The 72,089-nt window shown below is 38.5% G+C and overlaps 1 protein-coding gene across 1 annotated transcript; it reads right to left on the bottom strand.

Annotated features, from left to right (window-relative positions):
- Positions 1-3,073: 3,073 nt before the first annotated feature.
- Positions 3,074-40,116, bottom strand: Sdhaf3 (succinate dehydrogenase complex assembly factor 3). Its single transcript, XM_042684663.1, has 2 exons — positions 39,864-40,116; positions 3,074-4,012 (listed from the first exon to the last, which is right to left on the bottom strand). The coding sequence occupies exons 1-2, from the start codon at positions 40,035-40,037 to the stop codon at positions 3,809-3,811; spliced, it is 378 nt and encodes a 125-aa protein (XP_042540597.1). The 5' UTR covers positions 40,038-40,116; the 3' UTR covers positions 3,074-3,808.
- Between the last annotated feature and the right edge of the window lie 31,973 nt (positions 40,117-72,089).

A 72,089-nucleotide genomic window follows, 5' to 3' on the forward strand; every position in this document is an offset into this window, starting at 1 on the left:
TTGCTGGTAGTTTTGCTACATGCTAGTTTATAATCTTTTGGATAAATGTTCAAGAGTGAATTACTAATTTTGTTTCATTTTTTTGAAGGACTTCCATACTGCTTACCAGAGGGGTTGAAGTTTACATTCCCACCAACAAAGTAATTGGGTTCCTTTTTGCCGACAACCATGCCAGCATCTGTTATTGTTTTCTTGATGATGGCCAGAAGGGGTGAGATGGAATATTGGTGTTGTTTTGATTTACATTTCCTTTATGGCCAGAGATGTTGAGCATCTCTTCAAAAATCTGTTGGCCGTTTCTACTTCTTCTACTGAGAAGTCTCTATTTAACTCATTTGCTCATTTTTTTAATTGAGTTGCTGATTCTTTGAAGATTGTTATAGTAATGAAAACAAGTTGGTACTGGCTCAAAAACAAGCCTGAGGACAATGGAACAAGACTGAGAAATAAACTCACCAACCTATATCCATCTAATGTTTGATAAGGAAGCCAAAACATAGGCTAGAAGAAAGACAGCCTTCAACAAATGGGGCTGGGAAAACTGGATATCCATATGCAGAGACATGAAAACTGGATCCCTATCTATCATCTTGTGCTAGTATCAATTCAAATGGATTGAAGACCCCAATGTAAGACATGAAACCAAGAAACTATTCCCTGCAGCAATAAGAAAAACATTAAGAACCTCAGCATAGGAAGGAACTGAGTAAATAGCCAGAAGCTCAGCAAATCGAACAAAGAATTGATCAATGGGATTACATCAAACTAAAAAGTTTCTGCATGACAAAGAACAAGTTAACAGGACAACCTACAGAATGGGAGATCTTTGCTAGCTATATGATACAAAAGCCTAATATCTAGAATATACAGAGCTTAAGAAATTTAATGATAAATTAAAATGTATATAATATTGAATCATGCTAAGTCTTTAGCATCTTTAAATTTTAAAATGTTTACAATGTCTACCAGAAAATCCTTGGTTAATTTTTCTGTATTCAGTATTTGTTGACAAAATACTTTTATAACTCTACATGCTATGTTCCAATTAGGTAGAAAAGCAATTTATTTTGTATAGCAATATTTGCATCTAAGAAATGTACTAAACTCTTATTCAAATAATTTGTGAATTCATAAAAATTTCTACACAAAAATGGTATTTTCTGAAAGAGTAGTTTTTGAAAAGAAGTGATGACAGTTATCTTTTCCTCAGTATCAAAGAGAATACTTTCATGGATTCCTTATGTTTGCTGCAGATGTTTGGTGGAAACCCTGTAATTGAATTGAAAAGTGCCTTTCACACTGAGTTTAAGAGTGTTTTATTAGGCCAGGAGCCAGTGGCGCATGCCTGTAATTCTAGCTACTCAGGAGGCTGAGATCTCAGGATTGAGGTTTGAAGTCAGCCTGGGTATAAAAGTCTTTAACCCTTATCTCCAATTAATCACACACACACACACACACACACACACACACACACACACACACACACACACGCACGTGCACGCATAAGCTTGTCAAAAGTGGAGCTGTAGCTCAAAGTGATAAAGTGATAGGGGGTACAGTGAGTAATTTTCCATTCTCAAACTTTATTTGGAGCTAAGTATTTGCTGATCTGATCAAGTGAATTAGAGATTCTGCCTCTTTATTCTATTGTCTGGAAGAACTTTAATTTAGCCCAGAATATTTCATAATGCTAAAAAAATAAGTTACTTAGGCTTGGATTTTTCTTTCTGGAAATTCTTTATCCATTTAATTACTTTCATGCCAATGAGCTATCCTTTAGACTAACCATCATGTTTTTTTAAAAATGTGTCTTTTCATGGGGCTTGAACTCTGGGCCTGGGCGCTGTCCCTCAGCTCTTCAGCTCAAGGCTAGCGCTCTACCACTTGAGGTACAGAGCCACTTCCGGTTTTCTGCGTGTTTATTGGAGATAAGAGTTTCACAGACTTTCCTGCCCGGGCTGGCTTTGAACCACGAGCCTCAGCTCTCAGCCTCCTGAGTATCAAGGATTACAGGTGTGAGCCACCGGCGCCAGCTCGGTGTCTTTTGTTCTTGTAAAAGTATGTATTCTTGTCTTTTCTTCTTGATTAAATTTTCCAGGAGTATATCACTTTTATGTACTGTGAACGGAGTGGGTACTTCATTAGGCAGGGCATAGGTCTACAAGCACATTAGCTGGATCATATGATGAATGTTTTACTTTTTGAGGAATGTTTTACGCAATGTTTATAGGGTTTTATATTCTTACCATGAAAGAACCAGGGTTCCAATTCCCTTTCTTGCTAACATTTGTTATCTTAGGGGACTGTTATTAGTAGTCAACTGGTGGTTGTGAAGTAGTATCTCGCTGTGGTTTTGATTTTTATTTCCTAATGACTGATGATGTTGAATATTTGTTCTTTGGAGACCTTTCCACAGTAGACTTTTACCTGGTGCTTTTGTGTGTGTTGTCTTTTGGGGGAGTCATTTGTCTTTTTGTTGGTGAGGTATAATGTTCATTATGTATTCTAGATACAAAGCTTAATAAATACAATTTGCAAGTACCTTTTCTCATTTGGTAGTTTGTCACTTCCTTGATACTTTCCTATAAAAGTTCTAAATTCATGAGGGCTGGGAAGGTGGCTCAGTGGTAGAGTGCTTACTCTCATGCATGAGGCCCTGGGTTCAATTCCTCAGCACCACATAAACAGAAAAAGCTGAAAGTGGCACTGTGGCTCAAGTGGCACTAGCCTTGAGCAAAAGCAGCTCAGGGACAGTGCTCAGGTCCAGGCCCAGAATTCAAGCCCCAGGACCACAGAAAACAAAAAAAAACAAAAACCTTCTAAATTCTGATAAAGTCAACTTTTGGGGGTTTTTGTTGTTGTTGTTGCTACTGCACAGGCATTTATTATCACCTCTAAGATTCCATATTTTTTTCTAAAAGTCTTTAGACTTTGTGGTTTTAGCTGCCACATTAGGTCTTCAATCCATTTTAAGTTCGTTTTTTGTATGTGTATTTCATTCTTTTGCATGTGGGAATCTCATTTTCAAAAAAAATTGTTGAAGAGAATATTCTTTCCTCCATTAAGGCATATGCACATTTAAAGTATATTTTATTTTATGATTTTATAAATTTATAAACCAATTTTAGTACAAAACAGTTTTTAACTTCCCCAACTATTTGAACAATAATTATAATTTTCAAAGCAAGTGCCAAAAATTTAATTTAAAGGGTCATTTGTTTTACACACTGTGGAAACATAGTTGGTATTACCTATTATGCAGATGATAGCATGATATTGAATCTTAGTGAATAAATAGTGTTCAGAAGGAAATATTCTAAATGATAATATGTATTATTACAGTAGAAATGATGAAACTTTCAGAATGACAACATGTCTAATAATAAACTTGTTGGAATTATACACCCATCATTATAGAGATATATTTAACCTATGAAGTTAAAGAAACGCCCTAAGGATAACAGAATAGCATTTATAACAAATTTATATACAAGAAAATTATCAGTAAAATTTGTTCATTTTTAAGCTTTTCTTGTTTAGTCCAAAAATAAATGTCCATCTAGCACCTACTGCTATTTCACTAATGTCATAACATGCTCCAATATGCCTACTAGTGATTTTGATCCATATTTTTCATTTGTATACATTAAAAGTAAAGAAAAAATATTCCAAACTGAAATAATAAACTTTAGATATTCTCAATACATTTATACATTTTTAAATACATAATATATTTTAAAGCCAATGATAAGTGAGATAAGTGAAATAAGTTCTAGGTTTTATGTCTTGTTAAACTTTATTGTATTTACTAACATGTCGGCTTTGAAGAATCAGGAAGACTAAATTGCCTATTGGGTTTAGTAGCTTCTTGCATCAGTTCCTGCAACTGTCCAATCTGCTCATCACTAAAGTCACTAAGTCTTTCTTCTGGGAGAGAAGCGCCAAAACATGCTTTTCCAGTAGAATTTTGTCTGTTATCTTTAGCTTGTTGCCATAACACTGCTGCATATACCTAGTAAAGGAGAAAGATAAATTAAGGTCATAGAAATCAAATTAAAGGAAAACCTATGCTCTAATTTCAAGTCAGCTATTTTCCTTCATCACTTAATTTTCTGCATTTGGTTAAGAAGATACCTATATCATTCAGTGATCATCTCAAATATGCCTCAAATCAATATTTTAGGGGTTTGATACATTCTTAACCTTCAAGTAATTGACAGAAGGAACCATGGCTTTAGAAGCATGTGTGTTCTAGCCAAAATCATATGTAAAACTGAGCACACACAAGTATACAAATACTTCTGGGGCTTCGCTTTCATCAGATTTTAAAGGGGTATCATAAGTCCTTAAGTTTTTAAGTGGGTCTTAAAATTCATTAAGTCTATTCCCCTGCTATTCAATTAAAAATTGAGAAACATGCCAATTTAGTCCTCAATATTTAACAATCATTTTCATCAGGAAAACAATCTATTTTTTCCATGTAATTTTGTTCTTAATGCACTCAGCACAGCACTATGAATAAGGCTGCTACACATTTTATCATTGCTAGATTGCCAATATCACTGAAATAGCTTTAATTCTAATCCAAACATTCATTTGGATTGGAAGTGATATTTTCTTCATGCTTTACAAAAATCCATTTCATAAAATAGCAAAACAACATTGCACATACTACTAACTTTCTTAATTCTACTAAGTAATGCCCTAGATACTTAAGATTTCTCAGTTCTCAGGACTGCTGCAATATTTGGTAATTTGGGTAATTTTTTGTTGTGGAGCAGGGGAGCTTTTCTTGCATTGTAGGATGTCTCACAGGATCCCTGTCAATAATACCCTTCCCTCTAACCTTCATAGTCAAAAATGTCTAAAAACATTGCTAGTGCCCCCTGCAAGGCAAAATCACCTCTGGTTGTTAACAAATAGTATGCATAAGAATATTCACTGAAATACCGCCTTACCAGAAATCTAACTGTACTTCACAAGTACTCTGAAATTTATGCAAACACTGAACTATAAAGAATTAGCAAATGAACTAAATATCTATATACCAGCATCACTTCTTAAAAGCAGAACCTAAAAAAAGCAGCTATAAAGAAGTTATTCATTTGCAGAAATGAAAAACTGATTCTCAAATTCACATAAATATAAAGTGGTCTTGAATACCTAAAAATAATCTTGAATAAGAGCAAAACTGGAAGGTTCACATGAATTTCAAAACAATATAATTGAACTGAATTTATAAACAAAATATATGGTTTACTGTCGAGGCTATTCAATGAATTTTGAAAAGCAGCAAAAGGGATTAGTTCTCCTTTTTGTTTTTGTTTGTGCAAGGACTTAGGGTACTCTAGTTTACAGCTGGCTCTCTACCACTTGAGCTATGCCTCTACTTCTGGCTTTTTGCTGGTTAACTAGAGATAAGAGTCTAGAGAATTCAACTGCTCCTCGTAGCTTTGAACCTCAATTCTTAGGTCTCAGCCTCCTGAGTAATTGCTGGTTAACTAGAGATAAGAGTCTAGAGAATTCAACTGCTCCTCGTGGCTTTGAACCTCAATTCTTAGGTCTCAGCCTCCTGAGTAATTGGTATTACAGGAATGAGCCACCAGTACCCTAGCTCCTCCTCCACTCTCCCACCCCCTTCCCTCCATCTTTTTTGAAGTAAGATACCATTTGGTCTTAAGAAGAAACTAGAATTTGGACAGTAATCAGTGGTGGCACCAAATGAGGCATCAGAGGAGTTTGGGATGTTTACAACAACTGTAAAATGAAAAGGAGAAAAAAGAGAGCTACTGATGGAGGACCTCAAATTCTACAAAGAAAATGAAAAAAAAATCTAGCTCACCCTCAACTATGCATGTCAGGATGGAGTCAAGCTACCTAGCAAAAACAAGATGAGCAAAGTAGATACTTCAGTTGCTCTTTTGGCAAAAAAACATAGTTTATAGTTTGAATTCAAGTTAATTATTTGCTAAAATAAAACATAAAATACACATTGGAAGAACACAGAAGGATAATGATTCAGGGACAAGTCCAAAATTACTAGAACTATGATGTGAACCAGACAGTAGAATCAGCAGAAAAGGATTTTAAAGAAGCTACTACAAAAAAAAATGTTCAAGTATATAAAAGAAAATACGGTCATAAAATAAGCATTTGAGAGATCTCATCAGAGAATAAGAAACTCTACAAACCAAAAATATACTCTAGAATTAAAAAAACACACAGCTGTAATTTTTAAAAATCACTTAGTAACAGACTGGAGATGAAGAATGAAGATTTATAAACTTGAAACCATATCAAGAGAAATCATCCATCCACTCATAAAAAACGAAGAAAAATGATTACACATGCATCAATAATCTCTGAGACAATGCCAGTGTTTATAAATTCTTTCTTTGTAAGTTCCTCTTTCAGGTATTTATAATTAATAACAGTAATCCATTTTTAATAATCTTATGTAGAAGTACCTATCACCTATACCAAAAAAAATTGAACTGTACGTAATAAACATCTACTTCTAACTCAATTTACAGAAAGAACAGGAGATATAATAAAGTATTAAACATTCCCATCAGAGTGATCATTAAAATTCAAAATATGAAAAACTATAAAACCTCAGTCTTAGAAGACTGAAAAACTCATGCCTTTACAATGAAGAAACCAAGAAAATACCACCTCAACCAATTGATTAGGGTAAACATCACAAGTAAAGAGTTACGTTGCTCTCACATAGCTCCCGATCATCAAACACAGGGAAGGGTTTAAAACCTGAACTGACTTTTTCCCAGGAATGCACAATGTCTTTCTAATGATGACAATCAAACAAATCTAAAGAAAGGGGCACTCAACCAGTGACGCTTATGCTGAAATCTGAATGATTTCTGATCATAGGTGGTACAGACAAGAGATGCTCCTTCTATAATGGTTATTACGATTCAGATTTTTAAAGAATTTCTTTGCAGGGTAGATTCTAACGTATTTTTACATATAATTGATATGTTTCAGTATTTCTTTGAAATGATCTGGAGAAAGAAAAGAGGTAAAGGTACAGATGAAACAAGATTAGCCACAAGATGGACCGTTAAGCCACTTGATAGATACATGGTAGTAAGTTACATTTTCTGAACATCTTTATATGTTGTAAATTTTCCAATTAATTTAAATAAATAAAGTTCCCGTTAACATTTAAATATTTCCCATTAATTTAAGTAAATATATATACATATATGGATATGGTTAATATGTATGATATACACACATATCTATATCACATAAAGTAGAAACAAATTCAGGAGAACAGAATTAACTATGTAAGAATATCACTCATCTAAAATTGAGTCACTTCTAAATTTCACCTGTGAGTTTGAATTTTATCTACAAAGCTTCCTCAGTGCTGAACAGCAAATGATAGCCTAGTCTAACCACAGGCCTATAACTCTATACAAAAAACCTTATACTGCTTTATCAACCTGAAAATCATAGTTGGCAGAATTACTTGTTTCATCCAATGAGGAATACAGGATGTCTTCAAAGCTATATTTAAATTACTTTCTGTGAATCAACAAAGAAAAAAAGCATACAGTGTTTTAGTCAGATTCAAACATTGTTCTTTGTCATCTCCACCTCTAAATTACCACTCAATTGTTTCAATGGACATTCATCAGGTTCAAACAAATAAAAGAAATAGAATGGAGGACATCTTTTCTCAATCCTGAGACCTTTATATTCCAATGAGGTCATAACAACCACTTGTCTTAATCTTGTTTGCCTCCTCTTCTCTGTTGCTGACAACCAACTTCTGCAATGTTTCTCCTACCACTCTAGTAAGTGTTCATTAGAGAACAAACTAAGGCTTTTTAGTGAAGAAAGACTATATTTATTAAAATTTTTCTTCTTAAACACCTTCACATTATTATAATTTTAACTACAAATATCTTTTTTTTTGTCGGTCATGGGCTTGAACTCTGGGTCTGAGTGCTGTCCCTGAGCTTTTCAGCTCAAAGCTAGAGCTCTACCACCAGTTTTCTGGTGATTTACTGGAGATGAGTTTCACGGCCTTTCCTGCCCGGGCTGGTTTTGAACCTTGGTCCTCAGATCCCACCCTAAGTAGCTAGGATTGTAGGTGTGAGCCACCAATGCCTGGCTACAAATGTCTTTAAATCTAAACAAGACATTTAGATTTTACAGGAATTTCTTCAGTAAGAGAAAAATTTCAGAATTCTCACTTTATAACATAGCTAGTGAATCTTAATTTGATTTACTTTGTATATCACTAAATGAGCACATAATATGAATCACTAGATTTGTGAATCAAATATATACAACCGGTATATAATAATTAAGACTGATTGGTTCAGAAAAACAAATTTGGACCATGATTTTTTTTACAATGCCAACATAGAACAGAGTTGGAAAGAAAAGAATAGGATTTGAATTTGATATGGTGACAGGGAAATAGAAAGCACAAAAGTCATAGAAAAATCAATACATTTCAGCATTGAAAGTATGAGTAACAAGTACAACAGGGCAGAAAAGCTCCTGCCCATTAATATATCAAATAAATACAGACAGGTAATATCAGTCTACTATGGAACAGTAAGCAACAGTTATAAAGAATAGTCAAGAATGAACTGACAAAAATCTTTCCAAGACAATTTGTAAATCAACCTATAGAACACTGAAATATTACTTTATTTGCATGTATAATAGAATATTATTTATACATGACAAGAGAAAGGCCGGAAAGATGGACAATAAATTTAGACAAGTAGTCTTTTACATCTTGTTCTGAATGTCTCACTTTGTGCACTTCTTTTTAAAATAACAATATACCTATTTAATGTTTATGCAATTAAATGAATGGAAAAGAACACAGAAAAAAAATAAAGAAAACCTTTGAAATGAATAGGTTGAAACTCTGGCTTCCTATGATTTGTCTTAATAGCAGACACCAAATCAATTTATTATAATTAATTAATTTGAACCCAAGGGTTATTAAAACTCATTGTTTTTTTTAAAAAATCATCTGTCTAGTATTTGTTTTCCTTTGTTTTTTTAAGCAAAATTGTAATCAAATGGCCCAAATGTAAGTTAGAATATTTCAACTGCAAGAAAATATGATAAATGAAATCCAAACTCTCAAATTCTTTAAAGGGAAAATCATAATACATATTCATATTCATAATCTTCCTAATATCATATGCTGCCTTTTAATAATGACATCAGTGGTCTAACATTTTTGAGCACACTTTTAAAGTCATCAGTTATAATTTAAGAAAATGTGTAATACATAATATCAATACATACAAATCTGACATTTGTTTCATATTTTATAGATAATAAGTTTCCTTGACAGTATAACATTTTTTCAAATTAGATAATAAAATTCTACCCAAAAGTTTTCACATACCGTAATTAGGATTAGTCTGAAGAACTGTGTGATCAATATTACTAGTTTCCTTAAGAGTTAAGTGTTAAGCACATACTAGTGTTGCCAAGAGTTAAGTGTTAAGCACATACTAGTGTTGCCATCCTGATAATTTACTAGAAAGCTAAAAATAACAATATCTTCTATAGTTTTGGTAAGTTACTTGTACTCCTTCACATAAACTCCCCAACAGAAAGACAAATATTTGATCTAGGAGAAAAAAATTATCTTTCTCCAAAAATGTATTCAATCACTTTAAGAACTTATTTAACAAGATGGAATCAACAAATTCAGTGTGTAGGTTTCCCTAGAGAACTGATTAAGAATGCTATGCCTCCGTTAGGAGTAAAAACAACAAAATACCCATTCCAGCAAGAAATGTAAAAGTTACCAGAATCACAATAACTAAATCCAAAGGCACCCTCAGGATTTGAAATATATATGCTCAAAGTATTAACACAGACTCTCACCCTGCCATTGTGGCAAAGATCATAAATCTGGTTTCTCAGATTTTCAGATCTATTGAACAGATTTCATAATTTTCAAATACCCGAACAGAATACAAAACAAGGTGGAGAGTATCACTGGAGTCAGTTTTACAGATTCCCTTGTGCACTGCAGTAAACAAAACTCAAGATTCACCTATGATTCTAAGTTTTAGCAAAAGGTGTGTTAGTTGCTACTTACAGCACAGAAAAAGAAAATAATAAAAGTATATGGGAAGTTATTGGTTAAGAAAGTAGAAAGGAAATGTTACATGAGATCGAGCTCACAAATACTCTATTCTTCTCTACTCTGAATTTGGCATGTCCTTGACATCAGACATACATAGACTAAAAAGCTGTAATATCAGAAATGAAAAGTCAGTGCAAATGAGGACATTCCTGTTCATGAAATTCATTGCAACGTTTCTAAAATCCTAATAGCATTGTACTTGAGGTACATTGTACTTGAGGTGCATTGTCCTTGAGCTTAATGTATCTTACTTAAAAGTAATTCTTAACTGGGTGCCTGTGTCTCACACCTGTAATCCAAGCTACTGAAGAAGCTGAGATCTGAGGATCACAGTACAAAACCAGCCCGGGGCAAGAAAGTCCATGAAACTCTTACCTCAAATTAACCACCAGAAAACTGGAAGTGATGTGCTGTGGCTGAAAATGGGAGAGCACTGACCTTGAATAGAGCATCTCAGGGACAGTGCCCAGGCCCTGAGTTGAAGCTCCACGACTGCCAAAAAGAAAATTAATATTTTAAAGAAAGGTGACTTGCTGGGCGCAAGTGGCTAACACATGTAATCTTAGCTACTCAGGAGGCTGAGATCTGAGGATCACAGTTCAAAGCCAGCCTGATCAAGAAACTCCATGAGGGTCTGGGAAGGTGGCTCAGGGGTAGGGGTAGAGTGCTTGCCTTGCATGCATGAGGCCTTGGGTTCGATTCCTCAGCACCACATAAGCAAAAAGAAAAAAGCCAAAGTGGCGCTGTGACTCAAGTGGTAGAGCACTAGCCTTGAGCTGAAGAGCTGAGGGATAATGCCCAGGCCCAGAGATCAGGCTCCAAGACCGGACCCCAAAAAAAAAAAAAAAAAACAGAAAAGAAACTCCATGAGACTCTTATCTCTACTTAATCACCAGAAAACCAGAAGTGGTGCTGTGGCTCAAGTGGTAGTGTGCTAGTCTTGAACTGAAGAGCTCAGGGACAATTCCCAGGCCCTGATTTCAAGACCCATCTCTCTCTCTCTCTCTCTCTCACACACACACACACACACACACACACACAAAAGGTAACTCTTATCCTCTAAAAATATATTCATGAGACTAATTTTAAAAATCAGTTACTGATGATTAGTTTTCTGTTCATTTAAAAAATATCTGAGCTAATGGACTATTTGTAAACTTCAGGTTTTACAGAGTAACTTTTCTTTATGATTTATATCAATAAGTTTTATAATTATGTTACAGATACTAAATCTATAATACTATTCCCATTAACACAGGGTATTGAAAAAAATGTTAACAGTGTTAGCCAGCATTCAATGATCTGGGCCTGTGTTTATAGCACAGTAATGGTATCTGCACTGCCTACCTCACAGGACTATGGTAAGAATTAAAATGGTAGTTTCCTTCCTTCCTTCCTTCCTTCCTTCCTTCCTTCCTTCCTTCCTTCCTTCCTTCCTTCCTTCTTTCCTTCCTTCCTTCTTTCCTTCCTTCCTTCCTTCCTTCTTTCCTCTTCCTGCCTGCCTTTTATCTTCCTTCTCTTCCTTTTCCTCCTCCTTGTCTTCCTTTTTTGTTTTTTGGCAATACCAGGGTTTGAACTCAGAGCTTGCTTAACTGCACACTGAGCCACACTATAAGCCCCACTTTGTGTTGATTTTTTTATTGTGAAAATACCATACAAAGGGGTTACAATTACATGGGCAAGGTAATGAGTACATTTCTTATCAAGCATTGTGTTGATTTTTTTGGAGATGAGTCTCATAGACTTTTTCATCCATGTTTGGCTTCAGACTACAGTACTCTGGATCTCTGCCTCCTGAGTAGCTAGGGTCTACAGTAGTTCCTTTGTAAGTCACTGGTGCCTGGCAGGTCAGTATTTTTAAAGGTATCTGTACCCAAGCTGTACAACTCTGTAAAATTCCAAATTCTCTTGTTATTTTCCTGATGGTGTGTATCTCTGAGTTTTTGCTTACCTCTTTGGAATTCTCTACTCATGGTTGGCTTCTCATCCCTCTTGTCAATTGAAATAGCTCTTCCTCAGAGAGGCCTTTCTGATTAACTCACCTATTCAGCTTTATTACTCTTTCTCAGTACCTTACATCTTCATCTTACATTATCTGCTTTTCCTCATCTGCAAAGGCCATGAAAAATAGGGATATATCAGTTTTCTTGTTACTGAACGTCTGTCATCTAGCATAGTAATTGGAACAAAGACAATAATGACCATGTTCATGATTGCCAAATGAATGTTGTCAAACACTGACCAAAAACAATTGCTACAGCAGCTTAGGCAATATTAACTACTTAATTTTCATAAGTTGAAACCTTGTGAAATGTTTAATCTTCTAGATTTTTTTTATAAAGATCAACAATTTAAGATTACATCATATTTGTAAAGCTCACAGTGGTGGGTGGACACAACTTTCCCATTTCCAATTTGAATTTTCAAGTTAAAATGTTATGTTTGGCAAGAAATACAGTTATTTACTTTGTGTGAAATAGCAAGCTCACTTCATTCGTCCTAGAGAAAATGTCAGACTAATAACTATGAGTTTTTCTTTCAGGTGAAAATAGTATAAAATGAAAGAGTGACTAATTTAGCTTTGCAAGTCAAATATTTGCACAAGCATATTTGCTCAAGACACCTGCCATATTTTGTTACAAAGCAGAATTGCCTTATGAGTTCTTTCTACTTCTCACGGGATTTTTTAAAGATATGTACTCAAAAGTCCACATTTAATAAAATCAATGTGTACAGTTTCACCAAGCATGGTCTATAAAAAATGTAATACTGGTCTTTAAAAAAAATGTAATTCTGGTCTTTAAAAAAAAAAAAAAGCAAGTGCAGAGCAGTGCTGTTGTCATAGCCTGGGTCTGGGCTCAAACACCTGCAGTTTTATCCATCATGGATTTCCCACCATCAGCTGCTATTCTAGAACACAACCTTTCCTGCGATTTTCAGGGACATCTAGTTTCATTAAATGTCCTTGCTTTGAAAAAGATAACTTCTGCCTCCATATATCTAGAAAATAATGCATGCCCATATTTCACCCTAGAGATGAACTGCTTTTATTAGTATATGAAATGTTTGAAAAGTTCTAAAGAGAAAACAAAACTATAAAATTTGTGTAACATAAAGCTCTCTATAGAATGTTTTAGATAAGCTGGGTGTTATGGCTCACATCTGTAATCCTAGCTACACAGGAGGCTGAGATCTGAGAGTTACAGTTCAAAGCCAGCCTGGGCAGGAAATTCCCCATAAGACTCTTATCTCCGGGCTGGGAAGGTGGCTCAGTGGTAGAGTGCTTGCCTTGCATGCCTGAGGCCCTGGGTTCGATTCCTCAGCACCACATAAGCAAAAAGAATAAACGCGGAAGTGGCGCTGTGACTCAAGTGGTAGAGCGCTAGCCTTGAGCTGAAGAGCTGAGGAACAGTGTCCAAGCCCAGAGTTCAGGCCCCAAGACAGGACCCTCCCCCCCAAAAAAGACTCTTATCTCCAATTAACCACCAGAAAACCAGAAGTAGCTGTGGCTCAAGTGGTAGAATGCTTGCCTTGAGCTGAAGAGCTGAGGGACAGCACCCAGGTCCAGAGTTCAAGGAAAAGGAAAAAAGAAAAAAGAATGTTTTCAATTTTTTAGACAGAGTTTTCAAAGCACACAATTGAGAAAACAATATAATAACTAGAAGTTTTCATTTTAAAAAATTCAACCTGCTTCAACAAAAGAACACCTGAATTTTTTTGACTTTGTTTTTTTTTGGGGGTGGGGAGGCTGTTTCTGAAAATTGACCTCAGGGCCTCATTGTTGCACAGGGCTGTTTTGCTCATGGTTGGCACTCTACTCCTTTAGCCACACCTCCTGTCCAGATTTTCTGCTGATTAATAGGAGAATGGAGTCTCTTGAATGTTCTCCCTGGCCTGCTTTGAACTAAGATCTTCAGCCTTTGAGTTCCTGAGTAGCTATGATTATAGGCATGGGCCACTGTCATCTGGCTGATTTGCATTTTCCTTTCATTAAATGATTACTATAGCTGCCAGTTATTCACATGCCATATGATTTAACAGTCAAATGTGAAAAAGAGGGGAAAAAACAGTCAAAATAACTGTTGGCGGAGCTATGAAACAAATGAAAAGGGGCAAAATGACTACTTGTATAAAACTAATTATCAAGAACACCTAAAAAAAAACCTCACTGAAAATATTAGAACAAGAGACCTCAGTAAAAATTAACACAAGTAAAAGCACTACACTTTAAAAAAGAACAATAGTTAGAAAATTCAGATTCACCTTGCATGACACTATTTGACATTCTTGAGTAGAAAAAGCTAATGCCATGCCAGAAACTGTTTTGCAAATGGAGTACAAGCCTAGCAGAGTGTAAACCTCAACAGGACAAACTTGGGAAGGCCAGATATACATGGATTGCAATCTCAAAACGAACAAACAAGAAGAAGAAAAAAAACTGAAGATAGTAGAAGATTAAAGACTTCTCGGACTCACATATTGCTAAAATAATATTCTGAAACTGACTTTAGTACTGAAAGCAATCTAAAGACTTGGTACAATCCCAAAACAATCATAAAGATATTCTTCACAGATACAGAAAAAAAATCTTAAAGGCATATCTAAGCACAAAAGACCAATAGCCAAATAGCCAAACTAATTCTGAGCAAAATGAAGGTAGCATAATTTCCTGACTTCAGATTATACTACCGAGCCATCATAATAAAAACAGCATGGTACTGGCAAAAAAATGGACAATCAGGAAAATGGAACAGAATAAAGGACACAGAAATAAGTATACATTACTACTGCCATTTTCTTCTCAACAAAAGCAAACATTAGAGAAAAGACAAATAACGCTGGGGAAACTAGAGATATACTGAGAGAAAACTAAAATGAGGCCCCTGACTCTCTCCCACCTTGTACATAAATGAATTCAAAATAGGTTCAAGACTTCGATATAAGATAAAACTTTAAACAGAACTTCAGTAGCTCAGGAAGTTAAGAGCAAGAACTGGCAAATGGGGTTGAAGCACATTATGCAAGAGACTGAAACTAGACCCCTCTTATCCTGCACAAAAATCAACTCAAAATACATCAGAGAACTCAATGTAAGACATGAAACCCTGAAATGACTATAGATAAAGCTCCAGAATATATGAGTAGGTAATTATTTTCTGGATAAGACTGTAATTACCCAGAAAATAAGAGCTAGAACAGGCAAATGTCACTTTACTCATGATATCTCGACCCTTACCCCGAGTTTGCCTGTGTGTGCCCCTTGTCCTATACAACTTGGTCCTCTGTTGGCCGACCAAATCCAAGTGTTCGATTCACTTGACAAATTTTACATGAGAAACTGCCAATTTAGGATTGTCATCTACATATCAATCTCTTCAATATCACAAAAACATGCAGAACTTTATCATTTCAATGGATTAATTTACCAATCTAAAGGTCAAAATTCAGGTCCTGATTTATCCTAATAAAATAAGGATATTGTGGTGAATATAAACATATCTCCATACTTAAGTTCTTACTTAACAAAGTGCAACTTAGTTTGGGACATAAACCAAAACTTAGCCACACATTTCGGTAACAGAGGAGTTTCAAGTCTTACCAAAGACCAGGTTTCACCCAATAATAGGCAAGCTATTCATCACCTCATCCGCAAATAAAGCAAACATTCATCTCACCTGTGTACATGAGATAAAAGAAAAAAGAAAAAATCCAACAAAAAACAGAATTAAAAAGTATACACAGACACTTCAACTGAGCAACAAACATAAAAAAAAAAGTTCAACATCAGTAGCCATCAGAGGAATGTAAGCCAAAATCACAATGATATACTATCTCACTCCAATTAGAATAGCTACCAGAAAAATAATAAATACTGGAAAAGATGTAGAGAAACAAAATTCTGTAGACTGTGACTAGGAACATAAATTAGTTCAACAGTATGATACGCCTTTAAAAAGTTTTAAAGTCAGGTGTTTTCTTTCTCAGGATTGTTCTGGTTGTTCAGGATCCTGTGGTTCAATGTCTTGAGCCTGTACATAAGTGCTCTACTACTGAGCTACACCCCTACCACTTATTTCTACGAGGAATCTCCATATGAACTGGCCTCTCTTTCTGAACATATCATGCACTTTTAATTACTGTAGTTCTGCAATATGTTTTTAGATCTTTAAATGAGATGTTTCTAGCTTCCCCCCCCCACCTCAAGATTGTTTTGATTGTCCAGGGCCCTTTGTGGTTCCATACAAATTTTAGGATTAGCTTTTATATCTGTAAAAAAAAAAAAGTCATGAAGACTTTTAACAGGGCTCTATAAATAGCTATGAGTAGTTATAGACATTTTGACAATCCTTATTCCTCTAATCTATTCTGGGTCATTTAGCATTATTTTTGTCTTTAATTTCTTTCAGCAATGTTTTGTTCAAAAAACAAATCTTGAGCTTTCTTAGTTTTCCCTCAAGTATTTGATTCTTTTGCTATTACTATCAATAGAATTATTTTGCTAGTTTTCTTTTCAGACGGTTATTAGTGCATAGACGCATGACTGATCTGCCAGTTATTCAGTGGAGTCTTGTGGGTTTTTACAGGTAAGATAATGTCATCAGCAAGCAAAATCATTTTCTTTCTTCCATTCTGATCTGATGGCTTTTATTTCTTATTCTTCTACTTGTTCTGTCTAGAACTTTCATATATGATGAAAGTAGTGCTGAAGCCGGGCACTGGTGGCTCACACCTGTAATCCTAGCTACTCAGGAGGCTGAGATCTGAGGATCACGGTTCAAAGCCAGCCCGGGCAGGAGAGACCGTGAGACTCCTATCTCCAATAAACCACCAGAAAACCGGAAGTGGCGCTGTAGCTCAAGTGGTAGAGCGCTCGCCTTGAGCTGAAGAGCTGAGGGACAACGCCCAGGCCCAGAGTTCAAGCCCCAAGACCACAAAAAAAAAAAAAGAAAGTAGTGCTGAGAGTGGACATCCTCACAACACAGTTTTTCATCACTGTGTACTAGGCATATGGTCTTATTTTGTTAAGGCAAACTATGATTTTATACAAAGTGAAATCAGAACCACCACAGATACTAAGTCTTATCAAATAAGTTTATAGAAGAATAAGAAAAACATTACATAGACCAGGCTGAATGCTAAGCCAAAGAACCTACCAGGCTTCTCTAATTCTTCCTCTCTCATTCCCTGGTTTTGTAAGGTTATATAAAGACAATAAGACAAGAGACATGGAGATGCTATCATCGTATGGTTCCTGTATTCTTTAACAAGTATATCTATTCCACTAAGGTTAACCCTTGATTCCAAGGGGTATATCTAATCTGCACTGAATAGAGATAAAACAAGATCTAATATTCATATAACAGAAGATGAACTTTTTTTTCCCATCAGTCATGGGGCTTGAACTCTGGGCCTGGGCACTATCCCTCAGCAATTCAGCTCAAAGCTAGCACTCTACCTCTGGTTTTCTGGTGGTTTATTGGAGATAAAGAATCTCCAGACTTTGCTGTCTGGGCTGGCTTTGAACCCCAATCCTCAGATCTCAGCCTCCTTAGTAGTTAGGATTACAGGTGTGAGCCACCAGTGCCCGCTAGAACAGGAACATTTTATATACATATTCAAAATTAACTTTTTAACATTAAAATTAACTTAACATCGCTATACTGAATTAGTAGCTATACAGATTGTTAGCATTATCTAAACCAACATGCTAAAATAAATACTTTTGGTGCCTCTGCTTTCAATCATATTGTCTGTAATATATGCTTCTTCTCTAATTAAAAAGAAAGTCAATGCTTTCGTATAATACACTTAGGGAGCAATTAAAACTACCATGATTATAGCCTTCCATTTCCAGTCTAATTATGGGCATATTTTTTAAAAAGAATATAAAGATCACTAGAGGAAAATTACGTTGAAATTCCCAAGGGTTAATGATTCAGTCTATACTATATTTTAAAATACAATTTTGAAATTTAATTGAGTTTTTTGGTAGTTCCAAATAATTAAAGCCCATATCATACCATCCTGGTAATTAGCAAAGAACATTGGAATTTTTTCATAAATTTCACCTTTTTAGCTGGGAATATACAGGTCTGTACATAGTATTAAATATGAGAGAAGTAAAGACTGAAAGGAAAAAGAAAATAAGAAGAAATAGAGAATAGAGTAAAATTAGTTTATTTGAAGTATTTAGATAGTAGAAAGTTGACTCAACAGAGATTCAGAAGCTTGACAAAGAAAAAGTTAACAGTAAATAAAGATGACATTGACTATAGTTATGTACCTTTAATGGCTGGATACACATTCTAAGAATTATGCTCTCAGTTATTATGCAAAGTCAGATGGCCACAACATAACCAGGCAACAAAATCTTTTTGTACCACCATCATACAGTTAGCTCGGCACTGACCAAAGTGCACCACGGCACATTACTATACTCTATACTCAGTTCTTTCTCGGTTCTTTTAGTAAAAATGAATGGTCCTGAATGAATGGTCCTGATAAACCCAAGAAGGTAAACATTGCTATTATGGCTTTTATTTGGATGAGTTGTTCTTGGCAGTACTGTGGTGTGAACTCAGCCTTCCTGCTCACTGAACAGGAGCTATGAACAGTTAGGCCACATGTCCAAATCTTTTTCTGTTCATAATTTTTGAGAAGCAGTCTTGCTTTCTGCGTAGGCACACACTTGGGCACCAATACCTGGGAGCCAGCCACCTATGTTAGGCTTCCAGATAGCTGAGCTAACAGGCACATACTACCACAACAAGCTCGTGATTGAGAAGAGTTCTTGCAAACTTTCTTTCTGGGCTGATCTTGAACTGTAATCCCCCAAATCTTAGCCTTCCAGAGCTTGCATTACATTAACAGTTTAATTATTCCTTCCTGTAATTCCAATTATCAGTTATCTGTGAAATGCAATTTCTCAAACTATGCATTAATTTTTTGGGGGGAGGTCCGATAGTGGGGCCTTAACTCTGGGCCTGGGCGCTGTCCCTCAGCTCTTCAGCTCAAGGCTAGCCGCTCTACCACTTGAGCCACAGCGCCACTTCCAACTTGTTTCTTTTTGCTTATGTGGGGCTGAGGAATCGAACCCAGGGCCTCATGCATGCAAGGCAAGCGCTCTACCACTGAGTCACCTTCCCAGCCCCGCATTAAATATTTTTTAAAGAAAATGAGTGTAGTTCAGTGTTTGTAAAACCTTTGCTTAGTATGCATGAAGTTGTATCACCAAGCACAACACACACACTCTCTCTCACTTTCTCTCTCTCTCTAAAGAAAGTGAAATAAATAGAAATTAATGTAAATAACTTATATTAAATTCCAAATATAGTTTTCTGCTTTATAAAGGTAGAAAAAGAAGCTGGGCACTGGTGGCTCACACCTGTAATCCTAGCTACTCAGGAGGCTGAGATCTAAGGATTATGTTTTGAAGCCAGCCCTGGCTGAAAAATCTCCATGAGACTCATATCTCCAATTAACCACCAGAAAAACAGACGTGGAGCTGTGGCTCAAAGTGGTAGAGCACTAGCCTTGAGCAAAAAAGCTCAGGTACAGCACCCAGGCCCTGAGTTTGAGCCCCAAGACTGGCCAAAAAAACCCAAAAAACAACAACAACAAAAAACAAGCATCTTGGGTCGAAAGACTGATAAATGAGAGGCTTCAGAATATATGGGCTTTAAAAAGCACCCACATATTTCTGGGAATCCCAAAGGTTATCCTCATAGCTACAGGTTCTCAATTGCTTAACAACACCTTTGAGAAACAATGTTTTTGTTTGTTTGTTTGTTTGTTTTGGGGGGGTCCGGTTGTGGGGCCTGAACTCTGGGCCTGGGCGCTGTCCCTCAGCTCTTCAGCTCAAGGCTAACGCTCTGCCACGTGAGCCACAGCACCACTTCCGGCATTTTTCTTTTTGCTTATGTGGTGCTGAGGAATCGAACCCAGGGCCTCATGCATACAAGGCAAGCGCTCTACCACTGAGCCACCTTCCCAGCCCCTGTTTGTTTATTTTGAGTCTTAGGGCTTGAACTCTAAGCCTGGGCGTTGTCCCAGAGCATCAAGTCAGGAGCTCTGCCTCTTGAGCCACAGTTCAAGTGGTGCACCACTTCCAGATTTTTCTGATTAGTTTATTGTAGATAAGAGTCTCATGGACTTTCCTGCCTGGGCTGGCTTGGAACCCTAAACCTCAGATCTCAGCCTCCTGAGTAGCTAGGATTACAGGTGAGCCACCAGTGCTTGCCATAGAAACAATGTTTTTAAAGTACTTTGGCCATATTTACCCCTCCTTTACCCTCTCCTTTCACCCTCCCCTGTCTAGTTCGTTCCTCACCTTCAGAGTCTCCTGTTTTATTAACCAAACTTAGATAAATATACATGTGTACATGTACATGTACACACACACACATACACACACACACACGTATATACTGGTACTCAGGCTTGAACTTGGGTGCTTAGCTATTTTGTTCAGATCACAACCTCCTGAGTTGCTAGGAGTATAGGTTTGAACTGGCATCTGGATCTTGGGGGCGGGGGGACACGTCATGGGACCTGAACTCTGGGCCTGGGCGCTGTCCCTCAGCTCTTCAGCTCAAGGCTAATGCTCTGCCACTTGAGCCACAGCGCCACTTCCGGCTTTTTTCTTTTTGCTTATGTGGTGCTGAGGAATTGAACCCAGGGCCTCAGGCCTGCAAGGCAAGCGCTCTACCACTGAGCCACCTTCCCAGCCCCTGGCATCTGGCTCTTTTACTTGAAAATATTTATATTCATGCCAAAATGGAACAAAACTGAAAATACATGTGATTTTCGTTTGCACACCTGAATTTGGTAAGACATTCAAAATAATATTAAATACAGGCATTGATCTGACAAATTTTGTTTTATATAACAAAAGGAAGCTAACATAGAGACAAAAAGATTGTACATGTTAAACTATTTGAGATTAAATGTCTAAAAAAAATGTCTATGTAGAGAACTATAAGAAATACTAACTTACAAATATTCTGCATTAAGAAGAATTTGCCTTGACATCTGCTATCTTGGCATCTTGGCTTTCTGTTAATCACAAAAACATAGCTCCCAAAAGATTATAGGGAATATTGAGAAAAATTTTCCAACTAGAACCATATTGCAAAATGTACATTTCCCAGAAAAAGTGACAAAGTATTAGACAGAAACTCCTAAAGGGAAAGTATATTAATGTATCCCAAGAATAATGATTTTTTGTAATGCTCATATAGTAAGTTGTTTCGCCCAAAAGGATGCAGATAAAACCAGGTCCAGTGGCTCATACCTATAATCCTAGTTACTCAGAAGGCTGAGATCTGAGCATCAAGGTTTAGGCAGACAGATCTGTGAGACTCATCTTCAATTAACCAGCAAAAAAACAAGAAAAGGATGCATGAGCAAGAAAGCTGAATGAGAGCTGTAGGCCCCAAGTTCAAGACATGGATATGTGTGCATATGCAAATACACACACATACACAAGCACACAGAAAAAAGAACACAGATTTTCATATTTGACAATTGTAACTGTCATCATAGAGAATTATAGTTCTAGGAATATAATAAACCCAATTCATAAGTTTATCATTATAAATAAGTAAACATTAATAAATACACATTTCAAATGTGCTTCTTTTGTTCCCAATAGTACACTTCTAACCCAATCATGTATTTGGAGACTATTGATCTTACAGGAATTGAAACAACAGAAATCAAAGGCTTTGTTAGAGTAAATACATTTAAACTATTCTTGTGTGTGTGTGTGCTATTCCTGTGCTGTCCCTGAGCTTTTTGCTCAAGGCTACTGCTCTACCACTTGAGCTACAGCTCTACTAGCATTTTTAGTGGTTAAGTGCAAGAGTTTCAAAGACCTTCTGCCTGGGCTGGCTTCTAACCACAATCCTCAGATCTTAGCCTCCTGACTAGGATTTACCAATGTGAGCCATGGGATCAGGCCACATTTAAAATATTTTAAATAGTAACAACATTCTTATTAGATGTTTAAACATGAAAACTGCTGGTTAGAATATTCAAGGTCAAGTAACTTTTCAGATTAATGTTGAAATAAAATTTTCTAAATTTTACTCAGTTTTTCCAGACAAGGATCTTCTGCCATCCAGTGGAAGTCTTAGAAATACACAAGTATTAAAAACTATATCTGGCTAGTGTGAATAATTTGAAGTCAAATCTCATTGTAAATTACAGTAAAGTAAGTAACTAGTAAAAAGGAAGTAAGGAACATAGACAAAACTGGAGAGCTATACTTGGAAGTACTAACTAGTAAATATATTGTCTTTTGGTAGGCTCAATTCAAAGTATGTGCTATGAACCTAGAACAGCTAGCCAAGCTCTTCTATGCCATCTACTACAGTTCTTAGCCTGGAAATGGTAGTATACAAAGTGTATGAATTATTTTAACTTTATAAGATAATTTTTAAACACACTATAGACCTGTTCATCCACGACAAGAGTAAAGAGTCACTGCTTCAAAGTGTAGAAACCTTTGGTACTGAAACATACTTCTGATATTTTTTTGTTGTGTTTATAATAATGAAATATTTAATGGAAAATAAACCACACTGTATTTTTTATTTCTGTTCAAATCAAACATAAATGCTTAAGCATTTTAGAGCTGAGAAAATGAAGCATACTTCACTTTAGAAATGTTTCTAGTGCTTTAGGAATAAAGAAAACAAACTCTTGTAAACATAAATAGGAACTTCCCTTGGGAATTAAGCTAATTAAACCTAAACACAGCAAGAAGAATCTGAAATCTCTCAGGCCCAGAAAAAAATGGAATAGGCAGGCAAACCTATGAATAGGTACAGTAACAATTTCAACAGAAAGAATGTAGTTAGAATAAAAACAAAGGACTAAGGGAAAACTTGCTACTGTGTGGTCAGCTGTCCAGGAACAGCAAAGGAAGCTGTAACACCCAAGCAAATGATCCCTAGAGAGATGCTGTGAGGGCTGATGGGAACTATCTCATGCCCACCTGCTTTTCCTCATTTTGACTTCATGTTTACCAAGCAACCTTCAAAATGCTAATTCAGTCTCAAAGAAAACCTAACAGAGGCCCACAATCCTTTATTTGCAATTTTCACAGTTAAAGCTGTTCTGAAAATAAAACCTTTTAGAACTTACCTTATCCTGGTATAAATGGACATGAAGTCTATTGGTTTCACTTAGTGTTAATAATTCCTTTTTTTTTCTGAAGATATACGAATATATTTGATTATAGGTACTATCCTAGGTCCTACTGGAGTACTCTTAATTAAAATTGACTACAGAATCCTTATTACTGAAATAATAATTTAATTACAAGCCGGGCGCCGGTGGCTCACACCTGTAATCCTAGCTACTCCGGAGGCGAAGATCTGTGGACGCGGTTCAAAGCCAGCCAGGGCAGGAACATCCCTGTATTATTATTTCCAGTAAAGCACTAGCAAACCGGAAGTGGCACTGTGGCTCAAGCCGTAGAGTGCTCCCCTTGAGCTGAAGAGCACAGGGACAGCGCCCAAGCCCAGATTTCAAGCCCCACAACCAACAAAAAAAAAAAAAGAAAATAATAATTACAAAATTAAACTGTGATCTTCTTACAGCTCTAGAAATCATAGTTGCATAAAGTGCACTAAGATGTTAGGAACACCCTGAAATTATATAAAGGTATATATGTTTCCAAACTTTATCACTGTTATTTTTAAGTAGTTGTACAAAAGGGTTACAATTCCATAAGTCAGGCTATTAAGTACAATGCTTCTTGGTCAGTGTCACCCCTTCCTTCATTCTCTTCTGTTTTTCCCCTCCCATTCCTACCTTCAAGTTACATAGTTCACTTATTACATGATGTACATTGAATATAATGACTTCATTTGCTCACCCTTCTTCCCTCCGTTCGAAACTTTTTAAAGTATAATTTTATTATTATTGTTATTATTACTATGTTTAAAGTATTATACAGAAGGGGTTACCATTTCACAATTCAGGAAACACATATATTTTTCCCTTTTGGAGAATGTCACCCCTTCCTTTGCTTTCCCCTAGTTGCCCCTTCCCATCCCTGCCAACAAGTTACACAGATCATTTTCCACACGGTTTATATGAATACCATGATTACATTATTTCACCCTTCCTTCCTCCCTTTCTGTGCCCCCCACTTTTGCCCTGCCTTAAAAGCAGAAAAAGCAAAAAAAGGAACATACACAAACACCATCACCACCACCAAGAGCAACATAACATAACCCATTTTTGCATTTCCTGGAATTCATTTCAATAAATAGTATTTTAAATGTTCAATGGAGTTACGCCCTTGGATTCCTCCCCTACTGGTATCCTCCTCTGCTCTGACTGTATGTGGATGCCTCAACGTGTGTACATTATCATGTCAGGTTATATTTTGGATCTAGCTTCCACATATGAGAAAACAAATAATGTTGGTCTCCTTGAGCTTGGCTGACCTCACTTAATATGATTTGTTCTAGAACTATTCATTTCCCTGCAAATGATATAATCTTGTTCTTTCTAGTGAACAAGTAAAATTCCACTGTGCATATATACCACATATTTTTGATTCACTTGGCTACTTACTGTAGGAAATCTGGGCTGTTGCCATAATTGGGCTATTATAAATAGTGCAGCTATGAACATGTAAGTACAAATGTCTGTCCAGTGTCCTGACTTGTAATATTCTGGGTAGTTGCCTAAAAGTGGCATGGCTGGGTCATAAGGAAGTACTATGCTTAGTTTTTTAGGCACATTTAAACCACCTGCCAGAGCAGGTGTACTAGATTATGTTCCCATCAACAGTGTAATAGGATTCCTTTTCTCCCACCTCCTCACTAGCATTTGTTGTTCAGATTCACAAAGTTGGCCAACTTACTGGGGTGAGATGAAATCTTAAAGCTGTTTTGATTTGCATTTCCCCTAAAGGGGTCTTTTGCTTTCTTGGCTAATTCCTAATTTTATTTTATTTTTTGGTCAGTCATGGGACCTGAACTCTAGGACTGGGCGCTGTGCCTCAGCTTTTCAGCTCAAGGCTAGTGCATACCACTTGAGCCACAATGCCACTTCTGGCTTTTTCTGCTTATGTGGTGCTGAGGAATTGAACCCAGGCCCTCATGCATGCAAGGCAAGCACTCTTCCACTGAGCCACCTTCCCAGCCCCCTAAATATTTTTTTAATGTTTTTTATTGTGAAAACCTAAATATTTTTTGAGGCTACTGCAAATGGTATTACATTCCAAGCTTTTTTTTTTTTTTTTTTTTTTTGTTGGCCGTGGGGCTTGAACTCTGGGCCTGGGCGCTGTCCCTCAGCTCTTCAGCTCAAGGCGAGCGCTCTACCACTTGAGCTACAGCGCCACTTCCAGTTTTCTGGTGGTTTATTGGAGATAGGAGTCTCACGGTCTCTCCTGCCCGGGCTGGCTTTGAACCGCGATCCTCAGATCTCAGCCTCCTGAGTAGCTAGGATTACAGGTGTGAGCCACCAGCACCCGGCCCAAGCTTTTTTTAAACTGAAGTAATAGGTAATTTACTGAAGTAATAAGTAATTTACTTATTAGTAAATACCTTATTACTGAATTCTGAGGCACATCTGATAAAGAAGCGAATATAAATAGTCTAACTTCTGAGGAAAAGAGCCTTCTTTGCCAGCTCTCTTCCAGACAAGGAGCAAACTAACATTCTGGCTTACAGGTGATGCTACATAAATGTAATTAGCATTGAACTTGATTGCAAGAATCAGATTACTTCTAGAAATGTTTACAGTGATAAACCTCCACTTTATAGTGATAAAGTCATTATCTCTAGTTTGTAGTGACAAAGTCCAGTTCAGACTACAGGATTGACTGATTGGCTTTGTAACTCCAATTTCTTTCCTAAGCCCATGGATTTCATTGAAACAAAGAAAAACAGTAACAAGTACTTCATATTACAAAGAAGCACTATTTCATTCTCTTTGATCCCTTTTTAAGACTATTAATGACCACGTCCACTTGAGTTAAAAAAAGATATATGACATACCACTATTCTATAACTATGATCATTAAATAAATCTCCATGGAAAGGCTACAGAATAAACAACATAACTGAATGGTACCCAAATGACCTGCTCATAATGCTAGATATATCCCACATACAAACAATCAATGTAATCAACAGAAGTAATTCATTCCTTTTCTCCCACAATCTAAATACAAACTACAAATTAGGATATTCCATAACCAAGAATTAGGTAAAGAGAGGTGTACAATTATAAAACTAGCAAAATACTCATCCAAATACTAATTACACTGAAGAAACTTCAAACATGCATGGCATGTAACTTAATTATATACTTCATCTGATGATCAATTTTAAAGTCATAAATAAGAAATGGATGTTATAAGCCGGGCGTTGGTAGCTCATGCCTATAATCCTAGCTACTCAGGAAGCTGAGATCTGAGGATTGGGGTTCAAAGCCAGCGAGAGCAGGAAAGTCCATGAGACTATTATCCCCAATAAGAAAAAGCCAGATATGGCTTTTTGGCTCAAGTAGTAGAGTACTAGCCTTGAGCACAGAGAAGCTCAGGGACAGAGCCCAGGCCCTGAGTTCAAGTCCCAAGGAAGGGGGAAAAAAAGGATGTTACAAACAGGTGGCTACATGAACTCTGAAGCATTTCTTCCTCTTAAAAACGAATGCAGTAAACATCAAAGCTAAATATCACATTATCACATTATGATAGATCTTTAAAAAATCAAGAAATACAAAAGTATGTGCCTTTGTAAAAATGACTTTTTTAAGAGAAAATTTCCAGCATTATACTACTACTTCACTCTGTTAACTCCTAAAGGCTAGTGTTTTTTACTACCGTCTCCTAAATGTCAGTGTTCTAACTCTGACCACCCATTCTGGGCACCTGGATCCACACCTTTTGCTTACTAACTACAGATAATAAATTCTAAATATCTACAGCCACAGTCTGTCTTCTGAATGTCTAGTGACAACTCAACCTTTGCAATGAAAGTTTTAATATAAAATGTCCCAAACAGGCTCTCTCTGCTCTTTTCTAGCTTTATCAGCTCTTTCCTTCTCTTCTCTTTCCCAGCTTCCTTCTCTTTCCTAGCTCTCTCTTTCCCAGGCCTTTCCCCACCGCATGGAGGACCAAGATGGCCTGGTGCCAGCCAGAACGACGAATAACCTACCTCTTACCTGAATACCACGTGCGTGGTGCTGTTCTTACTCGGCTACCTCTTTTTAAAAACCTAACATAAATGGTGCCGTGACTCAGATAAAGGGCTTAAAGTCAGGATAGGTGGGATTCCTCTCTGGTTTTTTTCCTCTTTTTTCTTTTTTGTTTGTTCTTCCCTTTTTGCTCTGAGGAATACCCACAGTTCTGACGGCCTTTTGCAAACCCATCTGTCTATTGTGGACACAGTGCATCGATACCATTGCTGCCTTCACATCCACGTCCACACCACTTCTCTACTCTGGTGAGTGAAACTACTCTCTACGGTTCTCTGTTGCTCAGTCTCTGTCCAGACGTGGCACCACGCCAGAGAGCTCCTACGACTTTTAGCTGAAAGGCCGATCACCTCTGAAGCCGAGGATGCTTGGTTTTGGGGGCTTGGCCATTTCTTTCTAGAGGGCTCTGGGGGAAGTCGGGACGCCGCTTCTGCCTGGTCAGCTCTCCTTCACTCACCGGACTGACTCTCCTACTCATTTAATGGGGTGCTGTAAATCACGCCTGAGCCGTGAAACCCCTTTGAAATGCCTCCTGCGCTCCCTGGAAAGCCAGAGAGCCTAATTTTATGCCATTCTCAGATGTGCAGTTTTTGCTACTGCAATGGTAAATGGTCACAAATCTGTTTAATTTCAGGCTCTCTTTGCTCTATCTCTGCCATTCATGTCCAACTTTCTATCCTTTTTTTACAATTTTTTGGCTTGTGCCCTGAAGAGTACAACACAGACTGGGTCCCAGGCTAGGTTCCCTCTCAAAGGCTAGCCAATGTAGGCTTGATCTATTTGTTCAGGGTTTCTTTGCATTCTTTCAGAAATTTGCAATCTTGAATTCGCCATCTTGGCCACATGGTGGGTTAAGGGTTTGGCCCCATCTGACCCTTAACCTTCCACCAAGCTTACTACTCCATCCATCTATTCTAAGGTGCCTTGCTAACAAGTTGCTCTTTTCACAGGCTCTGGTAACTGAGGCCCAACTATCTCATGTGCTTTGTTAGCAAAGACGTCTAAACATTGTTGTCAAAATTTTAGGTTTTGAGTTTTGCCTTTTTTGTTTTGTGTTATGTATTCTGGTACTGACTACGTGACTCTAAAATATTGGGCATATCTGTCCTAAGATTCTCACATCTAAGAAGTTTTGTCATTCCAGAATATTTGTTGGTCAATTCTTGATAAGAACCAGGTAAGCTCTACTTATTCTACTTGATCTCCTTGTTGCTTTAATTGGAAATAATAAAGGGCTTTTGTGGCAAAGATTGCAGTTCAAAGCCAGCCTGGGCTGAAAAATCCCTAAGACTCCATCTCCCAACTAACCAGCAAAGAGCCAGGCTGGAAGCATGGCTCAAGACTCTTATCTCTAACCAGCCAAACTCTGCAAGTTGTACTATAACTCAAAGTGGTTCAGTGCTGGTCTTGAGCAGAAGTGCTCAGGGACAATGCCCAGGCCTTGAGCTCAATCCTTGAATACCAACTGGGTCAAGCCATCCCAGCAACGAGCACCTAGACTCAGCCAGTCTGGGGAACAAGGGATCATGGAGAGGAGTAAGAGGAGATGATGTCACATCAGCTACTTTGTGCCTGCCCTTTCAAAATTAACCAGAGCCAGGAGGTCAGTAGAAGTAAGAAGCCAGCCCATCCAATGTCTATACCTGTCTACCTATTAACAACAGGAATTTATATTCTTGCCTTTGTCACCTCTACCTAGTCGCCAGATGTCAGAAGTAGCTAGGGACATTTCTACCAACATTTTCAGCCCCAAGTCCTTCTTCTTGCCATTTATTTGCTCTCTAGTATTTTTTTTTCCAGACCCTCAATGCTCATGAGACTTCTCCAGACTGCATCTAAGGACTCATGCGACCAAGGGACAGCTGCTGCTCACTGCCTTCTCTGGAAGGGGACCAAATTCCAGCCTTTCAACCCTACTGTCGACACCCCTTGTCAGCAGGAAGTAGCCAGAGAGAATCCGCACCCTATTTCATGATTATTAAAAGGCTGGCATGTAAGGTCTGCTCCTGGATGGCTAGCAGACTCCACCCTCCTCGCAGCAAAGCACCGCATGGAGGGCCAACATGGCCTGGTGCCAGCCGGAACGATGAATAAACCTACCCCTTACCTGAAAAAAAAAAAATGTACCAAATAGAATTTACTTCCCAACTATTTCTCCTATGTACCTATTCTGGTTATTGGTACCATATTCTAAAACCTGGAAGTAATCTATTCTATTTTCCCCCTTTCTAATCCTTTATCAATCACCAAGTCCCATCCTACTTTAAAGGGAAAAACTCATGACTTTATCTCCACTTTCAATGTTTTTGTTTTGGTTCAGCTGTATATATTTGAGATTACTCTTCCTCTAATATTTCTCCCTTATCTCCAATCTGGCTCTTTCTTCAATCATTCCTCAATAACACTTTCTAGAATATGGTTTGAAATATGTCCACTACTGCTTACAAATCTTTTGATGAGTCAAAACAAAATCTTAAAAAATATTTAGCAGAGTATCTTTTCCTGCCATCTCTTTAACTTTAACTCTTTCAATTTTTTCATATAAGACACTCACTTCCAAACATATTACTGCAGTTCTTAGAAAAAGTCATACTGTTTCTTACCTCAATGCTAAGCCTAGGTTATTCTCTTTCTAGAAAACAATTTTCTTGACATAGCAACAGAGTCAAGCTCAGTTATTCTTCCTCCATTCCTCCTTGCTTCCACAGCTTATTGTCTATTCTACTCTATTAAACCTGGAACAGTATGAAAATAAAATATATTTACTACTTATTTTGAGTCCCACAATGCCTACCACATTACCTGGCAATATTAAGTGACCAATACTTTTTGTAGACTGTTAAGACTTTTCCTTTTTTTTCCCTAGAGATAAAATTCCCATTTATAAACTTCCAAGAGACATAGAGCAAGACAATATTTAGGAAAGCATGATAGGAACCAAGTGATATAAATAAGTATAGATGAAAAGTGGTAACTAAACATGTGGCTCTCTTCAAAGCAGCTGAGAGCACAGTGCTGTTTGTACATGTTTTAGTTGCTGTTTAATCTTTTAATATTTATTCTTAGGTCCTAAAAAAAAAAAACCCAAAGTGGTAAGCACAGAGACAAATCAAAAGCATTATATAAATCATCTCTTTTTCAAAACTGAGTTTAGTCACAACTGGAAAAATGCCATGGACCCCACCCAATCTACCCAACCCAATCTGACTTATCACAGTTGCTCCTAAGACTTGGGAGTAAGTTTATATTGGGCATTTTATTATCCTGTTATCATTCTCATGAACAGATTCCCAGCATCACTTGCTGAGCTTGTATTTTATTCTGTTGCAGCAAGAAATTTCATAATTTCAAAGTTCACCCTCTATGCATTGACATATTCGCTTTTAAGATGAAATGAAATGCTTTCTTTCCACCTAATTGTTACTGTTCTTTCCCTAATTGTTACGGAACAAAAACTTTAATGAAAGACAAACCTATTTTCTATGATTACAGATAAAGGAAATCCTTCCTAATACTGGGCCTCCTGTATTCTTTTATTCAGTGTTACTCATACCCAATTTGCCCATTGGTAGAAAACAAATTAATAAATCTACTCCAGTCCATAATTAGCTTTAAAAGCCAAGAAAGATTCCTAGTGACAAAACTGCATAGACTAGTTAAAACTCCAATGGTGTTACTCTTGATAACCCACTCGAACCATAAGCTAGTAACATTCAGATAACATGCCAACTTCATGGTCAACATATAATTCCAAGCTATATCTGGTAGTATGAAATATAATCTAACATTAGATGTTTTTAAGAATATGTTGAAGGGTGTCCCTCTCCAGTGATAAAACTGACCCAGCCAAGTTTTTATTCTGAGTCATTAGCATCTTCTCTACCTCTACTCTTTGGGAAAGATCAGCAACATTTCTTTTTTTTTTCCTTTGTTTTTTTCCAGCTGTGGGGCCTGAACTCTGGGCCTGGGCACTGTCTCTCAGCTCTTCAGCTAAAGGCTAGCACTATACCAGTTGAGCCACAGCACCACTTCTGGCTTTTTCTGCTTATGTGGTGCTGAGGAATCGAACCCAGGGCCTCCTTCATGCAAGGCAAGCACTCTACCACTGAGCCACCTTCCCAGACCTCCCCAAGATCTTTTTTCTTTGGGGGCGGGGGGTGTTAGTCATGGGATTTGAACTCTGGGCCTGTGCACTGTCCCTCAGCTCTTCAGCTCAAGAATAATGCTCTTACCACTTGAGCCACTGCACCACTTCCATTTTTCTGGGTGGTTTATTGGACATCAGAGTCTCACAGACTTTCCTGGCTGGGCTGGCTTTGAACCTCGATCCTCAGATCTCAGCCTCCTGAGTATCTAGGGTTATAGGTGTGAGCCACAGGTGCCTGGCTCCCAAGACTTTTTAAAGAAGCAGGTCTGAAGTATCACTAAGTATCACTATTCCAACAAAACTGTGAAATATGTGAAATTTATGTAATCACCTAATCTCAATTTAAAAAAAAAGTGGACTAGGAAGGTGGCTCAGTGGTAGCGCTTGCCTTGCATGCATGAGGCCCTGGATTCGATTCTCCAGCACCACATAAGCAAAAAGCCGGAAGTGGTGCTGTGGCTCAAGTGGTAGAGCTCTAGCCTTGACCTGAAGAGCTGAGAGACAGCGCCCAGGTCCAGAGTTCAGGCCCACGACCCAACCACCCCCCCCCCCCCAAAAAAAGAAAAGTGAGAGAAGGGATGGTTTAGGAACAATGGGTGACAATGTTGTCAGACACCTTGTATTCATATACTGTTTTGTAGAATGGGAACTTTGTAAAACTACTTAAAAGACAATAATTTAGAAAATGTTAAAAAAAAAAAAAAAAAAAAGAAGCAGATCTGGTCATCTCTGTAATCATCATCAACTACTACAACCAACAACACACTCCTATCTATGGACTCACTTCTCACTGGGATCACGGGTACATGCCAACCCTGGTCTGGAACCCTGATCTTCCCAATCTCTGCCTCCAGAGTAAGCCAGCTACTCCAGCCTTTACAACACCTGAAAATACTCTAATCTCGACTCCATTCATCTCTTGAAATTTACCAGATTTCCCAGTCCCTAGAAATTTTCTTCCTAACCCTCCACTCAAAAATTTAAGTGTAAAGTATCCAATCCCTAATGTTCCTGCTTGTTTAAAATTTAGTCCAGAGGGACCAAGATGGCGACGGGGCAGTAGGGAAACGCCACAGCTCTCTCCAACCAAAAAGAGAGTTCGAGTTCCAACCTTTAATCTCCCCAAGAGACCGACAACAACAAAAAGACGAACACTCAGAGAAAAACCAGAGGTGGAAAATAACAAAAAAAAGAAAGAGAGGAAAAGAAGAATTTCAGAACAGAGAAGAGCGAAGACCCCTCCCCCAACCTTTACTGGCCGCGCGGCAGTGCGCCAAGCCGCCGGCCAGCCGGCCCGGCGGGGGCTGCCGGAGCCACAGAGACACAGGGGGCTGCTTGCAGATCACCAGGTACCGGATTGCAGAACAGCGGGTCGCCAGGAACAGAGAAACCTACCAGCCGGGAGTCTCCAGGAGGATCCCACCCCACCCATCACTCTCCACCAGAGCGGAGAGGCTCCATCCCGCCAAAGCCGCCCGGCACCAGCAGCGTGACAAAGGGACCTGTCCGCAGACCACCCGCCCAATCGCGATCGCAACGACCCGGCGGGGGGCTGCCCAACCCAGCCCGCAACCACCCCAACTGAACTCGGACTGCAACTACAACTGACGACCTACAGGGTGAGTACCCATCAGGGGACAGGGAATCCATCAAGGGAGACCAGAGCTGGAGGGAATCCCCAGACCCTGACCTAGACTCCCTACCCCAACACCCAGACCACAGGACCCACTAAAACTGGGAACTGTTCGAGAGCGAGAGCTCCACCAGCCGGTGGAGCACACTCTGCTGGCCAGGCCAGAGCAAGAGCGCCCCTGGAAGGGAGCTTAAATGCTCAAGCCAGGAACAGTGCCCCTGGGTCAAGACTACCAACAGTAGAAGAAATTTGAACTGTGTCCTCCAGGCTGCATAACCAAGGTGGTATACACATTAGCACAGGCCTAACGAGCGCGCTCCAGGCTGGGGCCGGAACCAGGCCAGGGGACCGGCGCCTGAACAAAGCAAAAAGGGTCAGAAGTGGGGCTGTGGCTCAAATGGTAGGGTGCCAGCCCTGAGCTGAAGAGCTGAGGGACAGCACCCAAACCTAGAGTTCAAGCCCACAACCAGCCCAAAACAAACAAACAAAAACACATCAGGAGCCCATAGCAGACTCCAGTATTTGGGAGAGTGCATCCAGAGCATCTGATCTTCCCAAGAGCACCCGCAGGAGCAAACACAAGCAGTCTAGGCTGCTCAACCCTTCCAAAGGCGGGAATTGCTACAGCAGAGAGCTGAGAATCCTAAGTGAATAGCAGCTGGAAATAGGCTCCCAACAGAATCCAGACCAGGCACAGACTCTCTCTACCAATACAGAATCAGCAACCAAGCAAAGACAGACACACCAAAACAAGATTGAAGAGCAGTCTCCTGAACCCCCATGCGAAAATCACAGAGAAAAATCACAAGGTTTACCACTACCCAGGACAGCAAGCTCACCTCAAAAGCCAGCAGCCACGCAGGGGAGAGCCCCAGTGGGAGCAAAGCAGGAATGGAAGACAAAAACTACATCCAAGGGTTGCTGGAGGCAATGACTCAAGAAATAAAGCGAGAAATGGATCAGAAATTGAAAGAGCACAAGGATGAACTATCAAAAGATATACAGGATATCAAACAAAAATTGGATGCAAAAATAGAAGCTGCACAAACCTCAGTAAGAAGTGAGATAAACGCCAAATTAGAGGTAATGCATACTGATCTCACCTCATTGAGAGGTGAGATCAGTACTCTGAGAACCAACATTGAATCCATAAAGGGATCCATTTCCACCATGCAAACCACAATAGAAGCCACGGTCAACAGAGTGAATGAAATGGAAGGTAGAGTGTCAGATACAGAAGACAGAATACACCAACTGGACCAAAAAGTGACAGATATGGAAAAATCACTTAAATTAAACCAAAGGGAAATTCAAGAGCAAGCAGATAATGCTAAAAAATTTAACCTTCGCATAATCGGAATGGACGAAGGTGAGGAATTCCAGAGCAAGGGAATGCAACACCTATTTAACAAGATAGTCAATGAAAATTTTCCCCACCTCAAAAACGACCATCTTAACTACATCACAAAAACTTATCGAACACCCAACAAGCAAGATCCCAGGAGAAACACTTCTAGGCACATAATAGTAACAATGATGGATCTGAATAATAAGGAAACAATCCTGCATGCAGCAAAAATGAAGAAGGAGCTATACTACAACGGGAAAAAAATTAGAATCACTGCAGATCTCTCCACACAAACAATGAATGCAAGAAAAGCCTGGGAAAGCACCATACGAGCCCTGAGAGCCAATAACTGCCAACCCAGACTGATATACCCGGCAAAGCTAGCATTCACATTCGATGGAGAACTGAAAACTTTTAATAGCAAAGAAAAACTAAATGAATACATAAACATTAAGCCAGCATTACAAAGAATTCTAAGAGGGGGGACACAACCTGAAGAAAGCAACCAGGAACTGGGACCTGCCCCAAACAGGCATTACTCAAAGTCTAACTGAGCAAGCACAGGAGGAAAGGAAAGAAGAAAAACTTAGGAAAACGGAATGGCAGGGACAACAATGCATCTCTCTATACTTTCTCTTAATATAAATGGGCTGAATTCGCCAATTAAAAGAAAACGAACTGAGGACTGGATCAGAAAACAAGACCCATCCATCTGTTGACTTCAGGAGACCCACCTCTCAGCCAAACATACAAACAAACTCAGAGTGAAGGGGTGGAAAAGGATCTACCAATCAAATTCCCCCAATAAGAAAGCAGGTGTAGCTATCCTGATATCTGACAAAATAAACTTTTCATTAAAATCAGTACAGAAAGACAAGGACGGACACTACATATTAATAAAGGGAACAATCCAAGAGGAGGATATAACCATCATCAACTTATATGCCCCAAATATTGGTGCACCCAGATATGTTAAACAAATGCTCTCAAACTTACAGAATAAAATAGATCCCAATACGATAATACTAGGAGACTTTAACACGCCACTCTCACCAAAGGACAGGTCTACCAACCAGAGGATTGGCAAAGAAGCTACCGAATTAAGTGAGGCCATACTTCAAGCGGAATTAACTGACATCTACCGAGTATTTCACCCTAAAACAACACAGTACACATTCTTCTCAGCAGCTCATGGAACTTTCTCCAAAATAGACCATATCATAGTTCATTCAAGGAACTTAAGCAAATACAAAGGGATCGACATAATCCCCTGTATCCTATCTGACCACAGTGGAATCAAGCTAGCTCTCAATAACAAAGCATACCGCAGAAATTTCTCTAATACATGGAAATTGAACAGCACACTCCTTAACAAGGCCTGGGTAACAGAAGAGATCAGAGAAGAAATAAAGCATTTCCTAGAACTCAATGAAAATGAAAACACCTCACAAAGAAACTTGTGGGACACAGCAAAAGCAGTCCTGAGGGGCAAATTTATTGCCCTCAGTGCCCACATCAAGAGAATGGAGACAGACCAAGTAAATAATCTCATGTTGCAACTAAAACAGCTAGAAAAACAAGAAAAAATGGGACCTAAAGCTACTAGACGAAGCCAGATAACCAAATTGAGAGCAGAGATTAACCAATTAGAAAATCAGAAAACCATAACCAAAATAAACCAAACAAAAAGCTGGTTCTTTGAAAAAATAAACAAAATTGATGGCCCGTTGGCAAGATTAATTAAAAAAAGAAGAGAGGAAGCCCATATTAATAGGATTAGGGATGCCACGGGAAACATCACAACACGTACCCAAGATATCCAAACAATTCTAACAGACTACTTTCAAAAGCTATACTCTCTAAAGGAAGAAAATCTGGCGGAAATGGATGCATTTTAAGAGAATTACAAGTTACCCAAACTGAGCAAAGAAGAAGTTAACCAATTAAATAAGCCAATATCCTATAATGAGATACAGGAAGCTATCAAAAGTCTTCCAACAAAAAAAAGCCCAGGACCAGATGGATTCACAGCAGAATTCTATAAGACCTTTAAAGAAGAACTAATACCCATACTCCTCAAGCTCTTCAGAGAAACAGAGAAGGAGGGAGCTATCCCAAACTCATTCTACGAAGCCAATATCACACTCATCCCCAAACCAGGCAAAGACCCAACCAAAAAGGAGAATTACAGGCCAATCTCCTTGATGAACACAGATGCAAAGATCCTTAACAAGATTCTAGCTAACAGAATCCAGAAACACATAAAAAAAATAATACACTATGATCAGGTAGGCTTCATCCCAGAGACACAGGGATGGTTTAACATACGTAAGTCAATAAATGTAATCCAGCATATCAACAGAGCCAAGGTCAAGAATCACATGATTATCGCCACAGATGCAGAAAAGGCCTTTGATAAAATTCAACATTCATTCATGCTAAAAGCTCTGGAGAAAATAGGAATAGAAGGAACATTTCTAAAAACAATAAAAGCCATTTATGACAGACCAATAGCCAATATTATACTTAATGGGGAAAAGCTACAACCAATCCTCCTAAAAACAGGAACAAGGCAAGGATGTCCACTGTCTCCACTCCTCTTCAACATAGTCCTAGAACCCTTAGCCAGGGCAATAAGGCAAGAAAAAGACATTAAAGGGATCCGCATAGGGAAAGAAGAAGTGAAACTATCCCTTTTTGCAGACGACATGATACTATACCTCCACGATCCCAAAAACTCCATCCCCAAACTTTTAGAAATCATAAGTCACTTCGGCAAAATAGCAGGATACAAAATAAACCCACAAAAATCAGTTGCCTTCCTATACACTGATAACGCACAGGATGAGAGGGAAATAAAGGGAGCAACCCCATTCACAATAACCTCCCAAAAAATAAAATATTTAGGAATTAACCTAACCAAAGATGTAAAAGAACTATTTAATGAGAACTATAAAAAGTTAAAGAAAGAAATTGCAGAAGACACTAGGAAATGGAAAGACCTCCCATGCTCCTGGATAGGCCGACTTAATATAGTAAAGATGGTGATACTTCCAAAACTAATATACAAATTCAATGCAATTCCTATTAAAATCCCAATGACGTACATCACTGAAATACAGAAAACAGTCCAAAAATTTATATGGAACAACAAAAGACCTAGAATAGCCAAAACAATTCTAGGGGATAAAGACAATATGGGAGGGCTATCCATGCCGAACTTCAAACTCTACTACAGAGCTATAATCACAAAGACAGCATGGTACTGGCACAAAAACAGACCCGAAGACCAATGGAACAGAATAGAAGATCCAGATATAAATCCACAGGCCTACAGCCAGCTGATATTCGACAAAGGAGCCAAAGACATACAATGGAAGAAACACAGCCTCTTCAACCGCTGGTGCTGGGAAAACTGGGCAGCCACATGCAGAAAACTAAAAGTGGACCCCAGCCTATCACCATGCACCAACATCAACTCAAAATGGATTAAAGACCTTAACATTAAACCTGAATCTCTGAAACTACTGCAGGACAGAGTAGGAGAGACACTTGAACTAATAGGCACAGGAAGGAACTTCCTGAACAGAGTCCCAGGGTCACAACAAGTTGGAGAGAGACTCGACAAATGGGACTACCTTAAAATAAAAAGCTTCTGCACAGCTAAATCTATCGCAACTAAGCTAGAAAGACAACCAACTAATTGGGAAAAAATATTTACCAGCAATATATCAGACAAGGGGTTAACATCCTGTATATACAGGGAACTCAAGAAACTAATCCCTCCCAAACCTAACAAACCAATTACTAAATGGGCAAGGGAACTAAAGAGGGACTTCTCAAATGAAGAAATAAAAATGGCAAAGAAACACATGAGGAAATGTTCATCATCCCTGGTGGTGAAGGAAATGCAAATAAAGACAACCCTGAGATACCACCTTACCCCAGTCAGAATGTCCCACATCCACAAATCAGCCAACGACAAATGCTGGAGGGGATGTGGAGAAAGAGGAACCCTATTACACTGCTGGTGGGAATGTACACTTATACAACCACTTTGGAAAGCAGTCTGGAGGGTCCTTAGAAAGCTAAAGATTGACCTCCCTTACGACCCAGTCATACCACTTCTAGGCATCTACCCCGAACAACAGGAACCAATATACAAGGACACGTGCACCTCCATGTTTATTGCAGCACTGTTCGCAATAGCTAAGATATGGAAACAACCTAGGTGCCCCACCACAGATGAATGGATCCAAAAATTGTGGTATCTATACACAATGGAATATTATGCAGCCATTAGAAATGACAAAATAATGGCATTTGCAGGGAAATGGATGGAGCTAGAAGGAATCATGTTGAGCGAGGTAAGCCAAGAACGAAGAGACAAACGGTACATGGTCTCCCTGATAAGTGGATGCTAAATCCAAAAGGTTAGGTGATACGACAAAACTAACAGGACTTAAGAAACAAAGAACTCCCGCTCATCTGGTTGAACCACTACTAAATATCCTCATGCTGCTGATCACAAATATGGTATATAACATGTGAACACTGTTATATATTACAGACTGTGGTAGACAATTTGCTCCAGGGAAGTTAGAATGAACTTGTGACTTTGAAATTATGTAATCATTTAATCACAATCAAAAAAAAAAAAAAAAGAACCTCGGGGAAGGGAGGGAGGGAGGGGATGGTAGGGGGAAAACAATGGAGGGGGTAACAATGTTCAAGAGGAAGTGTACTCATAACCTCACTCATGTAACTGTAACCCTCTGTATAGTAGCTTTACAATAAAAAAAAAAAAAATTTAGTCCAAAAGTGCAGGGGATAAAACAAAATAACCATGACTCCTGAGCCTAGAGAAACACCTTTTACCAGGGATTTCCTCCCTCGTTCACGTAAGTCAACAGTCTTTTTATGTTAGCTTATTTCTCTACCTGTGAAATGAAGTTTTACGGAAGTCCTAAGATTTAAAAACCAAAAACCATGGAAACAAAGCTAAGTCTGGAAACCTAAGTTGAGAGAAAGCAACAGAGAGAACACAGGAGCCGTTAATTTGGGGAGCTAGTTAACTTGGGGGCCTCCGGGCATCCGCAGGATCAAAGGCGGACCTGGCGGCGAGGAAGCGACTGGATCTGCACCCGCGAGGAAGAACCCAGGGGAGGGGGAGAAAGAACAGTGCGTGTGGGGCGGGTGGGGATGTCACTTTTTAAAGTGTAGTTTCAAGAGCCGGAATGGACCACACTGCTTCGTTCCAACAAACAGGCGGCGGCTGGAGCTCCGACAGGGCCGGAGGCAGCCCCGAGCCCCCAGAGGGCTGCAGCAAAGAAGAGGGGGCGCCACTTGCCTCCCATTCCTGCATGAAACGCCTGGCCTCGTCAGCACCAACGGTCTTATGTCTCCTAAATTCATCCTTCACATACTGGTCACCCAGGGCTTTGAGGTCCGGGGGAAGAGCCCGGTGCAGCTGCAAGATGCGTCTATACAAGGACCGGACCCGTAACACATGCTGCCCCGGCATGGCGCCTCGAGCACGCGCACTCGCGCCAGGGACAGCCCACTGCGCCTGCGCAAAGGGTCAGCCCCTCGCCGGCGTTCCACTGAGAAGTCGCCGAAGGGTGAACAGGAAGACGGAAAGAAAAAGGGCTGGTGACCTTCATCCGGTTTGGTCCGTCCTCCAATCAGGTCCTTCCGGAAACCCGAACTTTGCTTCGGATGGAAATCCGGCGGGTCCTTTTCTGGTGGCCTTTACGGAATCCGGAATTCTTTCCGCGCCGTGTCTGGTGGAGGGGCTTCGGTGGACGCCGTGTGCGTACCAGTTTGTCCCCTCTCATCCCATCGTCTTTCCATTCACCGTGGTCTCCGTTCCTCTGTAAGGCCCGAGAATAACCGTCCACATTATGGTCCTCCGAAAAGACCTTCCATGGTTTAACCCAAGCACCTTGAGGCATCTGGAACATTCCTGAATTTTGTGTGTGAGCCCTGAGGACGGGATTAATGTCTTCCCCCAGCAGCCCACTCCCTTTACACAGGGCTGTGATCCAGTGTGTGCCCTGGACGCGCGAGCTTTTCCCTGGACCCAGCACCAGGGAGCCACGAATCAAAGGCTTTGTAAAGTCAAGTTGCCGGTGGGAAAAAATACTGCCAGGCATTTGAAATGAATTGTTTTCCCGGGACACGATCCTAGAGACTCCAATTCAATAGTGTGGAGTGAAAATAGGGAATCCAGATGTTCACATCTGTGTACTGGAGATTGAACCCAGGGCCTTGCACATGCTAAGCAAACACCCCCTTACCACTGAGGTATGACCCGACATATATATATATACATATATATATGCGTGTGTGTGCAAAAATAATTTAAAGTATATATAATTTTTATATATATATCTTAGATATAATATATATGTATACACACACACATATATATATATATATATAATTTTTTTTACACCCTGCTGCTGTCTTTTCTTGGGGGTTGGCTCAAATTTGACCCTCCAGTCCCCAGCTTCTAAATAGCTTGAATAACAGGCATGGGTACCATGGCTATGTAAAGTTCTACCTTTCACAAAAGTGATACTGAAAGTGTTTTCCCAAAAATCTTTGTCCTCATCGTTTTTCTCCCATCACATGTTAAGTCTTTCGGTAAACACTAAAGCCTCCATCAATATACTGCATGCAGAATGCTTCCATTTTTCAGTTCACACTCTACCATAATTCCTTTCTCTCTCCTTTCTCCTCCCCTCTCTTCCTCTTCTGTATCTCTGTCTGTCTCTTATCTCTCTCTTCACCCCCACCCAGATATTATAACAGCTTCCTTACATGTTCCAAGACCTGACTTGGCCATGATCTAACTAAATTGTAAATCAGTTAATATCACTCATCTGGGGCTGGGAAGGTGGCTCAGTGGTAGAGCGCTTGCCTTGAATGTCTGAGGCCCTGGGTTCCATTCCTCAGCACCACATAAGCAAAAAGAGAAAAGCCGGAAGTGGCGCTGTGGCTCAAGTGGTAGAGCGCTAGCCTTGAGCTGAAGAGCTGAGGGACAGCACCCAGGCCCAGAGTTCAGGCCCCACGACCAGAGCCAAAAAAAAAAAAATATCACTCATCTGTTCAATAAAATCCTTCCATAATCTTCATGTTAACGTTCTAACTTGTCACCTGGCTTTCTCCCTAACCAGTCCCAGTCACACTAACCTAGCTCTTAGTTCTTTTTATAAAAGGCTAGGCACACTCAGGACTGCCATCTACTTGGAATGTTTTGCCACAGGTATCTCTTACCTAACACCTTTATTTCACTCAGCTCATTACCTTTCCTACCAGGCCTATTTGAAATCCTACTTGAAATGGCCACATGGCCAAACTAAAAACTACCTACTGTTGCTCCACTGCTCCCCTCACCCAAATTAATATAGTATTACTTAATTACTCTCTGTTTCTCCCTACAGATTTCACAGGCCAATTATTTTATTTTATTTTATTTTATTTTAAAGATGCTGTACAGAGGGGTTACAGTTACATGACTAAGGTAATGAGTACATTCTTGTCGTTGTTACCCCCTCCTTTGATTTTCACCTACTATCCTTTCCCTCCCCTACCTCCCTTCCCGCCCCCCAAGTTGTAAAGATCATTTCCAATATAGTGTCTTGTGAGTATCCTTGTTGCAATGGGTCATTCTGTGTCCTTGTTTCAGTATTTTGTTATTCTCCTTCCCCTTCCCAATAAACGTATATACAAGATACAAGGTTCCAAAATCAAATACAGTGACAACAGGGGATTATTATATTATTATAGGGGGAAGAACATATAAAGGAAACAAAAATATCACATAGTACATTAAAAACAACAACAAATAAGAAGAACCTCTTGTGTCCATATCTTGGAGTTCATTTCACTTAGCATTATCTTTTTTGTTGTTGTTGTTAGTCATGGGGCTTGAACTCTGGGCCTGAGCACTGTCCCTCAACTCTTCAGCTTAAGGCTAGAGCTCTACCACTTGAGCAACAGCACCACATCCTGTTTTCTGGTGGTTTATTGGAGATAAGAGTTTCACGGACGGGCTGGGAAGGTGGCTCAGTGGTAGAGCACTTGCCTTGCATGCCTGAGGTCCTGGGTTCAATTCCTCAGCACCACATAAGCAAAAAGAAAAAAAGCCGGAAGTGGCGCTGTGGCTCAGGTGGTAAAGCGCTAAGCCTTGAGCTGAAGCACTGAGGGATAGTGCCCAGGCCCAGAGTTCAGGCCCCATGACCAGACCCCAAAAAACAAACAAAAAAAACCAAAACAAAAAAAAAAGAGTTTCACGACTTTCCTGCCTGGGCTGGCTTTGAACTGCGATCCTCAGATCTCAGCCTCCTGAGTAGCTAGGATTACAGGCATGAGCCCCCGGTGCCCCGCTTTAGCATGATCTTATATGGTACATATGTACATAGCTTTTGAGCTTTTCTGTGCATCAATAAGATTATCCTAGTTATTGCAAATAAGGAAAACCATGGGACCTATATTTCTTTGAGTCTGGCTAATTTTACGTAAGTATGATTTTTTTTCCCAAGTCTTTCCATCTCCTAACAAATGGGGCAGTGTCATTCTTTCTAATGGAAGCATAGGATTCCATTGTATGTATGTTGTATGTATGTATGTATGTAGGTATATACCAACAGTGCAGTAGTGTTCATATTTGGCCACATCCACTCCAGCAACTGTTGTTCTTGTTTATAACCATTCTAACTTGGGTGAGGTGAAATAATGTTATTTTGATTTCCATTTCTTTTTTTCTTTTCTTTTCCATTTCTTTTATGACATCCACAACATTTTTGTGGATTCTTTTCAGTAATTTATCAATGACATAATCCTGTTAAAACCATACTTGTTGAATTAATGTGTGAAATTCATTAATAGTGTCAAGATCTTAGATTTGCCAGCCACCAAAGGAGTGTGAGGACCTATGTGATCCCTCATATATCCCAGACTTCTGTCCATTCAGACTTTTGGAAATGCAGAAATGACATATAACTTCACAAAAACTTAGTCATAATCCCTTTCAGGGCCCACCATAGTTCCTTACGAACAGTAAGGGATATTTATTGCTTTGAATGCCATTTTTCCATTTGCTTAAATTTAAAGAAAATATTTGCTTAAAAGAACAGTGGGGGGCTGGGAAGGTAGAGTGCTTGCCTTGCATACATCAGGCCCTGGCTTCGATTCCTCAGCACCACATAAGCAAAAAGAAAAAAGCCTGAAGTGGCGTTGTGGCTCAAGTGGCAGAGCACTAGCCTTGAGCTGAAGAGCTGAGGGACAGCGCCCAGGCCCAGAGTTCAGGCCCCACGACCGGACCCAAAAAACAAACAAACAAAAAAAACCCAGTGAATTTTTGTTTTTTTAATAGATTTAATTTAGTATTGTGACAAACCACATTAATGGTAAGGATTGAAGGACAAAGTGGTTTTATTTCAGCAAATTTTTGAACCATATTTCATTTGCTAATATCCCTATGAACTGAAAATTAATTTCTTGCTCCAGTTTACTTTTTACTGATTTCCTTTGTGGTTAAAATATAGGTATAACAAATAACTCCTTTCAGAGCCAAATCTCTCATAAAAATGTAGAATTCCATACTGCTAATAGGTTAATAAAAATAATGAAAGAATTAGTTCAGACTAAAAGGAACAGAAAGTTGTAAAATTGAGAAATCAAGACTCAAAATGAAATTGGTAGGTCAGAAAGAAGACATAATGGAGTGGTTAGAATTTGAAAAGATGAATCAAGCAATAAAATTGAAGACAATGATAGAGGAATTGCATAGTTTTAAATGATAGGCTGGAGAGTGAGCTATGGTCAAAATAGCCATGAAGGGGAAATAAGATCTGAATTAGATTCCTGGCTACTCATTGATGCAGGCCTTTTTTATCATCCTTCATATGCTTCTTTGTGAGTGTGTGTGTGTGTGTGTGTGTGTGTGTGTGTGTGTGTGTGTGTGTATGTGAGCCAAAGAGAGAGAGAATGGAGAGAGACAGAACTATCAAGTCTTTAAAGACTTTAAAGCCCTTCTGTGCCTGTATTTTCTCACTTATCAAATGATCTGGATTTTACAGCTTTATGAGTCAGTCTTTTACAGCTTTATTAACATAACTAAGCAAAGCATTGAACTTGCCTAGAATAATTACCAAAAATATAATATACACATGTATTCAAAAAGAAAATCATCATGGTATTTGTACCACCGAACAATAGCTTGCTAAATAACACACAAATAAGAGAAGTACATAGATGAAGAGTGAAGAAAAGGCCTGCATGGAGGGTGCCAAACAGGTTAGTAGTTAGGAATTCAAGTCAGATTTTATTTTCAATTTATGGCTCTTTTGATCATAAAAGAAAAAGTAAACTGATACTGAAAGTGCTTGTGTTTGGACTATCTCCCACACAAATAGGGATGAAAGAGGATGGAAAAATAAGATAAAAGAAGTAACTAAACAAAAGTGTTTCATAGAGTCTCAGCTCAAAAGGGGTAGAAACAAGGAAAAATGAGCCACAAGAAGGAGAAAGCGAAATCTGAATGTGTTAACAAACAGCTAGCTGGAGTCCTTTGCTCTACCTAGAAAGAGAGTAGGCAAGAAGTTTCCTCAGTGTTCTTAGTCCACAGGCAGACCCAGATGCTTACAGCTCCATACAGAGAGAACTAGGTGCCTATATATAGTTCTAGGCTTTTAACTTTGCCTTAGGCTTTAACCCTTGCCTTAGGCTTTTAACCTTGCCTTAGATTTTAACCCCTAGCAGCCCCAGCACTTGCATGAAATTGTAATAATCAGCCTCCAAAAGCAGTGAGTGGCAGCAACAGCAGCAATTAGCAACTGGCAGCACCTACTAGTGTCGCAGCTCATGAACCAGCCTTGGGTCATGGTATCCTCAACACAACTAGTGTTATAGCTCTCAGGCCTAGAGTGTTGGGACTTTCAGCCCTTCACCACAGCTAATGTCTGACACCTTTTTCTTTAAAACTTGATAGTTCCCTAGAACTTTTCCAACAACCTGAGCCCACAGATATGAGACCTTCTACCTTATCTTTTAAAAACACAAAACGAGAAAACAAAATGTCTCTTACTTTGTTTTTGGTTTACGGGTCTTTTTGGTTTGTTGGTTGATAGAAGTTGAATTGTTTGTGAATTAGGTCCATTTATGTGTCCAGGTTGGCCTCGTTTGTAATATTCCTTCCTTAGTATCCAAAGTCCTGAAACCCACAATGACAGCACACTATGCATATAAATATGATTCATACTACATTGATAAATATAAATATGATTAACTCAGTTGTCTTCAATTGAGCAAAAGAAGAACAATAAGTTGCCAAGTGTTAATGATGTGCATGTAGTTAGAGCTCTGGGAATACAGGTGTAAGGCTATGATAACTATTGGATTAAAGGATTTACTAGATGTGGAGAAATGGGGAAGAGGGGAGAATAGCTAAATCAAAGAAATCTCAAAAGTTTTGCTTTTGGAGGAAAAGAAAAGTCAGGAGAAAACCTGCTTTTGGAAATGTGTTTCATTTTAGTCATGCAGAATTTGAAGAGGAAATGAGGCTATCCTACATAATGCTTTGAAATTTTACCTAATAGTGTCAGTAATAGTTGCTAATGGTCTAGGTCAGTGGTTCTCCACTTTATGTCTATATTATAATTACTTGGTGAAAAATAATTATATATTATATCACATATATAATATATACTATATAATATAGCATAGTATGCATATAATATGCAATTCCCAAATCATTATATAATGTAATATATAAGACATATAATAAATGTACATATACAAAACATATATATGGGTGATTAGACCTCACTGCAAACCACTTGAATTTGCTTCTCTCCCAATATAGATGAAACATCTATATTGCTCCCTCAAGGTGGTTCTAATGTGGAGCCAAAATTAAGAACCAAATGTCTAAATGTCCATCTTGGAATCATGTGGATTCTGAGACCCAAGATATTGAAACATTGCTAAAAATATATATTCAGTCTTTTCAATTCACAAAAAACTTCACAACAAAGAAAATTAAGATGTTTATGTAGTAAACATTTTAAGCTATAAAAATAAACTTGGGTCTGAGGAAGAAAATGTAAAGTGAAAACAGAAAAAACATAACTTAGATTTCCACATTTATAAAGCTGAGTATAACTTAACCTCTCTAAACCGTTTACCCCCAGAATCTTACCATTTACTGAATGCACAGTACTACATACTTTTTTTCTGGGGAACTGATTTAAGCTTTCCAAATAACTAATGAACATTAGAACACAATTTAATTATACAAGGTTGGCACTCTTAGTAAAAATTTAAAAAAATGAAACGTCTGTCGTCTGTCTGCCTTCCTTCCTTCTCTTTTCCCACTCCAGTGTTTATTATCTTCTAGCTCTTCAGAGAAACATCTTTCTCTCTGTCATCTCCCTATATTGTCTGCATGGTATTATCCCATTGAGTTCATAAGTATTTATAATACTTCAAGTTTAAAAAAAATCTCTATTTTTCTTTCCTTTAAATTGCCAGTTTAGCACTCTATTTTACTAACAGACTTAAAACTCTGGTCCCACTTTTCCATCCCTATACCTATTCCTTATTTAAAACCTTTTAGTCTGGTATTGGTCCTACTATTTTAAAACCACTTTCATCAAAGTCAGTAGTCATTTTCTGTTCAGACAGCTCCATTTCTCCCCAACTTGTTAGAAACCTGTATGTTTTTTATTTCCACATATTTGTACAATCTAGGTGATCCCCCTCCAGGGCCCCACTGCCTCTGGCTTTTTAGGTGATTGCAATTCTTTTGGCTCTCAAATGTGAAAGCCCAAAGGTTTAACCCAAGCTTAAATTTTTTAATCTGTGCTCTTTCCTAATTCTCTCCAACAATTGGCGGTGCTCTGCTGCCCCCATCTGGCCAAGTTTACTCTTACCACTACAGAGGTCCTCCGGACTTACCTAGCAAGCTGCTAGAAATGTAGAGGGCAATGCAATTCCTTACACATGACGAATCCTTCATTCATACCTCTGGCCTCTATAGTTTTAGTCTTCTCTAATCACTACAGTAGCCCAAATTGGAGATTATTCCATCTTTTCAGAGTTCCTGTCCCAAGATAAATTCATATTTTTCTTCCAAAAACCTTTCTCAACTTATCAAGACTCACAGTTAGGGTGGCATCTGTCACATCTTTCACTTTCTTCCTATATCTTGCTATTGACTTTTTTTTTTTTAATCAGTCATGGGGCTTGAACTCTGGGCCTGGGCGCTGTCCTTCAGCTCTTCAGTTCAAGGCTAGCACTCTAGCACTTGAGCCACAACGCCACTTCTGGTTTTCTGGTGGTTTATTGGAGATAACAGTCTCATGGACTTTCCTGCCAGAGCTGGCTTTGAACCTCCATCCTCAGATCTCAGCCTACTGAATAGCTAGGATTACAGGCGTGAGCCATGGGCATCCGGTTTCTTATACTTCTTTTGTAAATAATTTTATCTATTTTCTTTGTCATTGTCCCACCTGTTTTGGTTTTGTTTCCCATCTATTTTTATTTTCTTGTAGAGATGCTGTACAGAGAGGTTACAGTTACATCAGTAAGGTAATGAATACATTCCTTGTCAGGCATTGTTACCCCCTTTTGTTTTTCTCCCACTATCCCTTCCCTCCCCTACCTCATCCACCCACATCCCCACCCCTCAAAGATATAAAGCTCATTTTCAACATAGTGTCTTGTGAGTATCATTGTTGCAATGGGTGACCTTGTGTCCTTGTTTCAGCATTTATTTGTTTGTTTATTTATTTATTTATTTTTGTCACTTATGAGGCTTAAACTATGGGCCTGAATGCTGTCCCTGAGCTCATCAACTCAAGGCAAGCACTCTACCACTTGAACCACAGTGCCACTTCCGGTTTTCTAGTGGTTTATGGGAGATAAGAGTCTCACAGACTTTTCCTGCCTGGGCTGACTTTGAACCGCAATCTTCAGATCTCAGCCTCCTGAGTAGCTAGGATTACAGGCATGATCTATTGGCACTCCACTACAATAATGTTCTTAGTCAAATGAGATTATATTAAAGTGTAAAGCTATCTTAACCTATGTAGGCAATCATGAAACATACATTTCAAAGTTAGGCCAAAAAAAATATTAACAAAGAAAAGAATAATAAGAAAAACACAGATGTATGTACTCTATTGATGTTTGGTAGAACTATAACTATATATTTATAGTCCATAGCCTTTTTCATAACTGGCAGAATAAACATTCAATAGGGAATCTATCTTAGCTTACCATATATGTTACTAAATAATTACCATATATGTTACTAAATAATTGTTTTGTCCAATTCAAATATTTGTGTAAATGTAAAATTAGCTGTTTAGACATAACCAAAGAGGCTTATATTTTGTGCTGATTTATTTTCACGAATTGGTATTTATTATCAAAGTCATATCCAATGCCAATAAGATACCAGAACAACAACAAAAAAAATGTGCACATTTCAATCTGAATGCTATCAAATAGAACTCCAGGCACTAAAAACGTAATCCCAAAAGCAACTCAATTTTTAAAACATCATTATACATGTACATAACAAATTAAAATGGCTAGCAAGAAACAAATACAAGCTGGCTGCCTGTGGCTCATGCCTGTAATCCTAGTTACTCAGGAGAGCTGAGGATCTTGGTTTGAAGCTAGCCCTGGCTGAAAACCCTGTGAGACTCTTACAACCAATTAACCACCAGAAAACTGGAAGTGGCATTGTGGCTCCAACTGATACAGTGCTAGCAAGAGAGCTCAGGGACAGTGCCCAGGCCCTGAGTTAAAAAAAAAAAAAAAAAGAAACAAATACAAATTATGTCTTACATATTTTTTCAAATTGATGTTTAATAAAAACAACTAATTACTTCAGCATTTTTTCTTTTGTTGTTGTTGTTTTTTGCTGGCCCAGAATTTGAGCTTAGGGCACCAAACTTGGTAAGATAGTTTCTATCACTGGAGCCACCCCAATAGTCTACTTGTTTCTGGTTATTTTGGGGCTTTCCTGCCCAGGCAGAATGTATGCATATTTGAATCTGCAATCCTCTGAGCATCAGCTTCCTGTGTAGCTAGGATTACAGTACCATCCAGCTACTTAAGCATTTCTATCAATTAATATGTGAATCTCTAGTTATCCAGCTTTATAGCCCTTCTCAGTACCACTGCTGACTCAGACTTAACATACCGCACCCCTTGGATGTCCCATTCTGATAAGTCCACCAGACCATAAATAGCTTATAATACCAAAAGAAAAAAAAATGGGACACATAGAAAGATTCCCATTGTCACAATGCTCCTATTAGAGAATTTACAGTGTCTACACAAGATTTGTCCAGAAAGCTTTTATCCTAAATGGTTATTTCTCAAACTTCAATAAGCTCCTTAGGCATCTGACACTTGGTGAAATGCAGGTGCAGATTCTGTTAGTGCAAGAAGGACCCCGAGATCCTGTATTTCTAACAAACTCAGATGATCCTGGTACCTTCCTAAAGACTACACTTTAAGAAGCAGAGGACTAAAATGTGACTCATAGCACAAAGCAACAGAGAGACATTTTGCTTCTCCTAACTTGCCATTCTTATTCAGATGGATATCATGTGGACATTTTAGGTGATTTGTGAACAATGAAAATGTCTCCAGCCCAATTGATAATCACTAAGGAGAGGAACAAAAACAAAGCTCAAGGATATTCTTTGAATTTAAGCACCGAGGCAGGAGAGAAGTGAGATGAAGCAGATGAGGGCTGATCAGTCCAGCCTTAGAATGTTGGTTATCAGGTCTGATGCTTGCCAAGCCAGGGGAGAGAGCTATTGTAGGTGGTATGGCAAGATGATTGACTCTTAAGTAGTAAAAGTTAAAAGCACTCACCAAGATCTATAGTTTTCTAATCAAATTGCTTTTATGCCTTTGGATCATCGTTGCATGACCCCACAGGGAATTAAAACACAACATAAACATGTATTTAAATGAAGAAAGCTTGCTGCCCTGTCTCCAGTTTTAATTAGATAGGTCTTATATAAGAAACATATAAATGCATACTCTGCGGTTTCCTTGGCAAGGCTACAGCACTAAGTAAATCCACTATAGTATTATTTTGTTTGCTTTTTCCCCCCTTAATTAAGTTTTTAAAGTTTCCTTAGCTCTCTGTGTGGGGGCCTCAGCTTTCTCAGCTCCTCTCCTGCTTCCCTCTCTTTCCCCTACTCCCCTCCTTTTCCCTTCCTTTCTCCTCTTCCCCTTCTCTCCTTCCTTCAAAAAGAGAAGCAGAGATTTCTTCTTACCAAACATTGGTTGCTTGATAGATCAAATCAGTTGCTTTTTGAGTGGTGTTTCAGGGTGGCTTTCTAAGGACCACTCTCCCCGCAGTGGCCTTTGCCAGCGAGTGGGTTGGCATATCTGTTCTTCATTCTTCTGGGCCTTTCCCTCTTCTCACCGGCTGTACCTAGCACTCACCTCACTGTCTTCCACTTATTTCAGCCAGAAGGACTGCGATCTTATTTGTTGCGCCTCTGAGCAAGATTTCTCCATATGAAAACAAGGCTTTACATTTTTGCACTAAACAATCAGTATTTATTATTTTACCATTAGCCTATGTGATTTTTAAAAGCATCTTTTTGGATGCAGCTAATTGAGAGCAAAACAGAGACTATGCACCACATGATCTATGTTGATACAGACAGCTTCCAAGTTGTATAATCAAGCCAACAGTGACTCAAGTAAGAAGTGAGTCTTATGAAGATGTTTGCATTTCTCTTTTCTATCTTAAGACTAAAATAGAGAAGAAAACTTAGCCCATAGAGCATTATGTTTCTCCAGTCCAGGTCATGTACTTGGTTTAAATACAAGAAAATTTATGTATGAACTATGGTACACATAGAAAAACACTGGGAGATAAGCATCTAAATGCTAACCAGGTTGAACTACAGAATAAAATAGGCTTTTATTCATTCTGTTTTGGGTTTTGGTGGGGGAGGGGTTGGTGATACTGGGATACTTGAGGGCTCATATTCTGCCACTTAAGCCACAGCCCTAGCCTTTTGTTGTTGTTTGCTTTTGATAATTATGTAGGGTCTTAAACAATTTTCCTGGGCTAGCCTCAGACCAGAATACTCCTACCTTTGCCTCTTGTATACCTAGGATTATAGACATACCTGGCTTATTCAAGATAGGTTCTTGCTAATATTTTTCTCTGGGCTAGCCTCTCAAGTATCTAGGATTACAGGTATAAGCCATTATTCTCAGCTTATTTTTTTTTCTTATGCTTTTCTCTTTCCCATCCCTTCTCTCTTCCAATTTTTTTGTGTGCTTGTTTTGGTTTTGGCTTTACCTTGATGAGGATGGAACTCAGGGAAAGCTACCACCTAAGCTATACCTACAGTCCTTTTTTATTTTAGTTTATTTTTCAGCTAGGATCTATCATTATCTTTTCCCAGGTTGTTCTCATCATTCCTACCTCCACTTCTTTGGTAGCTGGGATCATGGGCATGATCTACTACACCCAGCCAAATGTCCAGCTGTTTTAAAACGAAAACAAACTAATAATAAAAGATGATCTTACAAGCAGACATACATCTTCTTGTTAATGTTTTTCACGTTTATATAGTTTCATAACTTCACATAGAGTATTTAAGTCAATAATTCAACATGATTTAAGTAGCAATCTCCACTGTACCAGTGCTGTGCTTGGCATCAGTAATGTACTAATATGCATACATTATCAGTGGGGGTTTTGTTTATTGGCTTGCAGTGTTGGGGATGAAACCCAGAGCATGTTACATGCCTGTCAAGTTGTCTACACTGAACTACATCCTAGTCCTTATATTACATATTTTGTTGAACAAATGTCTCATTAAATGTTCATTTAGAAGGATACTAGAAATTCACACTTCATACAAGCTAGTCTACTCCTTTAAAAAGATTAGTACTTATTTTCCTTAAGGTAACTGAAAAGCAGAATTACTCTGATTATGTAAGTATTTTATCCAGTTTTTAATCCTCAGTTTTAAAAACAAGGGCTGGGAAGGTGGCTCAGTGGTAGAGTGCTTGCCTTGCATGCACGAGGTCCTGGGTTTGATTCCTCAGCACCACATAAGTAGGAAAATCCAGAAGTGATGCTGTAGCTCAAGTAGTAGAGCGCTAGCTTTGAGCTGAAGAGCTGAGGGATAGCGCCCAGACCCTGAGTTCAGGGCCCACAACCAACAAAAATAAAATAAAAAATAAAAACAATGCTAACTTAGGACACAAAAGTGAGTGCCTTTGGGCAGAAAAATACAGATGTACAAATGTGTGTCTGTAATAGTAGAGATAATTACACAGTCTTCCAAAGCAAGAGCAGTTACAGGGAGAAATCCAAGAGCCATGACTCCTGCCTGGTTGAAAACACATGGATCTTGGAAGCTCCAAAGAGTATTTTGTGAGGCTAGGCTCATCAGACAAAATAAGCAAAACCTGATCAAACACTCAAAGTCTAAAGTCTGAAAAGATGCCTAGCAAGTTAACTATAGACCTTCAAAACAGAACTTTGTAGCAGCTCCAGGTTCCAGGAGGAACCACTATGATTAGCAACTGCCATCTAACACTTAAATTCTAATGTTGCTAAGTGATGTTCCTTCATTGTCTAGGTGTGGTGTGGTATTTCAGAATTTCTGCAACCAAGCCCATCCTATCACTTCCATAATAAGCAGAACCTTCAAAATGTCTCAGGGTCCTAATAAACTTATCCCAGCTCTTCTTCCTGTTTTACCCAGTACAGCCACTCACTCTAGTCAACTGGCATAAAACTACCAAGCTCTAGAAAAGGCCTCTCATTTTCCCACGTTTGCTCTTAAGGTCTTTGTTCACTAATCCCTTTTATTCACCCTCCATTGATAGATGAAGTTTACTTCATCCAGAAACTTCCTAAAAGGACTTTCCAACACCCACGTGTTCTTCATCTTTGAACTAACTGGGCCTTGAAAAATGTTAGCAGGTGGATGGTTTGGCTTGGATGGGGTTATTAGTCCTTAGTCTACATGGTCTTAGAACTTCTAACCATTCCCTGTTGCTTTGGCTCTGATGTCTTTTGCCTGGGGTAGCCGATCAAATAGAAGGCTCACACAGAACTTCCGTTGGCAAAAAGCCCTCATGTCACAGAACACACAATGAATGGATAATAGATGTTGAACCACTATTATGTGATCTCAGTTTTCTTTAACTTTTCAAGTTTGTTCCAAGTTGATTTTGTGTTTTTTGAAGGCCATGATCTTTCATTTCCTGGGCCCCCGAGACATTGCTTTATACATATTAGTTGCTCAATAGATATGTGCTTATTTATTTCTAATGTAGCACTTGTAATAATAAAGTGTTCCCATAGAAATACCTCAAATCACAAACTTTTATAGACAATTCCTGTTTATTTGAACTCCTTTCTATCTATTCTTTTTCTTTCCCTTGTCCCAGACTCAAGTGTACAGCATAAAAGTAGTGAGTCAATTTCAAACATGACAGTAACCAAAAGAATGACACAGCAAAGAACCCAAGCCCCTGAATTACTTTACAGCAAAACCATCTGCATGTTCTAAATTGCCTATTCATTCTGAACTGTTATATCATGGAGGTATAAAATTCTTTCCCACTAAAACTTCCATATTTTCAGATCTCTTTTGAGAGTAGCAATCCATACTTAGTACAGATAATTTCCTGGCAAATAAGATTTTTTTTGTGCCAGTGCTAGGGGCTTAATTAAGAACCTAGGCTCTCTCCTTTAGCTTTTCATTCAAGGCTGGTCCTCTACTTCTTTTTTTTTTTATTGTGGGTCCTCTACTTCTTGAGCCACAGCTCCACTTCTTTTTTTGGTGGTTAGTTGGAGATAAGAGTCTCAGTGATTTCTTTTCTGTCTGAGCTGGGTTTGAACCAGTCATCAGCTCTTAGCCTCCTCAGTAACTAGTAGTATAGACTGAAACACCAGTGCCCAGCTAAATAAGAATTTTTAAGTACAACTTTTGACCTTTGATTATACTATTATTTTTTTCATGAGCTTGTCCAATGAACATTTGTTTCCATCTACATGTGTCTCAAGATATGAAGGTGAATATGGGTATATTAACAAGATGGACAGTGTATATCATCTTTACCGATTATTGCTTTATTTGAGTAACAAAGTATGTGTCTGTAAGTGCTGCAAAACTTGTTTTTTCTTATTTTGTATTGGATTTGCCAAATGCAGGCATAAATGTCACTTCATTCCACATGAGTGCAAACATGGTTTACTGGCTTGATAGTTTTTACCAATGCTCCCATATTTTAAGGTGTTGATTTTTGTGCATAGGTCTGTTACATACATGTTCACCAGGAATACATGATGTCTAGAACTCATGTCCCACAACACCAGAAGAATTATACTCAAAAGAGATGGCAAGCTGGACTTCACTCTACTTTTGCTCCATGAAAGCCACTGTCAAGATGTTGAGAAGACAAACCAAGAGTGAGAAAAATACTGAAATAGGACAGATGTGATAAAGAATTACTATCTAAAATATACAAAGAATTCTTAAAACTCAACCAAAACAAATTTAAAACACTAAAAAAATTGTCAAAACAGGGGCTGGGAAGGTGGCTCAGTGGCAGAGCACTTGCCTTGCATGCATGAGGCCCCGGGTTTGATTCCTCAGCACCACATAAGCAAAAAGAAAAAAGCTGGAAGTGGCGCTGTGGCTCAAGTGGTAGAGCACTAGCCTTGAGCTTAAGAGCTGAGGAACAGCGCCCAGGCACAGAGTTCAGGCCCCACGACCGGACCCAAAAATAAAAAATAAATTGTCAAAACATACAGATACATCACTAAAAATATCAAGATGTTAAGCACTAGAAAAGATGTTCCACATCATATGTCATTATGGACAAGCACATTAAAACTAAAATGAGATATACCACTGCCCACATTTAGAATGGCCAAAATCCCGAACACTGATACCACCAACTACTGGCAAGGACATGAAGCCATGGAAAATCTTACTGCTGCTGGTGTAGACAATTTGGCAGTTTCTTTAAAAATTAAATACATTCTTACCACATGCTTTTACAATTGCACCCCTTGGTATTTACTTGAATAAATTCAATACTTATAATATACAAAAACCCACACATGTATGTTTATAGAAGCTTTCTTCATAATTGCCAAACTTAGAAGCAATCAAGATGAATAAACAGTGGTACAAACAGAGAATGGAATATTATTTAGCTCTAAAAAGAAATGAGATACTAAGTCATAAATGGAAATGGAAGAAACTTAAATGCATATTATTAAGTAAAAGAAACCAGCCTGAAATGCCAAAATACTGTTTGAGTCCAACTGTAAGATACTTGCGAAAAAGACAAAACTATAAAAAATAAATATCAGTTGCCAGGGTTAGGAGGGAGGAAAGGAGACAGAACACAGGGGATTGTGAGGCAGTGGAACTAGTTTTCTATATGAAACTATAGTGGTGGTTGCAGGTTACTGAGCATTTATTAAAACCCCTAGAATGTACAATACTAAGAAGGAACCCTAATGCAAACTACAGACTTTGAGTGATAATAACAGAGATGCCATTTGGAGGCAGGATTTTGCTGGCAGGGGGGAAATGGATGAAACTGAGCAAAAGATTTATGGAAATTTGTTTTATTTCCTGCTCCACTTAGCTGTGAATTTAAAACTGTTATAAAGTATCATTTATTTGATGATTTAGGGGAGGGGAGGCTAACTGGGTTCTAAGAAGGATGATTTTAATCAGCAATACCAAATGAAGACCCAGCTTCAGGAACACATCCACCTGGTTTTCAGTAACACTTCTGCCACAACCTTAGGATTTTATGTTACGAAGTGGTCTCACACTGATGCTGACCTAGAGTGATGAAGCCTCTCAGAGAAATGCAAGATCCTGTATGTATATAAAGACCTCTGGCCAGCTCACAGCTGTTCTTGCCTCCTCGTGTTCTACCCCTAATCCCTGTAGAACCATAGTCAGATAAGAAATGCTAGAATGGCCTAACTGAGTCCTTCTTCAATTACTGTCCATAAAAATCATGAAAGCTTTAAAGAAATATATTATTGTTTTAATCCACCGAATTTTTAAGCCATTTGGCTTACTTACACAGCATAGACAGGTTACCAAAAGTCTAGAGCCCACTACCCAAGGAAAAGGGGCCATTTCTGATCAAAAGGCCTTGTTGACCAGAATTTTAGCCTATAGATCTCAGAATGACTTTAAGCAGTAACACATGATTGTTTGGGGTTTTTTTCAACCCCCAAGTCTGCAAAGGAAAGAGAACCTTATGTTATTCTTTGTCATCAAGACACAGCAGCAACAATACCCAAGGCAGGTGTCCAGTAAATATGGGGCCTGTGGTTTGACTTCCTAGTGTCTGCCCATCTTCTGGCAGGGCTCACAAGGCACTGCGTGGAATGCATAACAATGCACTAACTAACTTACCTCCACTACAAACCCAGTGGACTCAAGACAGATTCCAATTAAGTCTCAATTATCTTCTGACATGTTAAATTACAGATGAGAAGCACCGGCCTCTGTAAGTTGTAGAGAAGAATGTTGCTTCCCAACCTAAATCTCTCTCCACAGAGCCAGACACCCATTGGGTTTTCCATAGGAGAAACAGAAGAAAAATTCTTCTCTGCAAAATGCCTCTTTATGAGCTTTGCTCTCTGTGAGATCTCAGGGAACATATGTGGTCAGGATCATTTCTTCCAGCACCACAACCCTTTTCCAAATCCCTCCTTTGGCAGCCAGTGAGTCTCTTTTAATCCCTTTGGGAATAGATTTTTCACTAAGAATAATCATTCTGCCAATAGGCAAGGAAGAACACAAAACTATGTCCCAAGAAAGCCATGTCTGAGGTCCTCATTTAATGCCAATGCTAGGCACAGTATGGTGACTTCTGAAGGAAAACATTGCCTTGGTATAGAAGCAAGGTTCTGTGGCTGCTCAGCATGGGTGGCCAACGACCAGGTAGGAGGCAGCTGCAGAGACAAGTTTTCCTAATTCCCACAGGAACAGGAAAACATTGGAAATTAATTCTTTTGCTGACTAGATATTTATCCTGCCTCCAACCAGGCAGAAGCAGAATCTTAAACAGTGTCCTTCAGAACAAAAATCTAGACTATTTTCTTTACTATATATATATATATTAAAATATATATATACTTTATGTATAAAGTATATATTAACATATATGTATATATACGTATAAAGTATATATACATATAAACTTATATAAAGTATATATAAACATATATATGTACTTTTACCTACATGCAATATAAGCTGTTAATTATTATAAATTTTTAGTGAATATCTTGAGAGAGCTACTTACTAATAATAAGGCAAACAAAACTCAGTAATTTTTTAAACAAAAAGATAGGCACAGATCATTGCAAGTGCATGAGTTAGGATGCTGGGCATAATAAATTCAGTGAAATTGGTTTTGATTGTATCAAGATAAATGATAATATTCCATGCAAAAAATGAGTGACTTGAATTTCACAGGCTATGTTTGAGGTGATATTTTCCTCATCTTCCAACTTGTCACCACAACCTTATTTTTATTAGAATAGGAGCACAAAGACATTTTGTTTCCGGCTTGTATAGCCTTCCTTTGACTTAGTAAAAAAAATATTCTAATGGGAAGGAAAACTCAATTAGAAAAGCTACCATGACTCTTAAAGTACTAAAACGTATGAAAAATATGTATTTTAAAAAAGATTAACACATTCAAACTATGAGTAATTTTTAAATCAACATTTTTTTCCTGCTTTTGCAATTTTTAAATCTTTGGTGCCTTCTAATGGAAGCTTTCAGAGGTCTGTCCTGAGTCATTTAGTTTCTGTTAACAGATCTGTCCTGGATTCTTATTGGCATGTATTCCTGTGCCACCCACGTAGAACTCCAAATGTGGGTCCAAGGCCTGCCGAACTGTGAATACTGTATTGGTGTAATTCTGCCAGTGACCACCCTTAAACCTCAGTGGAATCAAAGGAAAGCAAAGATATGCTGAAATATATTTAAAACACAAAAACCTTGAGGATAATTACAAGAATATTAGTTCTTCTAAAATTTACCCTGTCAAATCTTCTTCGTAAGGGTCAAGGCCACTTAAGTACAAATTTTAGCTGTAAGACCAGGGTCTGAGGATGCCCTATGTATGTGTATATATTCCAGACTTCACAGCAGTTTACCAAAAAAAATCAAGACTAACCACAACCTGAAAGAGAAAAGTCTCATTTAGTGCAAAGAGTAGATGAATTGTGAGCCCTGGATCAAAATACCTTCTTGTACCTTCCTCTATCCTTAAATAAGATGTGTGTGCTGTGTGTAGCATTGTGCCTTAAATCAGAATGAAAAGGCATGAGACAGTTGGGCTTCCTCCATCCAGCAACTATGGATTAGGCAAGAGCTAAACAAAAAGGATATATAATAGTTGCTTGAACCCTAACTACTAACTTTCTTTCCGACATCACCAACACTAAAAGCTTTATTTGAAATTGTAATTTCAATTTTATTCAGTGTTCTGAATTAAAGCAAGGAAGAACATCCGTTAATTATAAGGTAATTTTGCCATAATCTGGAATAAATTAGATGATTGCTTACTTCACATAAATATATTGTAATCATAAATTAGGATTTGAGACTTCGAAGGGAGCTTTGAAATTACTTCCCATTGAAGCCTCTCATTTTAGAGATGAAAAAAGTGGGGATCCAGTGTGATTAAATGACCTGCCCAAGGTCATACAGCTAATTAAAAGCTAAGCAAGGACTGTATTCTATGTCTGCTGCCTCCCCACCAGGGTGTTTAAGGTTTTTTAGTGGGGGAGGGGAGTGTTTTTTACATCTCAGCTTTCAATTAGTCATAATAAGAGGTAGTGGTGGTCTGCATTACACAAAATAGTAATGCAGGCCTCCTGTCCCTTTTCTTTGTTCCTTGGCTTTTAAAAATAAGGTTACTCTGTTCTGTGTGTTTAATTATTTTATCTTCTCTGCAGCATCTAACACAATGAGGTTTTTCAGTAGAGCTATGTTAAGTAAAGTGCAATGAATAGAGAAATTAACTGGTCTATCTTTTGATCAACAGCAGACTAATACATTATGACAATGAAGGCAGAATACCAGCCAGGTGAAGAATGATAATAGAAGGTGATTTGGAATTTATCTTTTCTATTTCCATACTATAAAGAATAAATGAAGCAATAGAGAATTATCAAGAAAATAGTGATGTTATTAGCATCACTTGAATAAGCCATTCCTTTTTCTCATGATCCTTCTCAAGTTCATGTTCTAACACGTGTAACTCTCTTTCCACAGTTTTTCTTTTTTACGTAACTTAAATCACCTCTCCATCCTATACGGTACAAATTGCCCTGAGCTTATAAAATTTAAAATAGGTTGCTGATTTAATTTCAGCAGAAACAGTATCACATATTATAAAGAGCTTTGTAGCTAAGAATTATGAAACGTGGTTTCCAGTCCTGGACCATCAGTAAATGAACTGTTTTATTTTGGTGCAGTTGTGAAAAGCCACTAATGATTTCCTATCTGCCTTCCAGCTTTAAAACCATGTGACTTCATGTCCTTTTTGTTTCTGTTTTAGACAGGTTCTTGCTGTATTATAGCTCAGCTTGGTCTCAAACTTGAGATCCTTCAGCTTCAGTCTGTTGAGTGCTGGGATTTTAAGTATGCATCACCATGCTTGGTTTTGATGTCTTTCTTAATGATGTCACATGTATGTATTAAACACGACCTACATGCCAATTTTCTTTTTGTTTTTTTGTTTTTGGTTGGTTGTGGGGCTTGAACTCTGGGCCTGGGCACTCTCCCTGAGCTCTTCAGCTCAAGGCTAGTGCTCTATCACTTGAACCACAGCGCCACTTCCAGTTTTCTGGTGGTTTATTGGAAATAAGAGTCTCATGGACTTTACTGCCTGGGCTGGCTTTGAACCCTGATCCTCAGATCTCAGCTTCCTGAGTAGCTAGGATTACAGGCGTGAGCTACCAGCACCTGGCTACCTCTAAAGAACCAAGTATCTCCTAGAGAGAGTAAACTTAAAATATTATGACTATTTGTCCATTTTCTGTAGGTAAAGAAAAATATTACTGAGTGAATTAATTACAAAGAAAATACTTCTTGCAATTCTGGAGGCTAGGAAGTCCAACAGTATGACACCATCTGCCAAGGACCTTTATACAGCAAAATATATGGAGGGAAAAGCAGGCATTCATAAGCTGGAGAGAGAGCTTGCTTTTATTTAAAAAAAAAATTCCTGCTCTGACTCACCCACAACCACAATAATGGCATTAATTCATGAGGCTTGAGACCTCATGACTTACTGGGTCTTAAAGATGATTGTAATTCCGAATACCATAACAACAGCTCTTAAATTTCAGCATCAGTTTTTGATAGGGCATTTAAACTATAGAACCATGTTATCACCATCTAAAGTAGAAGACTCAGCCAAGTGCTGGAGGCTCACGCCTGTAATCCTAGCTACACAGGAGGCTGAGATCCAAGGATTATGGTTTGAAGGCAGCCCAAGCAGGAGAGTCCACGAGACTCTATTTCCAATTAACCAGCAAAAAGCCAGAAGTAGAGCTGTGATGCATGTGGTAGATGACCAGCCTTGGACAAAAAAGCTAAAGAACAGTGCCCATGCCCTGAGTTCAAGCCCCAGTACTGGGGAAAAAAAGTTGAAGACTCAAGTCACTTGTTAGTCACAGGGGAGAGAGGGGAATAAAAGGAAGTAGAGAACAGAGTTCCTGCACTTAAAGGTTTTCTTTCCTATTATTTCTTCACATCTGTTTTTGTTGCCTTAAATTTACATGTAATAATTGTACATATTTATTAATTTAACCATTAGGAAGATATATTCCACATATAAGAGGATAAATACATTCACGTTAGTATTGGCCAGGTCAAAGGTCTCATTGGTGTCCACTTACTTTTACTTAGGTAATTTTTTTTGTCAGTGTGGGGCCTGAACTCTGGGCCTGAACACTGTCCCTCAGCTCTTCAGATCAAGGCTAGTACTCTACCACTTGAGCCACAGCACCACTTCTGGCTTTTCCTGCTTATGTGGTGCTGAGGAATCGATCCCAGGGTCTCATGCATGCAAGACAAGCACTCTACCACTGAACCACCTTGCCACCTTCCCAGCTCTATTTAAGTAGTTTTTTTTAAACAAATATTAATTAGTATATAAAATATTTAAGCCTCATAAGTACTCAGAGAAAGAGAACTGTGGACTAGACTGAAACTACATGCATGTTTTGAAACTGGAAGACTGCAGCAAGAAGAACTAAGGCCAGGTGCCTCATTCCCATGGAGAAGTGGTAAACCAGTGCAGTCGTGTGGGGACCCCTCGTTAGGGTCTAATCCTCTGTGATTTCAGTCTTGAATGTTTTGACAATACATCAGTGTTTGAATTTGAGTATCATGAGTGAAGTCCAGTGGGTCAGCGGAACATGATCTCAGCACCACAGCTCCCACACCACCCCTCACCCACCCACCTCAATGGGACGGGTTGTTAGGGGCCATCTCCCACACTGCCCATCTCCCCACAGGTGTATTCCTGTAATCCAAGCACTTAGGAAACTGACGCTTAAGGATAACAAGTAGTATGTGTACTCTCTAGTGAAACCATACCTCAAAGTGAACAGTAAAAGGACTATAGTCCAGTGGTAGAAAACTTACCTGGCTTGTGCAGGCCCCAAGTTCTATCCAAGCACCACCAAAAATGAATGCAGATTATTCATTTTGATATCTGTTTAGTAGAAGACTATATATGTGTGAATGCATGTGCATATACACAAATATATGCCATTGTGAGAACAAATAAACTGTGATGACAAATATGGAAGCATAGACACTATTAATCCTGGACGTACATCCTACCAGCATAGCAAAACTAGCAAAACAAAGTTCTCTTTTCTAGACTCTTATTGTCCTAAATAGGATTACATATATACTTGTGAATCAGTTATCCTAAGTAACACCGTAGATTCTTAATTTTCATTTTTATTTATTTATTTATTTTTTGTCTGTCGTGGAGCTTGAACTCTGGGCTTGGATGTTATCCCTGCACTCATCAGCTCAAGGTGAGCACTCTATGGCTTGAGCCACAGCGCCACTTCCAATTTTCAAAGCCTGAGTCACATCCCTATCTATGACTTTAAATGAGGAAGTCAACCTTAATTGAGCTGGAAGAACAAACATCACTGTTTCTGGAAAAGATGGAAGAAACTTTTTAAATGACAGCATATGAGGTTCTTGTATTTTCATGCCTTCAGTTGGATATAAATGCTCGGAAGTGTACATGCTGCTGAACTAAAAGGAACCAAATATCAGGAAATCATAAAACAACTGTTTGCATTACACAGAATGTACCTACAGGTGCTCCTTTTACAAAAACTAAGCATCTTTCTAAAAGCAAGAATTGGATAAGATCAATTCTACATTATTTTAGGAAAATATCAAGTTGCATCCTTAATGCATAGCCCAACAAAATTTGCCTTGATACATCAACCATTAATATCTTTCTTTCAGTGTGAAAATTTGTTGGAGTAAACTAGAACAATAAAAAAGCAATAATGGAAAACTGTCTCTTTTAAGAGAAATGCTTTCAGCATATACCATTTAGAGAGATATAAACCATGGAAAGTTGCTTGGACTAAATTTTGAAATCTAGGTGCTGAATAATGCTGAGAAGTATACAATCAAAGACTTTTCAGAAAGTGTAAACATAAGGAACATTCTATATGAAATTATCTCAGCTCTCTAGTCTTCTTATCTCCTTTTCTACTTACATTTTGATCATAAAGAATCAAGTATCATAAAAGCATCCCTTTAGTTATGTGTGTTGGCCCTGAGATATATGTTATTATTATATTCTTCCCTTCTCAATTGAGGAGAATCATAGACAAAGAAGCTAAGTAACTCACCTGAAGTCTCACAGGTTGTCACTAACACAGAGACCCAAACAGTGTTTCCTGTAGTCTAATCCACTAAATCTCTCCAACAGCATCAGAAACCTCAGCAGCTGAATTTTCCTGGATATGAATTCCAACAGCAAGAAATCAGGCAAAGTGTAAATGCCACCAGTAAGTGCTAACTGTGAACTAGCAAGCACCCAGAGCTGAACCCCAATCCCAACTTTAAATGCTCTATAGTTAATTATTTCTCATATATTTTCCTGAGTTCACCTGGATATTATGGTAGCTATGGAAAGAGAGTTTGATTGTAAAACTTGGCATCAACTGTGCAAGTAAAGTGAAACAAGTAAGTTTTTCTTTTAGAAGAGTTTATTTCTTCAAAACATTGCTTCTGAAGCTGTGCACGCAGTTGTATTTAATTAAACAAATGCTTTTTTAAAAAGTCATGTTTTCAGTGGAGTAGGCACAGATCCTGCCATCTGTCTTACAATTGTACAGGCTCCACATAGTAGCTGTGGGGAAGGAAATTGTGATTGGTGTATTCCCTAACAAACATTTTTCATGAAAATTGTCATCATCTTAACTACTGTCAGAATGAAGAAAATGTGACAAAATAGATATAAAGGGAATAGAATTTCCAAGCAGGTTTTTGAAAAGGTCCTGATTTCCATGATATGCTGTCCATTTCCTCATTCAAAACACATTATAGTTGTCACCCGTTCCAAACTGAACATCATATAGTGGAGGGGGGGGGGGTTGGCAGATGGATAAACACATGTTCCCTGATTTTTAAGATAGCAGGGTACCTGGAAGTGCCTTGAAAACCTACAGTTAAGACAAATGCAGGAAAACAAACTGCTGTGTGTGCTGTAACACAATGTAAAACAAGAATCAGCATAGAGATGTGATTTGTTTTTCATCTTGGCTAAATCACAAATATATACATGTCTTTTTTCTATATTTGCAGAGTGCGAATGACAATGTTATTTATGCTCAGCTTAGGTAGTTGGCAAGCATGACGATTTTAAAAAGCAAATACTTAATATATTAGCACAACACTCAATTTCAGGTTCTTACCTCTAAAATTATTTACAGTGTAGAATCATATAAATCCAAACTCCAAAATATCTCTTGAATCTACATATGTCTCTTCATTTCTATTGTCATTATCCTAATCTAAAATGACAAGATCTGGTAACAAGACTGCTGTAACAGTGTACACGTCACATCTCTGCCTCCTTTCTGGTTCAGGGCTGATATCACAAAGCCTCCGACTCATGAAAAGATTATTGTTCCCAACCCCATACAAAATTTAAATAAAAACGGCTTCATAATTTTTAGGATACGATAAGCTTCTAGAAGACAGTTTACCTTTATCTGGCTCTCAAAATAAGCATTCATGTAAGAAATACTTGTTTTTATTTGTATGTAATACTGTATTAGTCAGTTTTATCATTGCTGTGACCAAATACCTGACAGAAACAACTTAAAGGAGGAGGATTTGTTTCGATTCATAGCTATAGAGGGTTCAGTCCCTTTGAATTTGTTCGAAGTACATTGTGAGCAGGTCTGAACGGCATAGTGGTAGGCATGGGTGACAGAGGAGCTTCTTTACCTCATGGTAGATAGGAAGCAGGAAGGTGGGAACCAGGATCAAATATCAACTTCCAACTCAGGACCTTCAGATGAGATGAGTACATTGCCTAATGCACCAAGACACTGAGCAGGTATAACTTTCAAAGGCATGCCCTGCTTCCCACCAAACTCTTATTTTTTTTTTCAACTAGGCCCTACCTCCTAAAGGTTACCACAACCTCTCAAAATATCACCGATGGCTTGGGACCACACCTGGAAAACGTGAGCCCTCTAAGAACCATTTCATATTAAAATCATGGCATTCTGACTTTGGCCTTCAAAGGCTCATAGCTTCTCATAATGAAAAATACATCTAGTGCATCTCTTAATGGAGGTGCACTTTGTCTCCAAAGTCTTTAATGTCCCCAAAGTCTTAACAGTTCCAACATTGTTTAGAAGTCTACATTCAGAGTCTCTATAGAGGCAATTCCTTAGCTGTCAGCCAATGTAAAATGAAGAAGAAAGTTATATTTATAAGTCATAATAATATACATTGGCTATTCTAAAATGGATGAATGGAACCAAAAAGGAAGAATGCAACCAAAGCAAGACCCAAGCCAATTAGGGGCAAGCTGGGAGTATACATAAATATAAGCCTTTTATGAAGAGGTGACATTGACCAAGAAGTATTATACTCATAACTTGACTTATGGAATTGTAACTCCTTCAAATGACTACTTACTAACAACAATAATTTTTTTTGGGGGGGGGGTCCAGTAGTGGGGCCTGAATTCTGGGCCTGGGCACTGTCCCTCAGCTCTTCAGCTCAAGGCTAGTGCTCTACCACTTGAGCCACAGCACCACTTCCGGCTTTTTTCTTTTTTCTTTTTTTTTTGGGGGGGGGTCCAGTTGTGGGGCCTGAACTCTGGGTCTGGGCGCTGTCCCTCAGCTCTTCAGCTCAAGGCTAGCGCTCTACCACTTGAGCTACAGCGCCACTTCCAGCTTTTTTTTCCTTTTTGCTTATGTGGTGCTGAGGAATCGAACCCAGGGCCTCATGCATGCAAGGCAAGCGCTCTACCACTGAGCCACCTTCCCAGCCCACAACAATAATTTTTTAAACAAAGAAAAAGTACGGCCTTTTTGGTGGAAGTACATGTCTCTCTTTAGAAAGCTGATGTCGTTGAGGTAACTTACAGAGGATATACAGAAGCAGTTACTACCCAATTGCACTCTTTAGAAAGGACTGGTAGTTTAATAAAATTCATTAATTCACAGACATCATCTGTTCTGTGTGTGTGTGTGTGTGTGTGTGTGTGTGTGTGTGTGTGTGTGTGTATGTGTGTGTGTGTGTGTGTGTGTATGTTCTTGAGACAGGGACTTGCTAAATAGCCCAGACTGACCCAGAATTCACATTCCTTCTGATTCTTTCTGCTTCCATCTCTTTTTTCCCTCTTTTTGTCTTGGTCCTGGAGCTTGAATTCAACACCCAGGCATAGTACATGAGTTTTTTGCTCAAGGCTAGGGCTGTACCACTAGAGCCAAGGTTCTGCTTCTGGATTTTGGGTAGTTAAATGGAGATAAGAGTCTCAAGGACTTTACTGCCCATGCCGGTTTTGGAACTTGATCCTCAGATCTCAGCCTTCTGAGTAGCTAGGATTACAGGCATGAGCCACCAGCATCTTACTAGTTCTGCCATTTTTAGTCTGATTATTACAATTAACCCAGAGAAAAGGGCACCAATTATATATTATTTTTAAAGAGAAAACCAGCCAGGAATGGTGGTTCATACCTAGAATCCCAGTATGAAGATGATAAAACAGGAGGATCAAGTCAAAATGAACTCCAAGAAATGGAAGTAATAGGTTTTCTTGTTTGTTTGTTTGTTAATTGTGAAAATACTGTACAGAGGGGTTACAATTACATGGGCAAGATAATGAGTACATTTCTTTTTTTTCAATTTCTTTTTTTTTATTGTGAAAATACTGTACAGAGGGGTTACAATTACATGGGCAAGATAATGAGTACATTTCTTATCAAGCATTGTAGCCTCCTCCTTTGTTTCCCCTTCCCATCCCATCCTTTCCCGCTCCCCCCCAAACCTCCCCCCACACCCCCTGCACCAAAGTTGTAAAGTTCATTTTTGACATAACGACTTGTACATCTCATTGTTGCAATGGGTCCACCTGTATCCCTATTTAAACGAATTGTTTTTCCCCTTCCCCTCCAAAAATTATACCCACATCAAATACAGTAAAAGCAGGGGTTATACTTGGGGGAGGGACATACAAAGCAACAAAGAAATAACCTTATAAATGTGTTAGAAACAATCACATGAAAGAAAAAAAAAAACATTTGAATAAATATCTTAGGGTTCATTTCCCTAACATCAACTTATCTGACCTTTTCTGCTTGACTCAGACATATACTAGATATTGCAAATAAGGGAAACCATGGGACCTATGTTTCTTTGGGCCTGGTTTACTTCACTTAATATAATTTTTTCCAAGCCTTTCCATTTCCTAACAAATGGGGCAATGTCATTCTTTCTGATGGAGGCATAGAATTCCATTGTGTATATATATCACATTTTCTTGATCCATTCATCTACTGAGGGGCATCTGGGTTGGTTCCATATCTTAGCTGTAGTAAATAATGCTGCAATAAACATAGTCGTGCTGGTAGCTTTAGTGTGGTCTTGTTTGTGAACACTTGGGTAAATGCCCAAAAGTGGGATTGCTGGGTCATAGGGGAGCTCTATGTGGAGTCTTTTGAGGAACCTCCATACTGCTTTCCAAAGTGGTTGAACAAGTTATGAGTACATTGCTCATCAAGCATTGTTGCCTCCTCCTTTGTTTCCCCTTCCCATCCCTTCCCATCTCCCTCCTCCCGCAGCCCTCCCTACTCCCCTTAGCACCCCCCCCCCCACGGCCAAAGTTGTAAAGTTCGTTTTTTGACATAACGACTTGTACATCTCATTGTTGCAATGGGTCCATCTGTATTCTTATTTTATTGTACTGTTTGAGATTCTTTTTTTTTCTTTCCTTTTTTTTTGGTTTATTTCCTTCTGGCACTGTTTATGATTTCTTTATCCTTTGTCTTATAAAAGTTTATCTGATTTGGGGAGGGGAATACGAAGCACAGAAACTGTGGGACAAAAGGTGAGCTAATTCAGGAGTAAAACCCACTAGACACTATGTTAGAAATGAACAACTTTAGGGGGAGGGAAGTCAGGAGGGAAAAAACTGGGAGATAATGAGGGAAAGGGTGACATTGTTCAAAAGAAAATGTACTTATTATCTGACTCATGTAATTGTAACTACTCTGTACATCATCTTTACAATAAAATTTAAATTAAAGAAGAAAGAGTTCAAGGTCACCCTGGACTACATAGTGAGACCTTGATTCAAAAGAGAAAGAGAAACAGAAAGAAAGAAAAGAAAGAAAAAGAGAAAGAGAGAAATATAAAACCTAATTTGTCAATTTTATGAAAGAATGAACCAGCATGACAATAAGAACAGATCATTACCATTCTTCATTTGTAATTTTGAGTGTGTATTGTGTGCATTTATTTATTGTGTATGTATCTTTGTGTGCATTTATCTGTATATATTTGTATGACTTAAGATATAAAAAAAAAAAATAACCACCTCATTGGGCCTAGAGCATTATGTAAAAGTAACATCAAATTTCCCCCCTTTGTTTTTCCCTAAGAATGATCAAATTGCCAAAATTTTTACTGGTATTTTCTTATATTCTCCTTATCATCACAGCAAGACTGGTTTCTTTATCCCTTACCAAGAAAAAGCATTAGCCCTAGCCTTGAAACGAAGGTTTTCATAATATTTAATCTTTTTTTTTTCATCTTCCTTTGCTACAACTTAAGTCCCATTACTCCTGGTCCTGTCCTTGTTGGCTAATGAAGATAATTGGTCCCTTCCCTCCTGAAAACATCCTTTTATGTTTTTTGGAGAGTTATTATGCCCCTTTTCAGTCCTCTCTTCTCTAGGCAGAGCAGGCCTGATTCTCTTAACCTTGTCTCACAGGGCTGATTTTCCAGACCTTTGATCATTTTAGTTCTTCCCCTCTGAACTCTCTCCAATTTGTCTGTCTCTTTCAAAACGTGGTGCCCAGGAGAGAATTCAATCCTTCAGTTGAATCTTAACCAATATGGTATTAACCAGGCCAATGCTTAGTAGATGTGTATTAGAATCTTAAAGATTATATGACTGAATTCTGGTACAGAAGTTCCTTGTAGTTAAAAAAAATAATTGAAATTAGGAATTTTAGTTTGACAATTGAAGTTACTTTGAAAATCCACCTGCGAGTACACAATAGTATTTGAAAAGAAGTGAACTGTTGAACAATAATGAACAGAGTTGAAGAGATAGGACAACCTTTTTTAGAGCAGATGAACTTCCAAAAGGAAAGTGAAAGGTGTGCTTTCAAATATGCAGAAAGATTTCTACATTGTCCTGTCTTTTTATTCTGTTTGAAGGTATCTAATGCTTGTAAAAATAATTTATTCTATGTTGACACTGCCTTGAAAAATCTCCTGGGAGTAAATATTCACAACTTTAAGTTTATCTAGGCTTACTTTTTGTTTTGTATCTCAGTTTAAATGTACAGTAGTAATTACCAAAACCATAATCTACCAACTAGTTGGACATGAGGAAATAAAGTTTTCCACATCTGTACACCAGTCGCTCATGACTGTAATCCTAGCTGCTCAGAAGGCTGAGATCTGAGGATCATAATTCAAAGCCAGCTGGGGCAAAGAGTCTGTGAGGCTCTTATCCACAAGTGATCACTCCAAAAAGCTAGAAGTAGAGCTTTGAAGAGTGGTTCAGTGGTAGAGAGGTGGAGTGCTGGCTTTGAACAAAGAAGTTCAAGAATAGCACCCAGGCCCTAAGTTCAAGCCCTAGGACCAGCATAAAACACACACACACTCACACACAGACATGCACATACACATTTCCACTAAAACATGAGGAAAGATTAGAGGAAAGGTTTCAGAAAGATTATATTTTGCATATTTATTATTAAAAATGCAAAAATCTTATACTGCCAAGTCTTGCTTTTTGCAGGTTTTAAACATTAACAGATGAGACAAGATCAGGTAATGATGGTTAATGCTTCCATGTGTGGTACTAAGTATGAAGAAAATGGTAATTCAGAGGACAGAGTGAACATAGAGTTGAGGAATAAGACATGAGTACAAAGAAGACTTAACAGCAAATCCTGAAAAAATATTCATTTGAGGCAAAAGAGAGAGGAAAGGAGAAAAAAGACAGAGGTAGAGAAATGAGTATGATGGGCTGAGAGGACATGGAGGGAGCTGACTTGCCCAGAGTAGAGAAACACGTGGAAGAACTGTGAGGAATAAATTAAAACCAGAGGTTTTAACTCAGATTGATAGGCAACTAGGATGGATGAAGCTTCCTCTAAGGAGAAGTGATGCCGTGTGATGGGCTAAAGCAAATGGAGCACCTGTAAGCCTTGTTCCCATCATCAGGCTCTTTGGATTGTCAGACTTGTCCTTTAAACATGTGAACTCAATTATTCTCCTTTGGCTATATATTACTAGGGAGCTTTTATTGTAGTCAAAGAAATACTCATATTTATCCTTTTAGTCTTGATCTATCAGTACATGTATCTGAAACCTCTTGGAGACCCAGAATCACATTTAAAGTGGACATTAGTAAAGATACTTTAACTCTGATAACACACTTTCTGACACAGAGCATGGAATCTGTGTGACCACAAGATGTCACTGTTGCTAGGCTACTGCAATGTTACAAATATGGTATTCAGGGGAGGGCTTAAAACAAATCAAGGATTCAGGGCAAAAGGAATACTTTAAATCCTCAAGACTTGTAGCCAAAATGCTCCCAGAGCAGCTCCCACCACATCCTCTTTCTTCTTAAGGAGAAAATTGTGAAAATTCTAAAATAAAGAGGCTGTAATTGTGCTTTGTGTTTGTTGTTTCTTTTTCTCTTCTTCCTCTTCCTCTTCTTCCTCCTCTTCCTCTTTCCTCCTCTTCCTCCTCTTCCTTCTCCTCCTTTTCTTCTCCTTTTCTTCTCCTCTGCCTCCTCCTCCCCCTCCTCTCCCTCCCCCCCTCCCCCTCCCCCTCCCCCTCCCCCTCCCCCTCCCCCTCCCCCTCCCCCTCCCCCTCCCCCTCCCCCTCCCCCTCCTCCTCCTCCTCCTCCTCCTCCTCCTCCTCCTCCTCCTCCTCCTCCTCCTCCTCCTCCTCTTTCCTTCTTTCTTCTTCCTTCTTCTTCCTTTTGCTTTTTTTGGTTATGTAGCTAAGATTGGCCGCAAACTCTCATGTCGATCTTCTTTTTACAAATGTGTACTACCAGGCCCAGTTCTCATTTTTATTTTTTCCTACAGTGTTATTCCTTAGTACTAGGTTCTCTGAGGTGCTGTATGTTGTTGCTGTCTAAGTAGTATAGTATATTTGACCATACAGACATAAGGGATTAGGCTTTTTGCAAGTAATAGTTTTGGAACTTCTCATCAGTTAAGCTCTGATGGACTGTTCAGTTTAGCTGTATGTATTGTACAGGTTTATTGCTATAGTAGAACTACAGAATTCTCTGTGTCACTGCTTCATAATGTAGCTTTTAATACAGTGGATAATTTGGAAGCCCAGAGCACACTTTATTATGTGTTTATACAGTCCTAATTACCACACCATTAAAGATACGTTGGACATTTAAATTATTTTGTATGTTTAGGCTATAGCTTATGATCTGAACATACCATGTTATAACAACATGCTTTGTGAACCTCATAAATGCTCTTAAGTAGCACAGTATATACTCTTTGTAAACAAATACTACATAAAATACCTTGTGAAATACTTAAAGACCATCTTCTATGGTAACTAAGTGGTATTTATCCAAAATTCTTAGGGTTTTTATTTTCCTACTCTTCAAATAAACTATTTAAATTAAAGTCATAGTACTACACAATAACATGGAAGCAAGGTTTTATAAACCTACAATCTTGAACATCTGG

This window comes from Dipodomys spectabilis, unplaced genomic scaffold (genome assembly GCF_019054845.1).
Source record: "Dipodomys spectabilis isolate Male_0828 unplaced genomic scaffold, ASM1905484v1 ptg000089l, whole genome shotgun sequence".
NCBI classification, from domain to species: Eukaryota; Metazoa; Chordata; class Mammalia; order Rodentia; family Heteromyidae; genus Dipodomys; species Dipodomys spectabilis.

Bases quoted from the DNA above. Each gene is read 5' to 3' on its own strand.
- Sdhaf3 (XM_042684663.1), bottom strand. From the start codon at position 40,037: ATGCCGGGGCAGCATGTGTTACGGGTCCGGTCCTTGTATAGACGCATC. The intron at 4,013-39,863 runs GCAAGTGGCGCC...CTCCTTTACTAG, and splicing joins GTTTCATGCAGGAATGGGAG to GTATATGCAGCAGTGTTATG.